This window comes from Eurytemora carolleeae, unplaced genomic scaffold, assembly GCF_000591075.1.
Source record: "Eurytemora carolleeae unplaced genomic scaffold, Eaff_2.0 scaffold1226, whole genome shotgun sequence".
Taxonomy (NCBI): Eukaryota; Metazoa; Arthropoda; class Copepoda; order Calanoida; family Temoridae; genus Eurytemora; species Eurytemora carolleeae.
In genome coordinates this window covers 2,810-74,898 of record NW_019397110.1, presented here as the reverse complement: position 1 = coordinate 74,898, position 72,089 = coordinate 2,810, and the positions used below count along the sequence as shown (strand labels likewise).

Here is a 72,089-nt window from a genome sequence, read left to right as displayed (position 1 = left end):
ATTAGAGGTCTAGGGGCTCCATAATAGAACATTAGAGGTCTAGGGTTTCCATAATAGAACATTAGAGGTCTAGGGGTTCCATAATAGAACATTAGAGGTCTAGGGGTTCCATAATAGAACATTAGAGGTCTAGGGGTTCCATGTCTGGTATTTTTCACATTTTATCTGTTGTTATGTATATGGGTGGGAGAAGGGTGGGTGGTTACTAACTTCATACCTGCCAATCAAACCAATAGAAGGTAAACATACACACCTTCTCATCCTATACATATTACAGTCTACACAAATTATATAGGATTTCTATGGGCAAACGGATGAAAAGGGTAAAATCATTTTTTTAAAGTTTAAAGTTTCGAACTTGTGGTTGTGATCAACAATAAAAATTTTATATTTATATGTCCACACTTTAATGTGGCATCATTTTAATTAAAGGATGAACCATGAAGGATGGAGGATAAAGAATAAAGGATAAAGGATGAACCATGAAGGATGGAGGATAAAGAATAAAGGATAAAGGATGAACCATGAAGGATGGAGGTTACAAGATAAAGGATGAACCATGAAGGATGGAGGTTACTAGATAAAGGATGAACCATGAATGATACATACTCTTGGATAACGGATGAACCATGAAGGATGGAGGATACTGAATAAATGAGGATAAGAATGAGGAATGACGAAAGAGGAATAACCAAAAAACAATAATGGATATAGTTTAAATTATTTAGCCTAGATTGACTGATTATGATTATGATAATGTTAGATTAAAACAAAGGACTGTACATGATAAAAATGAAAGATAAAGATTGAAGAAGAAACTCTATATATTATCAATTAGGACAAATAAGATGCTGTGAAGTGTAAATTTGGTTGCTTTGCGTAACCTAGCATGACCTAACCCTTTGAAATCTCTTAAATACAATGCAACTGTTGGAAACCTTCAAAAATGTTCTTTTCGTTCATGGCAATATATGTAAAATTCCCGTTTTTCCGTGATAAAATGATTCTTTTATTTTGGAATATAAAACCCTTTGGTATATCTTTAACATATTTTGTACTGAATAATGAGTTGGAAGTATAGGAGGGGTTATTGATAGCGGCCACATATTCTAAGTAACAGTTCTAAGTCACAATTACATTAACGTCATACTTTTGAGACCAAATTATGTCTAAGACACTAACTAAGTCACAATTCTAAGTCACAAATTTGTCAAGACTCATCACTAAGTCACAATCCTAAGTCAAAATTCTAAGAAATATTCTTACTTTGGAAACATGATTATGTCGAAGACACTTTCTAAGTCGCAATTATGTCTATGACACTCTCTTAGTCACAAATATGCATTAGACACATTCTAAACACTTTCAAAGTAAAAAATATGCCTTAGAAACATTTTAAGACTCAATTCTAACTATGTCACAGTTCTGTCTTATTCACAGTAGTCTGGCTTAATTATATTCATGGGCCATTCTAAGTCACAATTCCAAGTCACAATAATTTCAAAGTCTTACTTTTCAGACCAATTTGTGTTTAAGACACTAGTTCTAAGTCAAAATTCTAAGTCCCAGCTTTGTCTCAGACACTTCCTGAGTCACAAAAACACCTTCTCAGTCCCAATCAATTCTAAGTTACATTTATTGGGCTCAATTATATATAATACACATTGTTTATTACAGTTGTAATTACCTTACAGCCATACTTTTCAGACCCAATAATGTACAGTCTTAGAAAAGTGACAAAGAGACATTGGGTCCATTAACTTCTGATTTCAGGCCATTAGCCATTTTCAGCAACTATTAAGAAATTTGGCAATTTGGATATCCTGAGTCATTATATCGAAAACAGACGCGGGGGGGGGTATGGCATCTTCTTCCTCTCTTGCCAAAACTTCCCCTTTCTAAGGTTTTTCTTAAAAGTAACAAAAATGATTTTTGACCAGAAAGATGAAAGATTTTTCTAAGGTTTTTTTAAAAGTAACAAAAATGATTTTTGACCAGAAAGACGAAGGATTTCTTTCATTTTTCTTTTACAACTGATAAGGAAATATTTGTGTTGTCAAATCCATCTGTAAAGCACAGGGAAAAGCAATGCTTCATAATTTTTAGCTCATTCAGTCATAATTTGACTAGAAAGTTAATATTTTCTCGAAAAGAGTGAGTATAGGGCATCAAATTTGATTTGCTTTTTGCTTTTGATGCTTTTAAATGTTGTTTTTGATGCTTTACTTTGTCAAAGCATCCAAAGTGTTGAAATTGAAAGACCATGGGAAGGAAAGCAGCTATAAACTAAATACAGGAAGAAAATAATTAAATCGTTGAAATCTCTTTTCTCTTCTTTTCATCTTTGTTTTCATTTAAATAATCCGCTTAAGGGTAATATGTCTGCTTCCATCAGGGGCGTAGCATTAGTAAAATGAGGGGGGGGGGAGAAGGAGGGTATTCTTGACAAAAATAAAAACCAATGATGATCCAAAGTTGATCCTTATTTTGCGAAAATACTTCATGATTAATTCCTACCCCTTAATTCTTAATAACTCCTGTACTCTACCCCCTTCCCTTGAACCCTTGCATTAAAACGTAATCTACGGGTCGGGTTGGGTTGGGTTGGGTCGGGTCGGGTTGAGGATGTTTTGCTCCTCTGGATTATTCGTCTCACTGATTATTCAATTCGTCAGCTTCTCTCTGCGGATTATTGTGACAAGTTGGAGTATTGTCGCCACTAGGCTTGCATCGAAATAAAAATTTAGCACCACATTTCGACGAAACAAAATTAATTTTATTCAAAAATGACAATAAAAGTAAATTTTTTAAATTTTAATGTTTTAATTCGTAAATTAATCGTTTTGTTAGAAGCCTATTGAAGGACAGACCTGGGTGGGGGATTAAGGAATATTGCCCCACTGCTAATTTATATTGCAGGTAGAAACTAGGGAGGGGGGGGGGCCGTCCACCCCAGCCCCAGATTTTATATGGTCGAAATAATAATAATCCATATATTAATGGATAAAGAAGAACGCGCGTATAATCGGTAAAAAATAACCAAATTTCATGATGCCTAACCGTTTGGCCTGCTATGGCTAACATATTCCTCAACTTTCGTGGATATTTATATTTCAATAATGTGGAATTGAGGAGTAAACATTTTTTAATAATCCTATTTAATTTTAAAGGTGCATTTCTCGAAAAAAGATTTTTAATACCATACAAAGATTTAAGTGTTATTTTTACCTCTGTAATGTTAATCATCTAGTTTACCCAATTTTCCATTCTAACATTTAAACTCATAATTTGCTTGTAAAATAAAATTAAACTAAAACATGAGCTGAACCGCGAGCAAAGATTTAGAATACAAAAATAAAATAGATGTGTTACTAACATTTTTCCGTAAAAATTTAAATACTTATTATTATGTACCGTAAACAATTGGTATGGTTTAGTAGATTTACTAGATTTTGTAAATTTAATTAATTTAGTGGATTTAGTGGATTTAGTAGATTTAAAAGGTTTAGTAGATTTAGTAGATCTACTAATTTTACTAGATTTAGTAGTTTTTGTAGATTTAGCAAATTTAGAATTTTTAGAATTTTTAGTAGAAATCTACTAATAATAGCTTTAATATATTTAGTAGATTTAGTTGACTTAGTATATATTTAGTAGTTTTAGTATATTAAATATGTAGTTTTAGAGGATTTAGTAGGTTTAGTAGTTTTAGGAGATTTAGTAAATTTAGTAGATTTAATACTTATTGTGCACCCCAATGTGAAGATTGCCCAATTACATGATTAGCAGGTGTCCGTCTGTCCTTCTATACCCAGTGCATGTATCTTCCTTTTACTACAGGATGGTAATTCACTTCAACCTAATAGAAAATTATCATTTTTTACATTTAGTTTATCATATGAAAGAATTAAAAGAATCGATAGTGTGCCAAAGGTTTTAGAAAAGGATTCTAATTTACAACCAAAGATTTTAAAAGATTGAGGTCCATCTTAACAAAATTTATTGCTCAGACTCTCCCTGAAATTTTTGTTTTGTTATGATTCGTAGTTTTTTTTCAAATATTTTTTTGAACATTTGTATACTAAAAAGTTAATAAATCAACATTAATTAACAATCTATCTTCATTAGTCACTTATGGTTAATAAACCACAAACTGGTAAACGGAACGAACATCAGTATCTATTCTAGAAATTATTCTAGAAAGTATTCCAGAAATTATTCTGGAAAGTATTCTAGAAAGTATTTTAGAATGAATTCTAGAAATTATTCTAGAAAGCATTCTAGAAATTATTCTAGAAAGCATTCTTGAAAGAGTCCTAGAAAGTATTCTAAAAAGTATTGTAGAAAGTATTCTTGAAATTATTTTCGAAAGTACTCTAGAAACTGTTCTAGAAAGTATTCTCGAAATTTTTCTAGAAAGTATTCTAGAAAGTGTTCTAGAAAGTATTCTAGAAAGTATTCTGGAAATTATTCTAGAAAGTATTCAAGAAAGTATTTAGAAAAGTATTCTAGAAAGTATTCTAGAAAGTATTTTAGAAAGTCTTCTAGTAAGTATGCTAGAAAGTATTCTGGAAAGTATTCTAGAAAGTATCCTAGAAAGTAATCTAGAAAGTATTCTAGAAATTAATCTAGAGAGTATTCTAGAAAGTATTCTAGAAAGTATTCTAGAAAGTATTCTAGAAAGTGTTCAAGAAAGTATTCTAGAAAGTATTCTAGAAAGTATTCTAGAAAGTATTCTAGAAAGTATTCAAGAAAGTATTCTAGAAAGTATTATAGAAAGTATTCTAGAAAGTATTTTAGAAAGTATTCTAGAAAGTGTTCTGGAAGGCATTCTAGGAAATATTTTAGAAATATTCTAGTAATATTCTAGAAAGTATTTAAAAAAAGTAGTCTAGAAAGTATTCTAGAAAGTAATTTTGACATTATTCTATAAAGTATTTTAGAAATAATTCTAGAAAGCTTTCTAGAAAGTATTCTGGAAAGTATTCTAGAGAGTATTCTAAAAAGTATTCTGGAAAGCATTTTAGAAAGTATTCTAGAAAGTATTCTAGAAAGTATTCTAGAAAGTGTTCAAGAAAGTATTCTAGAAAGTATTCTAGAAAGTATTCTAGAAAGTATTTTAGAAAGTATTCTAGAAAGTATTCTAGAAAGTATTCTAGAAAGTATTCTAGAAAGTATTCTAGAAAGTATTCTAGAAAGTGAGAAGTGCGAGGTAAGTATTGTTGTGTATAAGTATACGGATATTTTTCAATATTTTCAATATATTTCTAGAACTGTGAAACCAAAATAAAACCAGCAACAAAGCTAATTATATCGTTAAACAAAAGAAAAATGTTTCGTTAAAGAAGTGAACGTTTGCCACAAACTCAAATTTCCTAATCCATATATCTTTGCAATCTTTGTAGACCTTTGATACTTCAAACTTGGCTTTTTGCTCTGACAAAATTCCTTCTTTGAAATAAAAGCTCCACGTCTACGAAATTTGGCTACGATTTAATTAGGGAGTAGAAAGTCGGTTTATGGTAATAATTCCTTTTTCTGCAATTTTTTAAGTTGAACTTTAAATTTTAAACATAAATAATCTAACAATTAATTTTTGTTAAATAATAATATATTTATAAATTTTTGCAAAAATGAAAATATGAATTATTTTAGAGAAAGTTTTAAACTTCGTTTAAAAGTTGAGGCTGTAGGAGATTATATATTCAAAATTTGACAAGATTTTTCTAGATTTAACTTGGAATTAGGGAGATCGGAGTCAGTGAAACAAGTATTTAAATATTATTCTTCAAACTAAATCTGAAAATGAATTCTTGAATACAGAAACTCAAAAATTGACGGAATGAGTGGATTTAAATAACATTTATTTAAATTCTTTTTAAATAAACATAAATAGAAAAAAATGTTTTTATCATCAAGATTAAAATCAAAATCAAAACAATGGCTTAAAACTATGATTTTCTACTCCCTAATCTTTGCAACGCAATGTCGTAGACCTTCGATGTTTCAAACTATGAATTTTGTTATATCAATTTATCTATGTTTGAAATATCAAAGGTTTACAACATCACATTGAAAGAAAAAGAGATTAAAAAAGGAATTGAGTCTTTGCCACAAAATCTGATTTTATAATTCAAATATCTTTACATTCCAATGTCGCAGACCTTAGATATTTCAAAATATAAATTATGTTGGATCACAAAATCTCAGTTTGAAATATCTCAGGTTTTTACTATGAGGTTGCAAAGATATAGGAATTAGAAAATTTGTGTTTGTGACAAAGACTAAATTCCTTTGAGTTTGTGGCAAAATCTTAGTTTCCTTTCACAATCTTTTTTTAAACCATGAAATTAAACACTATATTTATATTTACTAAATATTGAGACATAAGTGCACTACGCCTTAAACCCTATCAGGATGGGGGTTGAGGGGTTTGAATCCCACCCCCCCCCCCATCTGTATTAGACAAAAATAGCATAATTTGGATAGGGTTTACCTTTAATTGGCATTTCCATTTCTTCATTTACATATAAAAGACGTAATTAGATTCCAAACCTGTAATACTATTTTTTAGCTTTTAATGGGTAATTTGCAAAATTCCGATAGTTTTAGGTGTCAGAATGTAAATACTTTAGATCAAAGTGATTGCATGATTTTTTTATTTCCGATAGATTGAATAGATTTCGGACATTGACGGGTTGAAGTTCAATCTGTTTTTGTGTTTTATAATTAGGTGTCATCTTTTCTGCACTTTACTAAACATTTTTCTGTTGAAAACTTAATTTAAAAAAAGAGAAGCAAGGATTAGTTCACTATTTATTTATTACCTAACACACAAGATTCAAATGTCAATATTTGGATTTTTTAATGGAACTTAATGCAAACTACACAAAAAGAGGATGTCAAATTTACGCAAGTACGCAATATGAGAAAACAAATTTATCCGGTAGCGTACATATTAGAGATTTATCCAGTAGCGTACATATTAGAAATTTATCCGGTAGCGTACATATTAGAAATTTAAAACATTTTTATTCTTCTCAATGGTAATTTACAAAAGAAGTTATGAATGAAAACATATAATTTCATCTTTTACTTACAATTTAATAAAGTTTGACGCAATAATTTTTATTGTTTAATTATCAAAGAAAATAAGTAGTATTAATTCTGTGTTGGTCATGAATTACTATAAGATACGTGTAACGTTAGAATCTGATTTGCAAAGAACATTTTCTACCCTTTGCTATCAATAGAAAAGTTCAAAACATATAATATTATTAGGTCGTCAACAGAGTTATGGTATATTTAGATAAACTTAATTTAAAATATCCATAATGCTTATACAATATAAAATTAACTCAGACACATGAATTGTATTTTTTCATAAATCGGAAACAGCAGCATAAATAAATAGACAGAAGGAGAAGGTCAATAAATGCAACATTACTGGAGCGGCTTTGTGACCTTGTAGCTCCTCTTGTTTTGAATTTTCGCATAAGTGTGAAGAAAAATATATTCAGTTATATATTAGAAATTTAAAACTTTCTATTTTTCTTACATACAAGATTTCAATTTACTTTAGAATCAAAATACACTTTGTTTTGCTGGTTGATTAATTTATTTTTCTTTTTAAAACTATTACAATCTTATCTTTATTTTCATTTAATTATCTATGTTCTCTGATAGATCTGATATAACAATAGTTTGAATTATCTTAGTTTTGAAACTTTACAATCAGAACAGTTAGTTTCATTTCTCTTTTCATTTTCAATCACAACATAGTATGCTTAGTGAATATTAAGACTTAAGAAACGTTAACATGTTAATATTAAAGCCTTTATTTTTATTTTTTCAGCGTAAAAACTGAAAATTTCGCGGATTCTGTAAACGTTGATAGATGTCCAAAAATTTAAAAAGTCGACATTATTTAGGCAACGTTGTTCAATGTTAACTAACCACAAACCTTCCTTCGACCGAAAAAGACCACAAAAATTGGGCCTGGTTTGTTCAGTCACTTCTTGATTGTACACATATAATCGGAAAAAGTATATGTTCATTTCTTTAAACATTTAAAGATTTCTAGAGTGAAAGTTGCTAAAATTATATTAATCTGATCATCAATTTTCACGTTTATAACACATTGAATTTTCTTAATTTCGAATTATTTTTTGGTTTGCTAAAATATCATATAGAGAACATATTAAGTTTAAAGAAAACTTTCATGAACACAATTGATCTTTAGTTTAAAACAAAATTTTACATTTCATTTTCATAAAGGACTTTTAATTAAAACAGTTCTTTCTAAAGTTTGATAATTTTGCATAAATTCTCCGCTCAAGTATAAAATCCGGGACTGCTGCATTCTGTTGCTAAAGTTTGCTTAAGGATTACTGGACCATACTGTTCACATAACCTTATCTACCCTTGGTATACTGTTCACATAACCTTATCTACCCTTAGTAAACTGTTCACATAACCTTATCTACTCTTGGTATACTGTTCACATAACCTTATCTACTCTTGGTATACTGTTCACATAGCCTTATCTACCCTTGGTATACTGTTCACATAACCTTATATACTCTTGGTATACTGTGAACATAACCTTATCTACCCTTGGTATACTAATCACATAACCTTATCTTCCCTTGGTATACTGTATACACAACCTTATCTACCCTTGGTATACTGTACACATAATCTTATCTTCCCTTGGTATACTGTTCACACAACCTTATCTACCCTTGGTATGCTGTTCACATAACCTTATCTACCCTTGGTATACTGTTCACATAACCTTATCTTCCCTTGGTATACTGTATACATCCCTTGGTATACTGTTCACATAACCTTATCTACCCTTGGTATACTGTTCACATAACCTTATCTTCCCTTGGTATACTGTTCACATAACCTTATCTTCCCTTGGTATACTGTTCACATAACCTTATCTTCCCTTGGTATACTGTTCACATAACCTTATCCGCCCTTGGTATACTGTATACACAACCTTATCTACCCTTGGTATACTGTTCACATAACCTTATCTACCCTTGGTATACTATTCACACAACCTTATCTACCCTCGGTATACTGGTCACATAACCTTATCTACCCTTGATATACTGTGCACACAACCTTATCTAACCTTGGTATACTGTACACATAACCTTATCTACCCTTGGTATACTGTATACACAACCTTATCTACCCTTGGTATACTGTATACACAACCTTATCTACCCTTGGTATACTGTACACACAACCTTACCTACCCTTGGTATACTAGTCACATAACCTTATCTACCCATGGTATACTGTACACATAACCTTATCTACCCTTGGTATACTGGTCACATAACCTTATCTACCCCTGATATACTGTGCACACAACCTTATCTACCCTTGGTATTCTGTACACACAACCATATCTACCCTTGGTATTCTGTACACACAACCATATCTACCCTTGGTATTCTGTACACACAACCATATCTACCCTTGGTTTATTGTACAAACTATCGCTACTAATTATACTTCTATCTGTTGCGTACAAGGAGAAAATGGCTAAAAGAGACTCATACCGAAGAGCGTAGGACCCATGTACAAATTCACGGAGTTGCTTTATTTTACACAGACCGTAGATAATTCAATTAAAGGAATTGAGTTTTAGCAACAAATTCAAATGTTCTAATCCCTATATCTTTACAAACCGATGGTGTAAACCTGTGATATTTCAAAGTACAACTATTTGATTAAACAGAATTCATAGTTTGAAATATCTAAGATCTACGACATCGGGTCACAAAGATATAGGGGTTAGAAAAACAGAGTTTGTGGCAAAAACTCAATTCCTTTTAAACTATTCAGTCAGAAATTACAAGTTAATATTGTCGAATTCAATATTGGGCATTCGATCCTACGTAAATTAAATATCATAATCTTTTGAGGAAATTTTTTGGCCGCAAGGTGTCTCGAGATACGAAAATTCAATATTTCAAAATTGCATGGTGGAAATATGTTGTGCTTCATAATGACATTTATTTTAAAAAAAAATTTGATGACCAAAATATGAAATCGTGTAGTTTGCGATGAAGCCGAGTGTGCCCCTTGCTGAGTAAATATATGTTTGCTATCTGTAGTAGTCAGTGTGTGTTTAGTAAACATGGTGAGATTTATTAGTTTGCGATGAAGCCGAGTGCGCCCCTTGCTGAGTAAATATATGTGTGCTATCTGTAGTAGTCAGTGTGTGTTTAGTAAACATGATGAGATTTATTAGTTTGCGATGAAGCCGAGTGCGCCCCTTGCTGAGGAATATATGTTTGCTATCTGTAGTAGTCAGTGTGTGTGTAGTAAACATGATGAGATTTATTAGTTTGCGATGAAGCCGAGTGTACACCTTGCTGAGTAAATATATGTTTGCTATCTGTAGTAGTCAGTGTGTGTGTTTAGTAAACATGATGAGATTTATTAGTTTGTTTTTTTAATATATGTTTGCTATCTGTAGTAGTCAGTGTGTGTGTAGTAAACATGATGAGATTTATTAGTTTGTTTTTCTATTTCTATTGTTTTAATTATCCTCGTGGCTAGGTTCATGACTTTTGTCAGATTAGGTAGGATTTTGTACATATATATATATATATATATATATATATATATATATATACAAGGTAATAAGGCAAGGAAGGTTAATTACTGTTGCGTATTCTCTGCGTACATATTGAAACCAGTTCTCTCTGGGCGGTGTTTCTTGTAAGCAAAAATAGATGCATCTGTGTTTTTCTAGTATCAGAGGAGGTTTAAAGTATTTAATTTTGATAATTTTAATAATTCACATAAAAGTTTCCTATAACCAGAATATTTCATTGATTTTTTATGTGAAAGATGGATCCCATGTCAGGCTGTGACATCCGTATTGTGTTTACTTTAGAGCCCAGAGACAGTACACTGCAGTACTAAAACTGCGTACACCTCTGAAATAACTATCTTTACATTATAATTCTTTGTATATATATATGTTCAATTTTTCTATTTTGATACCTTTTTATATTGCTGTCAACGAAGTAAAAACATATAAATTAAAATGGCTACAAATGAATAATAAATAATTGGTTTTAATTTAGGCCTCATTTAACATTTTCATGTTTAAAATTAAATTTCAATCTTCATGTTAAAAATTAAATTTCAATTTTCATGTCTAAAATTAAATTTCAATCTTAATGTCTAAAATTAAATTTCAATCTTCATGTCTAAAATTAAATTTCAATCTTCATTTTTCAAATTAAATTTCAATCTTCATGTTTCAAATTAAATTTCAATCTTCATGCTTAGAATTAAATTTCAATCTTCATGTCTAAAATTAAATTTCAATCTTTATGTCTAAATTAAATTTCAATCTTCATGTTTAAAATTAAATTTCAATTTTCATGTCTAAAATTAAATTTCAATCTTCATATCTAAAATTAAATTTAATCTTCATGTCTAAAATCAAATTTCAATCTTCATGTCTAAAATTAAATTTAATCTTAATGTCTAAAATTGAATTTCAATCTTCATGTCTAAAATCAAATTTCAATCTTCATGTTTAAAATTAAATTTCAATCTTCATGTTTAAAATTAAATTTCAATCTTAATGTCTAAAATTAAATTTCAATCTTCGTGTCTAAAATTAAATTTTAATCTTCATGTCTAAAATTAAATTTTAATCTTCATGTCCGAAATAAAATTTTAACCTTCATGTCTAAAATTAAATTTGCAATCTTCATGTCCAAAATTAAATTTTAATCTTCATGTCTAAAATTAAATTTCAATCTTCATGTCTAAAATTAAATTTTAATCTTCATGTCTAAAATTAAATTTCAATCTTCATGTCTAAAATTAAAAATGTTCATGGAATAATTTCAAAAATGGCAGTTCAGTTCAGTTAAATGCAGGGACTAAACAAATTGGCATTGTTTTGAAGAATTCAAAATTCTTGAATTTTCTTTAAAAAAATTTCGGAGAATAAAATTATATTTCTAATTTGTGGGTGGATGGAAGAAAGGTAATTATATGATCCACTTATCAGACATATTTTTTCTTGAGGTTATAATAGAATACAACTTTTTAGAAGCCATAAATTAATGTTTTTTTATTAAATTGTGAAAAGTTTAATTATAAAAGTTTAATATTCCATATTTAATTCTGTTTGTAAAAACTTTTAAGTTTAAACAAACACCTTAAAAACTACTATTCATCAGGAGGAGGAGGAGGGGAATATAATTATTGTATTTCATTATTTAAATTGTTATTACCTTTGTAGTATTTTTGCCTACAATCATTTTATAATAATTAATCAGGAGTAATAATTTATTTACATAAATAAGATTGCTTTTTGATCAACAAACAATATCAAGCAAAACAATTTGGGAAATAACTTTGTAGATCTCTGAAAATAAAGAATATATTATTTTTCCAAAAAAAAACGTAATTATAGATGTATTAAGCCAAATCTTTGCGTTCCAAAACGTCGCATTATTTGAGTTTAAGAAATGTTTTCAAATAACTTTTAAAGAAAAAGGTTGAATATTTGTCATAAAATTAAATTTTCTATTATTTTCTATAGATGCAACCTGATGGTGTAAATCTTTGACATTTTTTAGATAAGGAACTAGCAGAATTTAAAGTTTGAGATATCTAAGGTTTAAAGACATCAGGTTGAAAAAATAAAATGATTAGGCATTTAGAGTTTGAGACACGTAATCAGTCCTTTCGGCAATTAAAAAGGGTATACAGTGACTGTATATTAAGTGTGGAAAAGAAAGCTTAAATCCAATAATAATATCGGTTTAGTTATTATAAACCAGATTTATTGTTTTTATTATTTCATTGTGAAATATTAATCATTGACATTTTGCAATGTTTTGTTGAGGTCCATTGTTTGATTAGTATTGTGGTTTAGGTCATTAATGTTTAATTATTTTCATTAGAGACCCCTCTACACTCTACCCTATACACCTTTTATTCATATTCCTTTGTTTACATTTAATAGACCTTTTCCCACAGGGGCCTGGGGGGGGGGTAATTTGTTTCCCCATCTTTGATCTTTAAACCATTCTACAGTTTGTATTTTTAACCTTTATAAAGAGCCGTTTGAAGTCATTAAACCTAATTAATATTCGCAAAAGATATCTATTTACGACGTTTTCATCTATATATGTATTTGCGCGAACAAGGGTGGACTGGATACAGCCTTCCCCCGCCCCCCCCCCTCCTCTAGAATGTCAAAAAGTAGACAGCTATATTCTCATCTTTAAAATTAACTTTTGGATAAAAGGACAGTCAGACAGCTATCGTCTAATTTGCTATTTAATAGACAGACGAGCTGACATCTATTATCTTATTTTTAATGTTAACTATTGGATAAATAGACGAGTAGACAGCTATTTTCTAATTTTAATGTTAGGTAGAGTATAAATAGACAAGTAGACAGCTATTTTCTAATTTTAATGTTAGGTAGAGTATAAATAGACAAGTAGACAGCTATTTTCTAATTTTAATGTTAGGTAGAATATAAATAGACACGTAGACAGCTATTGTCTTATCTTTTAATATTAGATAGAGTATAAATAGACAAGTAGACAGCTATTTCTAATCTTTAATGTTAGGTAGAGTATAAATAGACAAGAAGACAGCTCTTGGCTGATCTTTAATGTTAGATAGAGTATAAATAGGAAAGTAGACAGCAATTGTCTAATCTTTAATGTTAGATAGAGTATAAATAGACAAGTAGACAGCTATTGTTTAATCTTTAATGTTAGGTAGACTATAAATAGACAAGTAGACAGCTATTGCCTAATCTTTAGTGTTAGGTAGAGTATAAATAGACAAGTAGACAGCTATTGTCTGATCTTTAATGTTAGGTAGAGTATAAATAGACAAGTAGACACTATTGTCTAATCTTTAGTGTTAGGTAGAGTATAAATAGACAAGTAGACACTATTGTCTAATCTTTAATGTTAGGTAGAGTATAAAATAAGATCTGATCATGTGACATGAATCTTTGGTTGACTGATTTTATATAAAAAGTTTAGCTAGTTAAAATAGGGCGTATAGCAGATAATTGCTGGTAGGGAGGGGTAGGGGAGGAGAGGGGAGGGTTAAGGAGGGACGAGAGGGTAGGTAGGGACGGGCAGGGGAGGAGAGGGGAGGGTTAAGGAGGGACGAGAGGGTAGGTAGGGACGGGGTTTATAGGAAATTGTGAAACAATACAGAGATAGAGGAGAAGAGTTAAAGAAATGAAGGAAAGATGGAGAAGAGGGTTAAGGGGAAGAAAAAAAGCTAAGTTTTGAGATTATTGAAATTACTTGCGCAATTAAATACATATTTAGATCCATGTATGCATAATGCATATACCAAAATAATTTTTAAACATTGTGGACTAAGAAAGAGGACTACAATTTGTTAAAAGAAACACGTTCAAATCACAAGTGGTTAATGTAAACACAGTAGTACAATTTATACCGAGCTGGGATCCTTTCATCGGTACTTTATGTTGATATATGACGTCACCGACTGTGTCCGTCCTAAGTATATTAAAACACGTCCCCTGGCAAAGAAACATGATTATGTGATGACGACTGTACGTAGGTAGGTAGACGTTTTAATGCGACCAAACACTATAGAGTAAGTAAAAATACAAAGTACGTCTATATGACACCCGTAAATTTTGAACGATCCGGGCTCTGAATCTAGCAATGTAAATACAGGGTTCCACACATAGGATGAGACTTCAGACACGACTATACGGAGTTTATACTGTCTGTTTTCTTATATTCATGATTTCCAGCAACTTAAAACTTGTTTCGTTCTTTTTTAAATCATTAAATAAACAATAAAAGGAGAGTAAAGGCAGAAGACTTAATTCAACCCTCGTCATATTTAAAGAGTTTCATATCGTCTTTACAATCTCATCCTTTGTGGGTAACCCTGTATTTAACGATTTAAGAAAAATTATATATTCGTCCATTGATCTGAACTTAACTTGATCTGAACTTAACTTCATTTTATATCGTAATCTTGAAAAAGTAAAACTAATCATGAATGAGAATAAAGCTTTTCAACTAATGCAGGAAGCGCTAAATTGTTAAAGTTTGAGTTTTATTGTTATTTTCTTGTTATTTACCTGGTTTACAGGCAGCAGTGTAAACCATAAACTTTACTGCAGTTGACAAACATATACCTGACATGTATTGTAGAACATCACAAGAACAACTAATCATGTGACTTATTAGAAAGTACCCTTCCATTTCATGGTATGCACCGATTCACAAGTGTACTCTTCCAACCATTGCACGTCTTTGGGATTAATAAGAAATGGTAAAAAATGGATATTTTTCAATTGTGGTTTCTCTTTAAAAGTGACTTGCAGATTTCTACAGCAAAATTATCAGCATCTAACACTTTCCAAGATATCTTCATTTTTGTTACTGAGTATATGACATACAACCATGTTAACGGAGGATAACTTGAATCTACGTTAACACTCTACACTCCCTTTAATCTGTTCCATTCAGATTTATACAGCAAAACATAGGACGGCAATTGTCAGAATCTAACACTTTCCAACATTAACATTAAATGTCTCCAAGACAAAGTTTATGATATTTAGGAATAAAAATATGCACTTTGATCCTAAGAACTGCAAATTAAAAATTGGAAATGAGATTCTGGAGAGAATGGAACTGACTGTACAAATAAATACGTTAAATTTGTTGGACTCAAAATTGATGAATTCTTAAATTGGGATTATCAAATAGAACATGTTTCAAATAAGATTGCTAGCTCAATTTTTGCTCTGAATCAGATTAAAAACATTTTACCGTTAAACATTCGTCTACTAGTCTATAATGCACTTGTAAGGCCACATATTGAGTATGGAATTATAACATGGGGGGGGGTAAAAAATGCTAAACTACAGAAAATCAAGTCTTTGCAAAAAAGGGCAATTAGAGCAGTAAATAATAATTCATTTAAAGCACATTCAGAACCAATTTTCTTCAGATTAGAACTTCTAAATCTTGATGATACATATAAACGATACATATAAACTAGGTGTTCTATCTTTTATGCATAAAGACTTTTATAAAAACTTTCCAACTTCCTTCCATGATATGTTTAATTCTTTAGCTGAACCAAATAGAACAAAATCATATAAACTTGAGCGGGTTCTTTTTAAAACGCTAGAATATTTTCCTTCCGCTCTATTCCCAAAATTATGGAATTCGCTTGAATTAGAGCTTAAAGAAACTAAATCTTCAAAAACTATTTAGATAGTTATGCAAGCTATATCTGTAAAAAATAACTGTTTTTCATGTGGATAAACTTAGTCTTTGCTATCTTCTTCACCCTGTAATTCATAAACATGATTCTAATAACTTATGTTATCTTCTGTTACAACCATCCTAATTTCCACCTAATTGCTTTATACTTGTACTGTTAATATAATCATCAATTTTGTGATTGTAAACTCTATATGTATACAGATTTTAGCATTTTACTTTATCTTATCTTATCTTATCCCGCTGAGTACCCACCCTTTCCTTTATACTTTTTCACCCCCTCTTTACCTTATTCATGATTTATCATCATTGTTTTGTTTAAAATGTACACTGTACAGTGTACATCCATCTATTTCTTTACAATTCTTATTCGCTTTTAATGGGCCAACCAATCAAAGCAACCAACTCTGGTTAGGCGGGTCCAAACTATATAGTAAATTGTGATTTATTATTTGTATTATCTCTTGCTTTGTAGTTGAATAAAAATAAAAAAATTTGTTACTCAGAATATGACATACAACCATGTTAACGGAGGATAACTTGAATCTACGTCAACACTCTACACTCCCTTTAATCTGTTCCATTCGCTGCGGTTAGGATACGTTTGGGGGCTCTGAACTGCGTAAACAGAAAATAGTTTTAAAATTGTTCAAACCATGGATGTTCGCAAATTCAGGCAAATTTGTAGCGAAATATTTAGAAAAATGAACAAAGTCTGGCAATTATCACATAACCCCCAAAATAGTGTTTACAATAAACCCAAGGAGTATGAAATTTAAGGGAGAAGGAATCGACCCGGCCCGCCATACTTTATGATTATACATGCTTTGTCTAATGTATACACATACCGCGTACAATTACACGTATTCAGAATAGGTTATTGCATACATGAAACAGGAAAAAAATTAGGCTGAATAACGCCAAACAAATACATTTTTTGGGATACAAAAATATTGACAATACAAATGTCTTTTATGGTATGGTAAAAAAACACCTTAAATACTTAAAAGACGACCTTAAAAACCCTTTTTCGAGTAGAATCGTCTGCAAAGCGTATATGATCATATGCTAGGGCGGGCCGAGTCGGTTCCTTCTCCCTTATATTCCATACTCCTTGAATAAAGTCCGTCCCCCTCCCTGTATTTCCTCCTGCAGCGGTTCCTTTAGTTCTGTAATCAAGGGTAGCAGCAGGCTTTCAGGGGCCAATAATATTCAGGCTGTTAGGGGCACAAAGACAGCGGTTTCAGGGATTTATATTATTCAGACTTTTAGTCAGGGGCTAAATATATTCAGACTTTTAGGGGGCTAATAATATTCAGGCTCTTAGGGGCACGTAAACAAGGGTTTCAGGGAATAATATTATTCAGTCAGAGGGTAATTATATTCAGAATTTTAGGGGCTAATGATATTCATCCTTTTAGGGGCTAATAATATCACCCTTTCAGGGGCTAATAATATCCTTTTAGAGGCTAAATAGATGTATTAGGCAGTAGGAGTTTTAGGTTTATATTGACAAGGTTATTAATAATAAACAAAAGAATATTTTGTTTACATACATACATAAATGATGTTTGAGTTCCTAATAATAAGTTCCTTGCAAGATATTTATTTTAATGAACGCTTAAGATAATTCTGCTCGCAAAGGTTTCTTTTGATTTTGATTAAGTTTACCGTGATCCTGATATTATTATTAATGAATATTTAATTTAGAGATTAATGGTTCTAGTCCTGCTGATGGGTGAACAGAATATTTATTGTATAGAACGGAAGGATGTTTAAACAATTCTTCTTTTTAAATTCTCTTAATCTTAATCTTTATCTTTTGGACAAAATGAATGGTTTTGGATTAATGTTCAAGGATATTTAACGAGTTCATATTTTGGATCTATTTACGGGTATTTTTTTGCAATTCTTTATTGCCGCAATTTAACAAAAAAATTAATATTTTTTTAAAAAAATTTCGCAAAATTGTTTTTGTTTTTCCTGCTTTGGCAAAACAAGAAGATTACGTTTACATTTCTCTTTCTCCGAGAGTAAAGAAAACACGAAATATCTCAACAAAATTTGTGAAAACGTGGTCAAAGGTGAAGGCTTTCTGAAACAAAGACATTTGAATCGCTGTTCTTCTAGACAGTGATTTTGTACATGCACAAATGAAATTAATATGCATTGTGCATATTAATAATTAATAATTAATTAGAAAAACTACATATTTAATATTTTGCAGCTTTTTTTCTTTCTTTAAACTTCAAATTTTTAAACCAAGATCATTTCCGTGGTTCTCCGTTAAAAATTGATAAAACTCGGAGTTCATGAGTTTTGACCTGACATACAAATAGGCAAACAGAGATTACTACTTTATATTATATATAAAGAGATTACTACTTTATATATATAGAAAGAGATTACTACTTTATATATATAGAAAGAGATTACTAATTTATATATATAGAAAGAGATTACTACTTTATATTATATATAAAGAGATTACTACTTTATATATATAGAAAGAGATTTCTACTTTATATATATAGAAAGAGATTACTACTTTATATATATAGAAAGAGATTACTACTTTATATTATATAAAATTACTACTTTATATATATAGAAATAGATTACTACTTTATATTATATAGAAAGAGATTACTACTTTATATATATAGAAAGAGATTACTACTTTATATATATAGAAAGAGATTACTACTTTATATATAGAAAGAGATTACTACTTTAAATATATAGAAAGAGATTACTACTTTATATATATAAAAAGAGATTACTACTTTATATATATAGAAAGAGATTACTACTTTATATATATAAAAAGAGATTGCTACTTTATATTATATAAAAAGAGATTACTACTTTATATATATAGAAAGAGATTACTACTTTATATATATAGAAAGAGATTACTACTTTATATGTAAAGAAAGAGATTACTACTTTATATATAAAAAAAAAAATTATATTACATCCAAATCCTGAACTTTATGAATTCAATTTGTGATCCGTTTAAGCTCGAGGTTCTGTGATTTGTTTTATTCAAGAGGTTTCGTAATTCTTTAGACATTCTTCTATATGAAAACCATGTAAAAAGGAAAAAAAGCAATGTGCAATTTTAGCGTTCCATGAAATACGTTAAAGTTACTTTTTCCTTTTCGTGTACACATACTGCACTAGTGCTGGACAAGTTCCAACTTTTTCAAGCCGTTTCGTTAACGGTTAGTTCCGATTTACCGAACGTTTTTCTTAATAAAATCTCAGGTATCCCTGTTAGTTTTACAGGGTTGAAATGAAACTTTCGTTTACGGTATTTCTGTTTTTTAAGTTACCGTTAGTTAACAATTTGAATTTTATCAACGGCGTTAATGGAAAATTTCCAACAACCGTTAACGGGTCCAGTCGTTAGCGGTACCATTATTACAGAATTAACGGCGTTAAGGGCTCAAAGCGCCGAAAAAATTCATTACAGTAGTAAAGGCAAAATTAACTGTTCAAAAATATCCTTTTCTTTTTCAACCGTTTTTTTAAAAACGCCTAATCCGTTTCCTTAACGATTTAAAAATTAACGGGTTTTGCTGTTCGGTAACGGACTCTTCCGTTTATTTTTGAAAACATCCGTATCGTTTACGGAAATTTGCCCAGCCCAAGACTGCACTGTAAAGTCTGAAAACGTGGCACTAAAAAGTCCTGGGAATCCAAAACCAGGATTTAATTCTAGTGACAGTTTCACTAAGGATTTGAGGAAATTCTTAGGAATTTTTCAAAAGATTTTACAGCAGAGTTTTACCCTGCCTTTCTTATAGATTCTCAATATGTTTATATATATGTTCTTATAGATTCTCAATATGTTTATATATATGTTCTTATAGATTCTCAATATGTTTATATATATGTTCTTATAGATTCTCAATATTTTTATATATATGTTCTTATAGATTCTCAATATGTTTATATATGAAATATTATAATTCAAATATCATGATACGTACCACATGTTTAGTCTTTAATCAAACAAAATGGGAAAATAAACCTAAAACATTATAAGACGACAGTGTTAATGTATAATACATTAATTAATCAATTAAATCAATTAAGTTTAAAATATCAAACTAAACATGTGTTCTAGATAAACTTTAAATCCTATCCAAATAAAGATAGTGGGGAGGGAATCTGGGGGGGTTATGTTAAAACAAGAAAATAAATCGTAATGCCAAAGTGTTCCAATAAAGGTATTTTAAGACATGCTTTAATTTTAATTGTATTTTTTTTTAAAGACAGTATCCATGTTTTCTTTAATTTTTTTTTCATTAAAAATTTGGAATCGGACCTGAAATAAGTTTCTAATCTATATATTTTTGTAGCCTGATGATGTAAACCTTTGATATTTCCAACTTTAACTATTTGATCCAGCAGAATTCGTAATTTAAAATGTCTAAGACCTACGACATCAGGATGCAAGGATATAGGGATAAAATAAATAGAATTTGAGGCAAGTTAACAGTTCCTTTCCCCTTCAATTAAATATATTTCTCGTACTTCAAAGGAATCGCATCTTTGCCACTAACTCTGATTATTAATTCCTTAATCTTTGCAACATACAGTGATAACCAGGAAACTGTGGAATAGGAAGACGACATTCAAGAAATACTTTAATGTATTTGTTACAAAGCAAATCGTTTTATTAGTAACTTATTAAGTGACTTATTAAGTGAAATTTGTCTGTTAACTCTGAACAATTCTTATGTCTCATGTTCATTGGATTATTTAAAGTCAAAACCTGAGTCTTGAATTCTTCTAACTATTCCAGTGTTTTATGGTTATCACTGCACATCAGGTTACAAATATCCAAATTGATTATTAAGTACAATAGATGGCAACGTAGATTTTTTACACTCTCAGTACAGTTGTATTCTTACGTCATAAGTGTCAACAGTTGTATTCGTCCGACTAAATTATTAATAAAAGTAATAATAAAGTGCGTACCTTACAGTGAAATAAGTGGAATTTTGTGTGCTTTATGTTCTGTTTTTACACTTTTTCATTTAATCTTGGAAAACATGGCAACTAATGGAAGAAAATGTTGTCTTCCTTGTTATATTTGACACTTGTGACGTCGTTTATAATTGGTCTATTTCTCTGTTGCAACCTATTGTACTTGATAATCTATTTATAATCAAGATATTAGAAAATTTGAGTTTGTTCATGGGATAATTTCCTTATCAATGCATTGAGAAAGGGATACCATCCATCCTTAATTTACAGTGTAATATAGAAAATATTCTTTTCTGTTTATTTAGTTTTTCTTTCTCTAGAAGCCTTCACCTTTACTTTTGTAATTGAATAAAGAGAAGTATAATTTGTTTAACCTTAAACACAGATCAATACATTTACATTATTCATTTAGATTCAATAATTCATTATCATAAAAGGTAAACAAAAATAATTTTTGAAATATATTTTTAATTTTTAAAAATAAAAGGATAGTTAATTTGTTAAATAACATTTCGTCAACAAAAAATAAATCAAAAATTTGTTTTGCAGTACGTCCTACATCAATAAAGCACGGGCAGCCGTAGTACATTTGAATTTCCAAGCCGGGTCAACCTTTCCGGTCCCAGTTTGTACTGTATCGCCCGGACATTGGGTAAATAAAGCAGACACTCAAGGTTGACGCGGTCAGACTTTAGGTTGAATTTACTTTTACTAAAGGATCAGAGGTGCGTGAAAGTGGAACCCAAAATATTTTGGAAAACGACTGTTAGACTCAAAAGATCAAATTTAAATTTTTAAGTATTCCAATGAACATAAAACACATGAAATGTGCAGTGAACACATACATATGTCAATTAATAAGTTTATTATTTACAGTAACTGTTGAAACTTTTTAATGTAGATAATAAATATCAGATTGCATAAATGTCGCTTTCCTTTATCACATTATGTAGGTCCCACTGTGTATAGATATTTTTTTATTTTGAGTTTTTGTGAGAATAATGTACTACTGTCAGAAACTTTAAAGTAAGAAAGATGACAATGTCTTTTAAAAGTTAAAAAGATTAAAAGTCTGAACATTGTACAAAGAAAAAAATATATCTTTTACTTAGCTTTGGATGTTTACAAAATATAATTGTTTTAAAAGGGAGTTAACACAGAAATATTTCTATTTGTAATTATAAATATTGTTTTCTTATTATTAAGTTGTTTTCTTCATATCAGAAGTGCCCATATACGTTGAGTAAAATGGTTTAGCAAATTTTCAAAGATTGTTATGAAAATAGTCAGGCTAGGTCTGAGAATTTTTTTTCAAATTACATCATTATCAGTCCTCAAGAATTGGAAGCTAATTTTGATATGAATTCATAGGCCTGCAAGCTACATCCACAGGATTTAACTATACTGTATGTTTTTACATGTAATATTAAGTTACGATTATTTGTTAAAATCTTACAATTTGTTGTCAGCTTTATTATCAAACTGATTAAAAAGATTAAAAAGTGTAAACTGAGCGCTCTCCCGAGCTCATATCTTAAACCTGATCTTAGTGAAATATAGTACTCGTCTAGACACTAACTGATCTTTAATCTTAAACCTTTGGCTCAATCCTCACCAAACCAAACCAAAACAATAACATAGATCAGCCATCTTCTTTTCTTTACATGGCTCGAGCCAAAAATTCGCAAATTGTGATAAAAGAATGACGTAGTCGATGGATCTTTAAACACAAACTAGTTTAAAGGGTTTTAATTATTTAATTAACAATTTGTTCCCGAATTGATATTAACCAATTATTATAAGATATAAAGTGTCAAATTTTAATCAACTGATCTTTTCCATCCACCCTTTAATTAAGCTGCTATAAAATAATTTTAGGATCGATATTCTTTTTTAACTCTTACAACATTTACGCATTTTTTACAACTTTATAAAGGTTTGCAGTCTTTTTACAACTTTACAACGGTATGCACTGATGCAGTCTTTTTATAACTTTTTCGGCATGATTTACAGCAGAATTCTATTTACATGCTGCATACAGACAAGTTTTTACAATTTCGTTAAATTAGTTCGGCATGCACAAAGTTTTGGCATGCCGTTTGCCACGAGATGCTTTGGATTTAACCCTGATATCATCTGCATGGAATTTTCCTTTGTTAATCTTTAATCCAAAATCTTTCACAATCTGGTCCAAACAATCGGGTCTTTCTTATGAGACTGTATGATGAGTAAGGAATGTTTAAGCCTGAGTCTGCACCTTATTCTCTTGCATCTCTATGTAAATTCAGAAATCACAGCTTAAGGCTAGCTCGGATCTACTGTATTTGAATTTAATCTGACTAGTTAAACTTTAACCTCAGTTGCATACAGGCTGAACCTAGTTGTTGTAAGATTAACCTCGTGTTCAGCTTAGCTGCCTGTTTATCTAGGCTTAAGGTTTCAATATCTTGTTTATCTATCTATCTAAGGAACTTATTGCTCTTTTGCCAACTTGATTGAAAGTAATTGCGCTTGAATAATGTTGCAGAAAAAGCGCGAGTAAACTTTTTCCCAAAACTTGAAACCAATTCCCACAAAAAATGACAATATTTGTGTATTGGTCAATGGTTTGGTATTTATGCAAAACGAATCAATTAATTTTTGTCTAATATAGATGGGGGTTGTTTCCAACTTTTCAAGGCCTGTTTATTGAAATAAAAATTAGGCCTCTGACTTTAAAGGTTAGGGTGTAAAGAAAGATCTTTAAAAATAGTTATTTTTTACTGTTGACAAATATCAACATATTACATCAATTTTTCAAGGGATTTTAAATTATATAAGCCTCATCCCTGTAGCTTAGGTAATAAAAAAGTTATTAACCATTTCTGATTTTTTTTAAACACAAACCTGCCATTTGACAAAAATGTTTTTTAGTAAATTTTGTTTACAACTTTTATGTTAAAAAATGAAGACGTTTTAGCGTTCTAATGTAAGCTGTTTTTAAGTTATTGAGAAGAAACCCCAAGGAGTGGGTGGGTTAAAAAGCACCCCCCCCCCTATCGTGAAAGGGTTAATCACACGTTTAAACAAAAAAAGAAGCTCAAATTTCTGTAACATTACTAGTACAACTTTGTGACCTCGAAGCATCTCTAGTTTTTATTTTACACAAATGTTTAGTGCAGTACAAAGGAATTGAGTTTTTTCCACAAACTCTGATTTTCTAATTTCAATATCATTGCAACCCAATGTCGTAGACCTTTAATATTTCAAACTATAATATTTCTGTTAGATCAAATAATGTAAGTTTGAAATATCAAAGGTTTACATCATAAGGTTGCAAAGATATAGGTTTTATAAAAACTGAATTTGTGGCAAAGACTCAATTCCTTTGAGGTAAGATTTTAGAAATTCAAAACATTAATGCGCTTTAAATACCTTTTCAATAAGAAAACTTGTAATTAAACAAATGTAAGATTTCAATCTAAAGTAGAATTTACTTCAATTTGACGTGGAAACAAAGAGAAAGTTTTAACTTTAAATTAAAAATTATAGAAAAGTTTTAATGTTCATTTGCTTAAAGAACAACAAAGCATTCTAATAGAGCTGATTACTAGCCATACACTTTAATCTTCTTATTCATGAATCTTTGTAACCTGATAATAAAACCTTAGATATTTTAAAATTGACTATTTGTTTTACAAGAACATGAACATCAGTTCGATCCTGTCTTTAGAGAAAAGTGTGACATGCAAAACTTTGCAAGTATATGTGATGGTAGGAATTTTATGGGTGGTGTATGGGGGATGGGAGGGGCCTGGGAGGGGTTTGGATTGCATTATGTTACAACATTGGTTGGAAGTGGTGAGGGTTGAATCTCTAGTATTTGATCAAGTATTATCAAGTACTCTAGAGTGTTTACCTTGCAATCCCTCTGGACTTATCAGTAGAGCAGAGCAAACATTTCAGATCCTAGATCCTACCTAGATCCTACATAGATCTTACCTAGATCCTACATAGATCTTACCTATATCCTACATAGATCTTACCTAGATCCTACATAGATCTTACCTAGTTCCTACCAAGATTCTACCTAGATCCTGCCTAGATCCTTCCTAGATCCTAGATCCTATACCTAGATCCTACCTAGATCCTACCTAGATCCTAGATCCTAACTAGATCCTATCTAGATCCTATCTAGATCCTATCTAGATCCTACCTAGATCCTATCAAGATCCTACCTAGATCCTTCCTAGATCCTAGATCCTATACCTAGATCCTAGCTAGATTCTAGATTCTACCTAGATCCTAGGTTCTACCTAGATCCTAGATCCTACCTAGATCCTATCTAGATCCTCCCTAGATCCTAGATACTACCTAGATCCTAGATACTACCTAGATCCTTGCTAGATCCTACCTTTATCCTACCTTGATCCTACCTAGGTCCTACATAGATCCTTCGTAGATCCTAGAACCTATACCTAGATCCTACCTAGATCCTATCTTTATCCTACCTAGATCCTACATAGAGTTAAAAAGCGTAACACTTGTCGTGCATTTTAAAATCAATTACACTACATTGAAATCCGATATTGAGAGGAGATTGTTTGAAATAAAAACTGTTTAGATGCAACCTTAGATAAAACTCACGCATCGTTCAACTATGTAAATAAAGTATTAGATGGCATGTGTAACTACTAATAGAATCTAGTTGGAAAAATAAACATCTAAGATCTGTTTTCATAAACAATGTATTCTGTTAAGCTTAGGGTTGGACCAGAGCACACTTCGCACTGTTTATACAAGGATAAATTCATCAAGAATACTGGAAGCTAGGATTGTCAATTTAGACTTTGTACTGTTTATACAAGGATAAATTCACCAAGGATACTGGAAACTAGGATTGCCAATTTAGACTTTGTACTGTTTATACAGAGTTTAATTCACCAAGAATACTGGAAACAAGAAATGTCAACCTAAACTTTATAATCTTTTAATTTTATGGGTTGGATTACAATTGTTAAGAACTAATCACTTTCTCAAATCAATTTGTATGTTCATAATTTGCTTATATTTCGAACCATGAATAATGTTAGATAAAAGTTTAAACCGTGATGCTGCAAATTATAATTAGAAAGTTAGAGTCTGAAGCGGATGTTTCTTTCCTATGTAACAAGGATTAAAATTCGGCGTATAAACTCCGCTCCTATTTAACTTCTCTTTTAGTAAAATATCCAAATGTCTATCCTTTGCTTACCATCATTGGCCAAAGGTTAGGATATACAAACTATACAGTTTACATTTACTTTATTGTACAAATATCTAGGTATATACGAAGGAACTGAATTCTTGCAACCATCTCTGATTCTATAATCTCTATACGTACCTTTCCAAGACCTTTGATTTTCATTATATGAATGCTGTTAGATATAATAATCTAAGTTTAAAATATTAGAGGTTTACACTATATCAGGTTTCAAAGATGAATTAGAAAATTTGAGTTTGTGGCTAAAACTCGGATCTAAACCTACCAAAATTAAAAACGACTGTAAAGAAATTCTGAAAGTAGAACTCCTTTTTCAAATATTCTCAATTATTTGTCAGCAAATTTTTTTCGGACATCTTGCTGATCTAGTTAATTTTTTTAATTTTGTGCATTGCATAGATATCTAATGTTGCCAATTATAAAACATGACTGACATTTGATAAACAAAAAACTGATAGAATTGTAATTTGTCTTCTTTAACAAGATTTATTTAAGTTTATTAGATTTTTATCAAGATGAACATGATTAAAATGAATTTTATTATCACTGCTTTAAAACTTCACTGTAACGTAAGATGCAGCGTAAACATTGCAATGAATTGAATACAGGGATTCTCTTAAGGAATAAGACTTCCAAGAAGATTACACGGAATTTTCTAACATTGAAGACTGTCTGAAAAAAAGTTATTTGCTAATGGTAAGTTTATCATTTAACTATATTTTTGAAGGCAGTGAGCTGCATATTGGCAAATTTTGATGGTTTCATGTCTTATTCTTTGTGAGTAACCCTGTAGTGTAGCATTGCAAAATAATAAAGATTCTAAATTCATTGTGTTGTGTCCGTGTTTGCAATTGATTCGAATATGAACACTTTACACTTCCTCCTGTGTTATGTTAGTTTAATAATATATGTAAATAATCGTCGATTCCTATTTTCAACAAGAATCTGAACACTTTACACTTCCTCCTGTGTTATGTTAGTTTAATAATATATGTAAATAATCGTCGATTCCTATTTTCAACAAGAATCTGAACACTTTACACTTCCTCCTGTGTTATGTTAGTTTAATAATATATGTAAATAATCGTCGATTCCTATTTTCAACAAGAATCTGAACACTCAACAAAATCTTATTTTCCTATAATTCCTATCTTTGCAATCAGATAAAGTAAAGTTTTGATATTTCAAACTCAAATAAGAAGCAAATTTCATAAATTGAAATATCATTCAGTAGTAGGCGATTATTATACAGTGCAGTGTGGTAGGCGATTATATCAATACAGTGAAGACGACTTTCGATTTCAATGTTGGTTTATATCACCTGTTAAACATCATGGATACACATAAACATAGAAGTCAAGATAAGCTGTCAATTAAAAAAGCTTCTCTGTGATTACTTTTAAACTTATAATTCGAAAAAAGCTTGTTAAAAATCAAAAGGTTGCAAGAAATATGGACTAGAAAATAAGAATTTTCAGCGAGTGTTCATGTTTCTTTAAATAATTCCATATTGTAACTCTTTAAACCATGTTGGTAAGATAAACAAACTTAAGTATGTATTTAATATTTATACAAAAACTATGCTCTGGGACTTCTCTGCTAGGCTGTGCTCTGCTACTGTTCTGCTCTTATCTGCTCAGGACCTGCTTTGCACTGCTCAGCGACTGCTCTGCTCTTCTCCATTCTGCTCTGCTCTATTATGGTCTGCTCAGAGACTTCTCTGCTCTTCTTCAGGACTGCTCTGCTGAGTGTTCACGTGAGACTAATTATAAGGGTCTGTATACTACACGAAGTTTAAAGTTTAGATAAAGCTAGAGTGATATGTACTAATTTACAACGGTACCTTATCAGGAATAAATTAAATTTCCTTGGAATGATTTGTTTGAATTTGATCTATGCCACTGAACTACCTACTGTCGGTTCAAATGTGAACCACCGATGCAAAGTTTAAGATAAGGGAAGAATTTGAATCACTGATTCAAATATAAACCGTCGTTGGGCAGTTGAAATTCATTTGATTCGGTTTCTGACTGAACATTGATTACTTCCAGCTGTTGTTTCTCTACAAAAGTAATTTGCGGATAAATATGAGATAGAGAAAATCTTAGAGTTTAACAATTTTCCTGATTTGATAAAAAAAAATTAATTTAAAAAGAAATTGTTAAAAAAAATTCCTGATAAAAAAACAATAGCTCCACAAACAAAAACAAAAGAACCTCTTTTCTAACCTGAACATGTTTGAATGTTGAAAATTGAAAAAGTCGATACTGCATCTTGCAAAATAATATGAAAAAATAACAAAAACAAAGTTGATCCTATACTTTAAATATAAAGATTAAAAAAACATTTTCAAGAATTTGTGATTTAAAGTATTCTTGAACCATTCCTAAAGTCCCAAAGTTTCAACAAGCTAAACAAACAAAAGCTTTAAGCTTTAGAATTTAGAAATGTTGTACAATGAGCGGAGAAATTGAGACTCAAAATTAGTTTGATACTTGTTTGTAACACAAATAAACCGTGCTACAAACTGTTTATCTTGTACATACTTTTAAAGGATAATTATAAGTTACGAAGCAGCAGATATATTCAGCAAATAAAAGTTTTTTTTAAAGAATCTTGTTCCTGTATTTGTGAACCAGCCTGTATTTGTGAACTAGGTTCCTGTATTTGTCAACTAGGTTCCTGTATTTGTGAACCAGGTTCCGTATTTTAACACTGGGTTCCTGTTTTTGTGAACAAGGTTCCTGTATTTGTAAACTAGGTTCCTGTATTTGTGAACTAGGTTCCTGTATTTGTGAACTAGGTTCCTGTATTTATGAACTAGGTTCCTTTCCTGTATTTGTAAACTAGGTTTCTGAAATTGTGAAGAAGTTTCCTGTATTTGAGAACTAGGTTCCTGTATTTGTGAACTAGGTTCCAGTATTTGTAAACTAGGTTCCTGTATTTGTGAACCAGGTTCCGTATTAGAACACTGGGTTCCTGTAATTGTGAACTAGGTTCCTCTATTTGGAAGCTAGGTTCTTGGTGAACTAGGTTTTTGTATTTGTGAGCTAGGTTCCTTTATTTTTGTGAACTAGGTTTTTGTATTTGTGAACTAGGTTCCTGTATTTATGAACTAGGTTCCTTTACGTATTTGTGAACTAGGTTCCTGTATTTGTGAACTAGGCTCCTGTATTTGTGAACTAGGTTCCTGTATTTGTATACTGGAATCCTGTATTTGTGAGCTAGGTTCCTTTATTTATGAACTAGGTTTCTTTACATATTTGTGAACTAGGTTCCTGTATTTGTCAACTGGGCTCCTGTATTTGTGAACTAGGTTCCTGTATTTGTATACTGGAATCCTGTATTTGTGAGCTAGGTTCCTTTATTCATGAACTAGGTTTCTTTACATATTTGTGAACTAGGTTCCTGTATTTGTGAACTCGGTTCCTGTATTTGTAAACTAGGTTCCTGTATTTATAAACCAGGTTCCTGTATCTATGAACTAGGTTCCTGTATTTGTGAACTCGGTTCCTGTATTTGTAAACTAGGTTCCTGTATTTGTAAACTAGGTTCCTGTATTTGTGAACTCGGTTCCTGTATTTGTAAACGAGGTTCCTGTATTTGTAAACTAGGTTCCTGTATTTGTGAACTAGGTTCCTGTATTGGTAAATTAGGTTCCTGCATTTGTTAGTAGGGTTGTGAGGGTTCTACAAAGTTCTCTTTTTGTTTAATCAACAAGGGTTTGTATGTCAGCAATTTCAGCATCTCTTCTCATATTATCCTGATAGTATCCCAGATCCTAGATTCCTCTTAGAACTTTTAATTTAGATAATTTCTTTTATTTTCCTTCCTACCACAAACATTTTAACTTTAGCCCATGTACAACTAACATATATTAAACCCATAGAGATCTCTCTAAATCTTAAATCCCTGTATTTTATTCTTCAAATTGTATCCTGGTATACTCCTGTATCCTAGTATACCCCTGTATCCTGGTATACCGCTGTATCCTGGTATACCCCAGTATCCTGGTATACCCCCTGTATCCTGGTATACCCTGGTATCCTGGTATACCCCCTGTATCCTGGTATACCCCTGTATCCTGGTATACCCCTGTATCTTGGTATACCCCTGTATCCTGGAAGACCCCTGTATCCTGGTATACCCCTGTATCCAGGTATACCCTGGTATCCTAGTATACCTCCTGTATCCTGTGGTTAAGGGTTGAGGCGGTACAACCAAGGTATATATATTCAGGTGAAAGATGAGTTATTATTTCCGAATGCGGTTTACCAGATCTCAAAATTATTATTGTTCAGTGAACCACCCTTTATCTAATTCATTCAAATAAATGATACTCAAAAACTCATTATATAGTAAATCCAAATGAAATCGTTACATGGTAAAGGAAAAACAAACCTTGTTACATTTTAAGCAATGTTAAATAAAATATTGACCTCAACGAACTTTGTCTTTCATATAATGGACAAAAATGTTACTCAGATAGAAGGATAAAGGATAACGTTGTGCATCAGACATTCTATTATTTACGGTTGATTTACAATTACGTTTACAGTCCCTCTAAGTAATACACTTATTCTATTTGCCCGAATTGATAAGTATATGAATTATATGACCCAAATTACACTGTTATAAATCTAGTTCTTGTTTACTTTATTCAATAATCTAAATCAAATGTCAATAAATCAATAATTAATTATGTTGTTAAGAAATAAAATCGTGTCATGCATATTGAAGTTTAAGAGGCATTGTTCAAATTGTTTTATTAAGATTTTCTGTTTTGTTGAGTAAGTTAGGAGCAATTAAAGGAGAGAAAGAAGGAAAAGAGAAGAACAAGGTTGGGAAAGCCGAGCTGAGAAAAAAATAAGAAGGTTCTATCAATTAGTAAAAATTAGGAGGCCGGGGAAAGAGAGAAGAGAAGGAGGGAGGGGGGGATGGGAGAATAGAAGGAGGGAGGGGGGATGAGAGAAGAGAAGAAGAGGTGGAGGGGAGGAGGGGGGAGAAGAAATAATGGGAGAAAAGGGGAGTGGGGGGGGGGGAAGGAATAAAATGAGTGGGAAGGAAGGGGGGGAAGAAAGGGATAGAAGAAGAAAGAAGGATTAGATGCACTTCTTCTCACAAAAATACTGTTTTCTTGTTTAAACGATCTGTGTCCAAAATGATAAATATTCCTTTCATATTTTGCAAAGCAATTTGAATTTTTGAATAAGATTCCTGGGAAATACTTTATTTTTGTTTAATATAAAAGAAATTTTGATATTTGAGAAAATTTTTATTTTATCATAAATATCAAAGAAAGACGATTTAAAGGACAATATTAATTTACATAAATTTTTATATTTTAAATTTACAGTTCCCATAAAGTTATAATTATATGTTAACCCTAGTGCCCCGTCCAATCACCCCCCCCCCCCAACCGCAGTAATATCTATACAAACAATTGTTGTTTACTTTTCTAAGTTTCCCACCATAGTTATATCCTATTTAATGCAGTTGTATTTAAGTCGTCATGGATTAAAAAGACTTAATAATAATTATTTGTTTAATATAGTCACCTCTTTTTATTTAAATAGATGCAATATTTTAAAAATATGAAGATCTCTGTTGTCTATCTGGTTTTATTTCTGTGTATCTATATATATATATCTATCTGTATTCTGTATACCTACCTATATATTTGTAATAAATATCTATTTGTAATACGTATGGTTTGGATCGTGTCCTGTTTGAGACATTGATCAGTTGATTGTTAGTTTCTGTATTGACACTGATAGCTAACAAGACTGCGCCCAAGTTGTGGCGTTGATAAGTCACGGGATTGTAGCCGTGTGGATCGTGTCCTGCTTGAGACATTGATCAATTGATTGCTAGTGTCTGTATTGACGCTGATAGCTAACGAGATTGCGCCCAAGTTGTGGCGTTGATAAGTCACGGGATTGTAGCCGTGTGGATCGTGTCCTGTTTGAGACATTAATCAATTAATTGCTAGTGTTGCCGTATTAACACCGATAGATAAGTAGATCAAGCCCAGGTTGTGGCGTTGATAGTTCCCGGGATTGTAGCCGTGTGAATCGAGTCCTGTTCGAATTGGATCTTGGACTGGTTGAACCTGGACTGATACAGTTTAAGAGACAAACTGTTGAGAGTACGGCATTTACTACATATGCATACCTACCTATTGATTAGCTGTCTATCTGAGTATCTATCTGTATACCTACCTATCTATCTAGATATTTATGTATACCTACCTATCTATCTGTGTATCTATCTGTATACCTACCTTTTTATCTGTGTATCTATCTGAATACATATCTATAGATTAGCTGTCTATCTGAGTATCTATCTTTATACCTACCTTTCTATCTGTGTATCTATCTGTATACCTACCTTTCTATCTGTGTATCTATCTGCATACCTACCAATCTATCTGTGTATCTATCTGTATACCTACCTTTCTATCTGTGAATCTATCTGTATACCTACCTTTATATCTGTGTATCTATCTGTATACCTACCTATAGATTAGCTGTCTATCTGAGTATCTATCTTTATGTATTTAAGAATACATGCATAAAAACAGAATTTTAAACATAATTTCTTTTTTGATAACATTACGTGCGATCAAGATAAAATCAAATTATTTAAAACTTAAAATATTGTATTCTGAAAGAACATTACACTCGTACTGCAATATTACTTGTACGACTTTGTGAACTCGTATCTCCGCCAGTTTTAATTTTACGCAAATTTATCTTGTTGCATGCTTGAAATTCACAGCTTTGTTGTTGTTCTTAATGTTCTTTCCATGCACTTACTTTACAGAGCGTCCCATATCATTTTAGATTATCTCTAATCTTTAACGACAAAATAAAGCCTTAATACTCGAAAAACTTATCATTTTCCGCAAGAAAATTCTTATATAGGCCTTATGTTAATTTTCAAATTGATTTATTCTAATTAAATTTTCTTATTAGTCCCGAAAATCGCAATTTAGACTCGTTGACGGTCTAATATGATGTGGGACACCCTGTAGATGGGAGCGTATTTTGTTTCAGATGTACATTTATTCTTAGGTTTTATGATGTTTTTTATTAAAAATTTTTTTTAATAAAAAAGATAATCTTGCTATTACACATAAATAATCTCAGTATGTATACTGTAAAATAAATGTTTAGTAATAACACGAAAATATCATTTTTGTAATAAAACAAACTACCGTAGTATGTTTGAACGAAATAAGAGCTTAATTAGCAGAATTCTAAAAACTTAAATTATGACCTAATTTTTCTTTTTCTTTTCCTCGTAAATGTTTGAATGGAAATTAGCAATCAAGTAAACACTATAAAATATTATCATAGATGACCCAAATTCATAAAGGAATTGAATTTTTGCTACAAACTCTGATGGTTTAATCTTAACAACGCGATGCCGAAAACCTTAGATATTTTAAACTATGAATTCTGTTAAATAAAATAATTTTAATTTGAAATCTCATAGGTCTACACTTTCAGGTTGCAAAGGTATTGGGATTAGAAAATTTGAGTTTGTGGCAAAAACGCAATTCCTGTGCGTTTTTAAAGTTAAACACTAATCGGTTCTATTAAATTCAATTTTTTATCCTAACCGTGATGTCGTAAAAATTGTTCTATAGCTTAACAGAAAAAACATCCGCTTTTATGTCAATGAGTAAGCTTTTTTTCCGCTGAGGAGCTTCAGATTTGAAGAATAAAAATACTCGCCTAGCTTAATAATTTATTTTTAATTCAAGAAGTAACCGGGGAGAACCCTTGAATTTTCTAATCCCTTATCATTGCAACCTGATAGTGTAAACCTTTGATATTTCATTTTATTTGATCTAACCGAATTCAAAGTTAGAGATATATAAGGTCTACGACATCGGGTTACAAAGATATATGGACTAGAAAATCAGAGTTTGTAGCATAGACTAAATTCCGTTCCACGTAAGAATGTATATAAATATTCAGTTTACATTAGAACAAAAAATACTTTTCCCCTCCAACAATCTAATATCTAACCAAGACGAAACTTTGACATTTTTTCAGAAGTTCTATCTCTCTCAGTGCCAAAAGGCATGGGGAAGCGACTGAACGTATAATAAACTGAAAAAAATTATCCTTGACTTTGGGGATCAATGTTTTATAAAATATATATTTTGTTATAAGGAAAAAAACGTTATTATAGATAATTAATTAAAAAAATGTATAGTTGGTAGATTGATGGGGAACCCCCCAGAGAGCAGGAAATTAATCGGATAATTTTAGATAAAATTCACTTTACAAAATATTGTTATTTCTTATTTAATGTGACATGGAAAAGAGCAACCTTTCGTGACTATTTTAACCATACAAAACCTGGAATAGGTCAATAACAGTAGGTTTATTTTTTTCAGCTGGGGAGTGGGGCCGGGGGTGGTTGGCAGAAGAACTAAGAAACTTCTTTAGGTTCAGGTCCTCAACAGATGGTTAGCGTATAAGCTGTCTAGAAGCTCACCACGTGAGCTAATTAATTTCAAAATTAACCATTCTTCAATTTTCAATCATAAACTTATAAACTTTATTATATTCTTCATATTAAGTCCCAACTCTGCATGATAATATTTAGCTGTAGACTAATTAATGCTTAAACTTCTTTATAAAACACTTGCTGAAAAATTATTCCAAAAACATGTTTTTTTTAGCCATGTCACCACCAGGCTACCCATAAGTGTCCACAACAAATTTCGGCCCATTCGGTCCAGCCGTTTGGCCGACCAGAGGGAACATATAAACGAATTTCTTATTTTATTATGTAGATTAAAGGTACTGTCGGCTTAATTAATAGTGAAGCTTCATATATCTCCTATTTACGACGGTACCATTACCTAAACCATTATCTAATTATTATTGATGAGTTACCCTTTTTTATCTGAGAATAATGATATTGTCCCTCATAGTATCATTGTGAATAGGGCTTTTAACGCTTCAAATTGAAGGTAACTTTGGATAGACAAATCCTTTGAACAGAATTCTTATTTGATTGTAAGGTCTAGAAACAAAATCAAATAAACTATAGTTTTCTCTGAAAAAGTTGTAACTATGTTTAAGCGTACGATTATATATATTTTTGTGTTTTATGTTTAATTTAAAATTCAAAAACTTTTTTGCTGTCATTTTGTTAATCTATAAGGGATCAGGACTAGGTGAAGGTTTTGCTGTAATAATATTTGACAAAATATGTAAATTTTGCAACTCTCAGTTCAGGGCAAACTTTCCGATGAAGTTAAAACTTTTAAATCTTTAACTTTTTAAAACTCGATTTTAATAATCTAAAAAGTTTATTGAAAAATGTGAAATCATGGTGTGAGATTTTACCCCTGCATAGGGACATCTAAGGAGTATTAACATTTACAAAAAATATCGCTAACTAAATAACAAAATAACGAAATAAAATTTTACAAAAATCTAAATTCTTCATTTTTGTATTCTTCTTGGTCCACATATACAATTATAATAACTCCTTAAAACTGGGGGCGGGTGTAAGGCGCCCTCCCCCCTTTTTATGTGAATACAATAATGTTATTAATTTGAAACTATCTTAGTAAAACTTCTTTCCATAAAACTTAAAATTGCCGCAAACTCAAATTTTACCATTTATATATCTTTGCAGCCTGGTGGTGTTAACCTTTGATATTTCTAACTGAGATTATTTGATCGAACAGAATTCATTATAGATTGGTTGGCAAAGATAAACGGATTTGGAAACTTGAGTTTGGGACAAAGACTAAGTTCTTTTGTTAATGAATTCTTTGAAATATTTAAATGATTGAGCTATTAATTCATCGAAACTGTTATATTTGAAAATATTTTAAAAATGGCTTTATATCCGGGTGCAATATCTGTACACTCCGTAAACCACTCCTCCCTGTCTGCCTGGTATAAAAAGCTTGAAACTTGAATATAATGATATCAAGACATATTTTACCTACCAAGAACCAGGATATGATGAGCTGTGCTAAATCTAAAATAATATCAGGACCAACCAACACCAAGTTTTTTCCCGTCAGCTTGTAATCAGAGCAAGGTGTCACTATTGACCCCACTTTGACCCCAACTAAAGGGACTGTAGACGCGATTTTAAGTATAACTTTATTTTAAAGAATGCTATGTTCGGTTCACACCGGTACCCTTTAAACTTTGGTCTAATCAACGATGCTTGCAGAAGAGAAAAAAAGCTATATTTAAATTATGGTTTCGCTTTAAATGTTACTTGCAGATTTATGGTGTATAGACATCTATTGTAAAACATCTTTATGTCATTGCCATGTGGCAACTTCCCAGATGTGCAATTTCCATGCGGCAATTTCTCAAAGTGTAGGTTGGGCCCTCTGAGGCGTCACAGGATGAAGGCCGAGCGCCGCGGCTATAGACCAGACTGAGGGAGGGGGCGAGCGCTGCGGTTAGGTCATACTTCGGAAGTTGCCGCTTGGAAAATTGCACATTTGGGAATTTGCCACTCGGAAAAATGCCTTTGAGAAGTTCTCACTGAGGAAAAATCCTTTGGGAAATTACCTGACATCTAACAGAGTCCGATATATCCAATATTATAAAGCAGAAATTATATATATTTTGACACATCCTGTATATATAATATATAATATTATATAAACATTTCAGAAATAAACATTATGCAATTTGAAATTATATAAACATTTCTACATTATTATATATTCATAGCACGTGTCTACCTGTGACACTCTAGATATCATCTTTCATCAATCTTTCTACATAACGTAATTCATTTTCTTATCTCTCTTCTACTCTTAATATACATAATCCCCTCCTTTGATAAACTTAACCCCCCTTCCCCTCCTGATACACTTTAATTGTTTACCAACTCTTGAAAAACTTAATTTCTCTATATTCCGACCCTATAATATTACTTTTAATTTTATTTCTTTTTCTTTATTAACTTACTTTCCCCCTACCCTTGATAAACTTACTTTTCCCTACCATAGATTAACTTACTTTTCCCATTCCCATATGAAACACTTACTTTTTCCCCTATATCCTTACTACACTTACTTTTCCCTTTCCCATTTCAAACTTTACTACCCTACAGTGATGACCAGAAAACTCTGAAATAGGAAGACGACTTTTTGATTCCAGTTACACTGTAGATAATTTTTTCTTTAATTAAAATCCCCTCTTTTATCCTAGAAACATTGCCCCCCCCCCTTCCTTTACTTCTATCCCTTCTCATCTTCTTGATACAGTGCACCCCACCCCCCTCCTTCCATCATCTTTATATTCCCCCTGGCTAGATCTGTCCCTATGTGTATTTCCCCATACCTAACTGACAGGATATTACTAAATATTTAACCCTCTGGGGGATAATAACTGTACATCAAAGCAGGGTCTAAACAATTCAGAACAAGTGTCAATTCTCTCTACACTATACACCTTGTACATAGATATTTATTGTATTGTACTACAAACAATTCTCTACACTATACAGCTTGTACATAGATATTTATTGTATTGTGCTACAAACAATTCTCTACACTATACATCTTGTACATAGATATTTATTGCATTGTGCTACAAACAATTCTCTACACTATACAGCTTGTACATAGATATCTATTGTATTGAACTACTAACAATTCTCTACACTTTACACCTTGTACATAGATATGTATTATATTGTACTACTAACAATTCTCTACACTATACACCTTGTACATAGATATTTATTATATTGTACTACTAACCATTTTCTACACTTTACACCTTGTGCATAGATATTTATCATATTGTACTACTAACAATTCTCTACACTTTACACCTTGTACATAGATATTTATCGTATTGTACCGCTTATAATACTTTATACTAATCAGTATCCGTGTATATATATATAATTTATTGTATTGTCAACAATACTCTACACTATAACAGTCGACACCTTGTAAGTTGTACATTGATATTTGTAACCAATGAATTTGTACCAGCTGGCAGCAATGCTTATAATCGTAAAAGTAAATATCAAAATACAAATGGATGTTAAAAAAGTTTGGTTCAAAATCATTACGATAATGTGACATTGAAATTTTTTCTATAAGAAAATCCCAGGTTTGAACTATGTGTAAAGAAGGGTGCTTAGTAAAAAATATTTTCCATTCTGGAAAATCAGAAATTTTCCTTTTTGTATAAAATGAGGTTCCTCTGTCTAAACTGTAAAGTTGGAACTGTAGGAAACTTTGTGCTGGCCACTCAGTAGACTTTTTAAGTACTTTTCTCTAAGCCGGTATTGACCATGGAGAACTATAGAGTTCACAAGAATATCAAAACATTTTAAATTTTATAGAACTTTTGGATATTCTCTTTGCATTTTTTTGAATGTTTGAAAAAGTTGTGAATTTTTTAAATGTACGTAAGTAATATTTGTATAAGGTTACTCATAAAGGATAAGAATTGTAACATATTTCCTTTCGGTTTATCTTAAATAAAGTCTTTTTTGCATAGTTTGTTAAAGAGAGAAACCAGTTGAACACTGCAGGAAATTCCTTCAAATTTGTTACTGTACAAGGTCTTATACTTTGTGGGTAACCCTGTTTGATTTTATAATGTTAATCAAAGCTTTTTTGTTAAGAACTTTATTAATAACAAGACTTTTGTTTACAGTCTAACCCGAAAACGACCATGAAGTGTCTGAAATTCTGGGACGTATACAGAAAATTATCCAGGGGGTTCATTTTGACATTCCATGAGGGGATAATTGTTTTCCCTTTTCCAAGAAAAGCCCGAGGCCTAGTCCTCATAGCCCCCCCCCCAAAAAAAAAAAAACTACTCCTTTGGTCTGAATCTATAGTTTATTGAATATCAGTTTATTGAAATCAGCTGCCATTGAAAAGCGTAAAAGAGCTTAGCCATTCATGTAGGATTGAAGGCAAGAAAACATTTAGAAAAAGATTAATTAAAATAACAGATAGGACACTAGATGTCGTGTTTTAAAGATTTGGATTAAACTCGTTCACAAAAACCTTGAGGCAGAAGCCCAGAGAAGTTTCGCGCAGCCGCCGTGGAACAAGCTCTCTCTGTCTTTTAATTCTTCGCCGACTGCGCGAAACTCCTCTGGGCTTTTGCCTTAGAATATTGTGAACAATGTGAACATTTTAATTTGAAGAGAACCTCCATTTAAAGAGGGACTTTTGTAGAATTACAAAAATTAAAAATATACAATATTTAAAAGAGAAGTCATGAATATCTCATTCATTTTTTTAAAAACCACATAATCCAGACTGGACAAACACCAGGCTCGAATATATTTAGAAGACGACATTCTATAAGTCCAGTGAAGCCAAGAGGATACATATTTGTAAATTAAGATACATCAGTACCCCTTTTACAACGTAAATGTTTACAAAATTCTGTTTTGTTTACTTTTACCATCATTATAGTTGTACTATAATACATTTAACATGCAATTAGTTTCTTGTTATTCTTCGTGTTATTCTTCGCGCCCATCTTCTATTTTAATTGTGAACATGTTCTCTTTGTGTACATTGTAAAACAAAACAAAAAAAGTTCGCGGATTTAGACAAAAATTTTCGTGGATTTTCAAAATTTTTAAAAATTTGATGAAAACAAATTTTAATGGAGGCAAATTTTTTTAATTTTGTTCATTCATAAACCTTCCCTAGGGCCATGTGCGGTCTCACAAAATTTGGGTCCAATCGGTTCAACCGTATTGACAGTATTGGATACAAAGAGTAAGATAAAATTATTATTTTTTATTTATTAGAATCAATAAAATCTAAAATTTATGTAATGTTTCCATGATGATTGGTAAGGAAATTGTGATATTAAAAAATTTCAGTACAATAAAAACTACTTAATGTGTATATTTGGCATTTTTTGTTTTCATATTATATAATATATAAAATATAAGAATTCTTCAGTTCAAAAATCTAAGGGAGTTAAGCATTTAAATTGTTATAATTTATAAACTATAACTAAATTTTGTTCTAAAATATTTGTTATTTATTTATATTCTCTGAATCAATTATTTTTATTTTCTTAAAAGTGGCTCTTAATAAAAAAAGTTTCCCCACCTCGCATAGTTTAACTGTAATGCTTACCCCACCTCGCAGGAATAATAAAGAAAATAAATGTTTAAATGTCGTCGTCATATATTTCTGATATTCTCTCGGCTTAGTGTTTGTTCTGTCTGGATGATGTGAAACCGGTTCAACTTATATAGTATACCAATATTCAACTACTTTTTGTTTTTCATTAAATTTACTTTATTGGAGTTATGACAAACAGCCATTTTGATTTGAAATGTTCCACGTGGTTTCTGATTGAATCCGCTGCAGTACTCCTCAATCCTGATTGCAGTTACCGAGGAAGCGAGGAAAGCCGAGGATTTTAACTTCATTACAATGTTTGCTCCCAGAATGAAAATATAAAAAGAAAGAAAACTGGCGGAACTAAAAAGGATTTAAAAATGTAAAAATATTGTCTCATTAAAAAAGATTTTAGAGTAATTTTAACTAACCATTTATACTTTTAGAAGTGATATTTAAGTGCTTAATTTTGTTTATTTGATAAAATTTAAAATGCCAACTCATCTTCCTTTTTCCATGAAAATAAATAATTATTAATTTGATTAAGTTTGTTGTCTGAATATACGACTAAAATGTCTTGAAACTCGTGATGTTCTGGCAGAGTTGTCAGTTTGCTCCAGATCTGAGTCTGTGCGCGGAACAGTTGAGTCGTCTTCGTTACTTCGACAAAATATTCTTGAGAGTCGGACGCGGAATTCGCGCTGAAACTTTTCCTAAAACACCACAGTGAAGTTAGTTGTATGAAGAAAAATAAGAGTTTACTTAAAAATCAATTAAATGATAATAACTTACACTGAGAATTGCGTAAATGAACGGATTATAACAGGAGTTACTCATGGCCAACCAGTGAGAGATGATGTAAACAACATTTATATATTTATACCTGGAAAATACAAAAAGAAATTTAATACTGTGTTAACCAATATTAAGAGAAATGATTGTAATCTTCATTAAGTTTCCTTTAATTAGATTTTTTATTTTGAGCGGCTTCCCAAAGAGCTTTGAAGACTACAGATTAGACATTTCTTTCCACAAGCTTTCGTTTGAATGTTTCTGCTGGAATATAAAAGACAAAACGTAGCAAAGTAACAAGTTTTTAAGAAAAATTTAAATGTTCTGAGCTGAAAACTTTAGAATGGTGGATATTAGGATTAATGCTTAATCCACTCTTTTTCTTAATCTCCAGATTAAATATTGCTTGTTTTCCTCATGAATTTAATCTCCATATAAGTCAACAGATCGGGATTAAGGATATCCCATTCTAAAGTTTTCAGCTCAGGGCACATTTTCAGAAAAATACCAAATCCCAAAATGCTTGGAGATATTTCTAATTAAAAGACTCAAAGAAGACGACAATCATTTCACGTCTAGCTGCAGTTATCTCTATAAAAATTGAGGTCTGAGAAAATTTTAAAATTTTAATAAAAGTCAATTTTACCTTCAATCAAATTCCAAATATTTTTATTTACACAAATTCCTCATTCATATTTTTATATTTCTAAAGGTTTATTTGTTTAAAAAAAACTTTATTGTGGCCTAAATCAATAGAAAAATGGTTTTATCAAAGATAAAAAATGTCCAACCTATTTATAGCTGGGTAGAGAATACCAACAACATGATACAGCTGCCAGGGTAACCAACAGATAGCAAACACAACAACAACAACAACCAACATCTTGATAACCTAAACACCAACAGATAGCAAACACAACAATAACAACAACCAGTATCTTCATAACCTTAACACAAACAGAAAGGAAACACAACAACAACAACAACCAACATTTTGATAACCTAAACATCAACAGATGGTAAACACAACAGTAACAACAACCAACATCTTCATAACCATAATACAAACAGTAAGGAAACACAACAACAACAACAATCAACATCTTGGTAACCTAGACACAAACAGATAGGAAACATAACAATAACAACAACTAACATCTTGATAACCTAAACACAACAACAACCAGCATCTTAATAACCTAAACACCAAAAGATAGCAAACAAAACAACAACAACAACAACCAACACATTGAAAACCTAAAAACCAACAGATAGAAAACACAACAACTACAACAACCAACATCGTATTAACCTAAACACAACAACAACCTAAATCGTGATAACTAAAACACCAAAAGATAGCAAACATAAGAACTACAAAAACCAACATCTTATTAACCTAAACACAACATCAACCAACAACTTGATAACTAAAACACGAAAAGACGCCAAACAAGACAACAACCAAATATTGAAAACCTTAACACAAAAACAACCAAAATCTTGATAACCTAAATACCAACTGCAGATAGCAAACTCAGCAACTACAACAACCAACACATTATTAACCTACACACAACAACACCCAACATCTTGATAACTAAATCACCAAAAGATAGTAAACAAAACGACAACCTAAATAACAACACATAACAAACACATAAACAACAACAATCAACAACATAACAAAAACCCAAATACAAAAATGGAAATTAAAAAATGAATAATAATAATTAGGTATATGATTACTCAATTAAAATATATAAAAGAGGTTAAAAATTAGACACTGCATAAACTAATTTATGACGAAACCTTCAGATCACACTAATGTGTAGAAATGTTACCTTTTTCTTGTTCTTATTTATTCTGTCATCTCTTCTTATATCAGCCTAAAATTTAAAAAAAAATTAAGTTTCTTTTATATGTTATTCCTAATATTTTCTGTTTACGGCTTTCTGTTGCTTACAGATAGTTGTTTTGGTTGTAAGGGTAAAATTCCAAGCCGCAGCATTTCAAGCAGCATTAGAATCTACTTTAGTTGAGGTAAGAGTTAGAGCAGGGAATAGGAATAAGGGGAAAGGAAATAGCGCTGGTCTGGCATGAGAAAGCCAGTCGCACTGCTTTGCAGACGAGTTCGGTATTCCTTACACACACCCTTTTGGTATAGACACACTACATGACTATAGTCAAGGAAATTGTAGAACAATGTCGTCAATTATAATTAAGCTTGAATAACGAGTAGTTTATTGTAAACTTTAATCAAATTATATTCTTTGCATGACAATTTGGCATATAGTGTTGACTTAAATGTATAAATAATATATTACACGTATATTAAACTTAATGAACAAATGTACTCTCCTAGACTGTACAAATACCGAGATTCTTATGCACTGTATATAACTACAGCACACATCTTCGGTTCGGTATTCTTTACACACACTCTTTGCTACAGACACACCCCCCTGACGTTTCCGCCCCCTGAGTTAGAGCCGCAACAATCAGGAGTCTAAGCAGGTACGTTACATGTGCAATTAAAAGTACAAGTGTAAGCATGTGTTTATGCACCTTCAGTAGTTTAGTAAGATTATGAGTCCGAGCCGCATCAATCCTTAGTCCAGGTTGGATTGGTGTGGCTCGCCTTGCTACCCTCTTGCTTTAGTGATAGTAATTGGAATCCTAGCCACATCATTCCTATGTCAGATCAGGATTGATACGGCTCGTTGTTCTTAGTCGATATCGAAAGCTTTTACACGAAGTACTGACCTGTCCTGGTGTTTTATGAATCCATAGTTTATGCGCCATCTTGGAATAGCAAATAGAGCTTACAAGTATTGGGGCATAGTACTCAAGTACAGATAGTACAATGCAGTACACCTAAGAATCAAAATCAGTACATATAAATTTCATATATCAGCAATTAATACATTACACTTCAAAAGAATAATCGCCCTGATATAGAGCTGGGAACATTTTGTTCGCTAACAGCTGGTAAAATATCAAGTACAGACTCATTAAGCAGCCGTTTGCTCAACTTTCAGCTTAGTTCCCATTTTTTTCCGTTCGTCAAATAAAGTTATCGTTTGTGTTACTATTTAGATTTTTAACAGCGCTAACATTAGATATGACTAATCCTATTCCAATAAATTTATAACGGCCTTGACCGTTAACGACTGGTCAATTTGTGAGGTCATGCAAGAGTTTTGCTAGAATACATAAGACGACATAAAAATAAATTTATACAAGAGAAAAATAGTCTTTTTCCATTTCATGCATTTAACAGTAAGAACATACAAAATTTATCAGTCTGTTCTTCCATTAAAATGTTGTTTGTGAACTCGTTTTATTGGGGTTTCCCATTTATTAAAAGTAATATTTACCAACTGCTGTTCATTAAGGAAACTTTACCCAGCTCTACAGATATAAATACATCATGGTTTAATTCCTTGACAGAAAGAAACCAAAGCTTTGTTCCTAATAATAATAACCCTGAAGCATTTGGCAAGAAGGATATTTTATCAAATAAATACAGAGGATGTAAGTTCAAAACCATTATTTGTCTCAAAACCGTCGCCCATGACAAATATTGCACGCCTGTTATTATGGTTTATGTATATAAAATATAATTTTACAAAAGTAATGTCAAAAAGTAGATTTCTTTGCCCTTGACACAGAAAAAAGCTTTTTAAACGTTGAAGTTAAAAAAATCATAAAAAAATTGAGTCTTTGCCACATTAGGTTGCAAAGATAAAGGGATTCGAAAATTTTAGTTTTTAGCAATAACTGAATTTCTCTGTGCCTTCATAAGCTCACTAAGTGACAGGTCTATACCAAAAAAGTTCCTTAAAATACAAAAAGCAAAAAAAGCAATGAGATTACATTCTCTAAACTGCAATGAGATTACATTCTCTAAACTGCAATGAGATTACATTCTCTAAATTTGATTTAAGTTCAAAGTTGGTAATGTAATAGTATTTAGTATTTTCTTTTCTTTTCCTCTCCTGACCATTTTCTTGAAAGTTAAATGAAAAAGTCTTTATTCTTTTAAAAGACATGACACTGATCTGATTAAAGCCATTTTTTTAGCACCTTCTTGATGCCGTGCATTCAAACTAAGAAAATCAGGGTATTAAAGGGACTGTAAACGTATTTTCAAGTGACCCTCCATTTACAGAGTGCATGACGGATTCAAAGGGAACCCTTTGAGTCATTGATGATTATCCTTGTTTTTCGCCAAAAATGAAAGGGGGTACAAGATTACGGCGAAAAATTATCAATGGTGATTGCTACTAATCTCTAAGGAGAAAATTGTTAAAAAAGACTCATACCTAGGAACGTAGCGTCCATACAAATTCAGAAAATTTCAACTTTCGACTCGGAACGTAAAAATAATTATATTCAAAGTCTCTTCAAGGTCACACAGGCCTGCCGCTTTTAAAAATGTAAATTGGCGGAACAATCCAAACCGCAAAGGTTGGCCCGGCTTGGTATTCAAATGTACACCGGTTGTGCGTGAGGTAAATATCTCAAAATTGTAGCACGAGACTGAAAATTTCTATTGATCGATTTCAAAAAAAGGATAAAATTCTGGTTTTGGTTGGACATGAAGAAGAAGAAGAAAAGAACTATTTTATATTGAACATATTTCCTCTCCAATAGGCTTTTGATAGGTTCAATACACCTCTTCAAATCCACCATGTTCTTTATATTTAATATTTTCATTCTTTTCATCCTTTTATCCACAATTCTTTTCCTGAGATATAGTCCCTTCGCGCAGACATTTTTATCCCTTACATTTCATATTTCATATTTCAGTGACATGTTTAGATCAGAAACTCACATAATGTTAGACTAAAAAATGTGAATTAAAATGTCCATATTTAAAGATTGTTTTATTTCTATCTTTCATTTGTTATTGTAAATGACTGTATTTGATTTTGTATTTTCGTTGTTATTTTTTTAACTGAATTCTGTTGTTGGCATTTAAAATCTAAAACGTTTTTATTAATATGGTACAGTAATAACCAGAAAACTCTGGATTGGAATAGGACGTCGACTTTTAAACTTAAGTAATGACTTTAAATAGTTTAAGGACTAGAAGCAGAGCTATTGTGCAGTTTAAACAGATCCATTTCACTTGATAAGTAATTTAATAACTTTAAGTAAAGCAATTTAGTTTGTAACAACATCACATGTACTTAAGTATTGCTTAAATGTCTTCTTCCTGTATTTCTGGTTATCAAATAGAGCAAATTTTTGTTAATTGTAAATTCTGTTTACAAAGGAATTGAGTTTTTGCCACAAACTCTGATTTTCTAATTCCTATAATTTAGCAACCCGTTTTCCTAGACCTTTGATATTTCAAACTATGAATTCTGTTAGATCAAATAGTCTAAGTTTGAAATATCAAAGGTTTACACCATCAGGTTGCAAAGATATAGGGGTTAGAAAATGTAAGTTTGTTGCAAAAACTCAATTCCTTTACAGAAGTTTTATTTTAAAAATTATAATTTCTATCACTTTATGCTTTATACTAGATTTTGTATTTGTAAGAATTTAAGAACAAAAATATTTTTTTTGATAGAAGTATAAAAGTTCTTGTAAATGAAGTTTTTTTATTCAAATTTGAACGAACGAATTTTGAAGGGGATATCGTTAACGAACGGATTAAAGTAGTGCTCAGCCTGAACTTATAGGTGTACACATGCAAATTGCACATACAGAATGTCCCAATAAACATGGGAATTAAGTGACGATTTTTATATCGTCTTCGACCCATGCGGCATTTTTTCATGAACACAATTAATGCAGCATTACAGAATATAGAAAACGCCTGATCTTGAGATTTAAAAAATGTGGTCTACCATTTTGTATCTTCAAAACTGACGGAGATATTATAAAGTTGCATTTATTTAATAAATGAAAATTGTCTAGATATCTAATATCTTTGTCAATTTTTAAGACACAAGATTAAAAAAGGTCAAGACCATTTTAAGAAAAGCTCGAAAGACGTACAGTCTCGTTTTTATACTTTCTTTGCCGTGCCTTAAATATCAGAAATAAAAGACGACTTTTAAGTCGTCTCTAAATTCCTATGTTTATTGGGACACCCTGTATATTAAAGGGACTGTGAGTGTAATTTCAAGTACCCTTTATGCCAAGATGACAATGCCCGATTTACAATTGTACACTTTTAAGTTTTGTCTGATCAAGTATGAATTACAAATGCAAAGTTTTGTTTATTTTAACTGAGCTGAAAACTTTAGAATGAGATATCCTTAATTCCGATCACTTAATCTGATTATCCAATGTACACACTTTTGATTTTCATCTTAATCCTCTTTTTGGATAATTCCACTGTATAAAAGTTACTTTTGATAACAATTACAGATACAATGCTATATCGATTGGACTAATATCCGATTGAATTATAGTCAGCTGTTCACAAGCCGGCTTTTAGAGCATTTAAACAAATATAAATTAAATCATATTAATATGACATTATTAAAATACAAAGTTTAAAACTATTGTCATTTTGAACGTTATTTAAATAAACATTAATCCAAAACTTACGTTCGTTCAATCCATGTTTAGTTCAATTGATATGGCACCATCAACACCAGAAATCAAAAGAGTACATCTTAACATGACACGCTGATTGGTTAAATATTCAACTTCTTTCTTGGATATCGAATGAGTTTTATAATAATCTTGGGTTTAATAAAATCAGGAGTTAAGCATTAATCTTGATGTCCACCATTCTAAAGTTTTCAGCTCTGTTTTTTCATCTGTGGTTTCTCTGAAAAAGAGACTTGCCCATTTCTTGCTTATAAGAATCAATGGGGTAATTCACAAAAATAAATACTTTTTTGATCATATTAATGTTTCAATGGTATCGTTATGCATCGGGAATAGGAGGGTTATTTATAATTACGCTTACAGTCCCTTTAAAGAACCTGAAAAACATCTGATTGCCATGAATGAATTTCATCTTGATCCACTGTCCATTCAACAGCACAGAATGGTTTTAATCCACCATTCACTTCATCCATTACCTATATAGTATATATAGATAAAGACAAATATTCCATAGAATAAAATCTTATTTATATTTATATGTACTTTACTGCTTTTGGTGTTGGGTTTCCAATCAATATTTTTTGCGCAAAGAATTTCTTACGTTTCGAGTAAAAATTTCACGAAATTTTGATATCACTTCGCATTGATGCGCAAAAGTTATTTCGCGCAAATACTGAAGAAATTCTTGGTTTTTGCGTATTTCGTCGCTTCCTGCTCTTTTGTTATTTCGACCTAATTCGTTATTTCTAGAAAAAAATTTCAAGAAATGAAAAAATTATTTATTCAGGGTTTCTTGCACACAATAAGACAGTTTAGTACAGGCAAGGGAGATACGTAACAAACAATCAGACACCCAAACAAGAGAAATGTTTACAAAACATGTTTATAGATTAATACAAAGATGTCATCAGTAAGACTGAGATGCACCTCCAGCAGTACCTTTTTAGTGTTTTCTCAAAATCTCAAGATCTTAGCCATTATTGTTTCACATCAGAATCAGAAATGTGTATGTACAACGAAGTACATAAGCCTACATTTTATTGTACATATACCTGTTGATATTTATGTACAATACCCCAGGGAACGGCTAAAATGCATCCTAGTGCCCAGATACTTATGATTATTATCCTAAAATTATAAAATTATTAATTATTAAATCTTCAATGTAATATTTATAAAAAAATTGCGTGGAATAATACCACTCTAAAATAAACAAAAAAAGATAAATAAATTGAAAAAAAAATTGAAAAAAAAGTTAAAACTCCCAACGTGTCAAAAAATCATAAAGCAATTAACTGTAAAGTGCAGAAATAGGCAAAATTTACTTATTTGCAACAACAAGAAACCTTGTGTGAATCTTTATTTAGTCTTCTTCCATATTAATATTGGGATTTATTCTTGACGGCATTTAGTTTTCTTTTCCGAAACACTTCTTTAAAAATGGGGAAAGGTAATAAAATAAAGTGTATATATAATGATATAATTTTGTTAATATTCAGCGATACCCATGAATAAGTACGACAGCTACCCGCACGGTTGAACTATTTGCTTTATAGCAACATGAAATACACATGATACTGTTTATAAACATGATGTCTTTCTTTATCATGCAAAGTTCTACAAGTATCACTGTTAAACAAAAAATTACCAAGCTTTAGTTTTAGTTTGTCTGAGTCTGAGTGGATAAATGATTGCTTTAAATCTATCCAAGCATATTCCAAGCAGGGTCCAAACAGATACATTTACCTACAAGTACATTATATTACTTGATACAGTGATACCCACAAAGGTTGAGATCTGTTTCCTTAAATTCATGGTTCCCTGCAAACGAAAACTTTTCTTTCTTACTCAAAAAACGGAAAATGTATTTTAAAAATTACCGATAAAATCTGAATAAAAGGACAGAGTTTACAGAGTACTGCCGGTAGATTCCATCTTTGTAACAACGCAGCCTGAAACTAAAATTTAAATGTCGTCTTAGTATTTCAAAGTTTTCTAAAATAAATTTACTACGTACTTATGGAAAAATTCTTGATAATGATGAAATTCATTACGAACATATACGCACATTGTAGTTTGTTCATACTTAATTTCGTTCAATTTTTACCCATGCTCCATAGTATATACATTTAAGAGGCTGAACCGAGGCTTGTGAAGTCGACATTTAACCACAGGGTTACTCTTACTTCAGTTGTATTTCAGTTTTCAACAGCGTTATAACTATAATTGACGATCAAACTTTAATCTTCAGATTTAAAATTGCCATAATTGGCTATCGAGATCAAGCATGCAAGAGTAACGATATCTACAAAATTAAGTTCTGATTTCAGACATAACAATTGTAAAAAGCGAAATAAATGTCATCCTTCAAGGAACTTTAGTAAGGATCTTGTTATTTTTAAATGTTAAAACTAATTAAAATGTACTCCTTACATTATCAGAGATATATCAGATATAACAAAATCTCTACGTGTTGGTGCATGATCAAACATAAGCATTTTCACTCCGTTTTATACTGATTTGTTCAGTTTCAGGTCGCTGTGAAAGGCCAATTTTTTGCGAGGATAAACATCTAGCTATCAATTTATAACAAAGTGCAGGTTAAAATAATGTTTTATTTTATTTTTAAAAGTTCAAAGATTTAAAAAAAAATACTATTTCTTTTACCTGGAAAGGAATACAAAAAATTGCAAGAATAATGTCAGCCATTGCTAGATTTCCAATGTAGAGGTTTGTCACGGTCTACAAAGGTAGATGTTAAATAATCATTACTAGTTTTTCTAATAGATTTTACAGTTTTAAAAACAACTCAAATTAATAAGGGAAAGAAAATGTATTTCGTTTTCCGTTTAAATTCCAAACTAGAATTATGAAAAACTGCATTAATTATTGCAAAATTTTACAAAGAAACAAATATTTGCAGAATTGTACAAACCTGCATTCTCCTAGAGGCCATAATAATGTACACAACCAGAAGATTTCCCACGCATGCACAAACAGCTACACAACCATACAGTACACACAGTACAAGAACCATTAACTCAGGAATCTAAAAGTTTATTTTCTGAAACTGAATATGATTCATTGAACTCTAAATCGTGCACCCGTTTAGCTCAAAAAACTTATTGTACAATGTACATCAATGAAACAGTATAAATATGCGCCCATCTAGTCCTTAAGACGGCCAGTGTCCGAATTTAATGAATTTAAGCCGCGTCTCAAATCACCCAAAAACCGGTTTTAACTGAGCGTCGGCTTAAATCTTTAAAAACTTTATACAATTTCAAGTGGAACCAACCATATTTGAGCCGCGGTTTAAATTTAAGCCGCCGCTCAATAGCTTTAAATTTGGCCTCAGGCTAAGATATGTTTCTTATTCAAAGCAGAGAAACCGTATTTGGGATAAGCAGCAATATTGGAAAGCAGATGCAAATCAAAATTAAAACAATTTTCTGTATCTCTTTTGTTCATCAGTTTTTTTAAAATTCATTCTGGGCCTCAATGACATTATTTTGTGAACAATCTTTATCTATACAGTCAATACCAGAATGACCCAGAATAAACAAAGGTCTTCTTTGAGTTTTCTTGTAGTTTAAGCTCCAACTTTTTTCCTTATTAGAAGATTTATGCTGCAAATGTTCAGGGAGCTTTATATAATACTTTTTACAAATTGGAGTAATACTTTTTCTTAATAAAGTTTAGTTCATGTTAACAATACTTAATTCACCATCAAAGACATTAATTTAAAATTGGGATCTATGACTACCCTTTTCTTATCAGATATGCTGCTAACAGCATAGCTGTACAGCTGTCTAGAAATCAAATAAATAAAAAATTGCTCAAAATAAAAAAAATGGTTTGATGTTTCATCTCTTTATTGTAAACTTGTCAAGTTGTAGGGCCCTGAAAGGAGCTGGTTTTGGTTGACATTTCTTTATTATTGGTGAATTGATTGATTGATTAACGTTTATTTCTATGTGCATCCAAAGGCGAGCACCTTAAATGTAACAATTCTTTTATACGATAAAAAAAAAGAAAAAATTGTAAAAATGTCTTACTTTCAGTACATAGCTTTTGATAATAAAGTCTAGTCATTTTCTGCCTCCGCCCCCTATACCCCTTCTCTATTTCCATGAAAATCAGGGATACACTACAGTAGGATAACACCGACAGCTTGTGTATGTCCTGCACTTTTAACGTAGTTCAAATTATAGAATGTGAAGCGGCATTTCAACGAAGACAAAAAATAATTCCGGGTCTTTCAGGTTGGCAGCACATCCAGGGGAAAAGTAAATCGAACAAGTTTATGAAAATGACATTGCAATTGAAATAAAGTAAAAAATCTTTATTGATGGATACCTGATATAAGGGTAGAGTAGGATTACAGATAATAAACATATTTCTTTCTTCATGCCAGCAATAGTCATCAATTAAATTACTAAATAAATATTATTAAGAAATTAAGAACATGTTTATTGTTAAGTGATGCAAAAAGAATACATTTTCTACTACAGGGTGTCCCACGAAACATGACAGTTTTTAAATAGTTTAGAATGTCTTCTTCCATCATTTTTAAGTTGTTTAATACCAAAGACAATAACACAAATTTTATGCAGGATTCATGTTATCGTAAAATTAATTTAAAAGTAAAATATATTTGAGTAAAAGATTGTTTAAACGAAATTAACTGCATGAAGCCTTTACTATCTAATACATCTAACGGAAGACGACATTCAAAACTATTTACCAACTGTCATGTTGCGTGGAACACCCAGTACATAAAAATCAATCGGAGTTTATTTCATTTTTGTATTCATTGCTTCTGAAAGTCAATTCATTGGATTTCGGTCCGATTTGTCATCCACTGTATTAGAAAAAAGCATCAGATAAAAAATCAGTTATATGGATTCATCCAATATATTTTCTTATTTAAACAAAGCATGAACTCCATGAACTTTACGACAAAAAAATGACTTACATTGAAACTAATTAAATTGAGTCCTACCTTCAATGCTAAAATCCTAGTGCTAACTAAAAAAAGGGCTGCCTATTCACCCCAACAACCCCCCCTCCTCCCCACCTGGTGTGAAGAAAAAATCCCCTATTTTAAAATTGATTAAAGCAAGGAGAAGAGTTCTGCACCTGATCTTTAGATAATCCTTCTCATCCAATCCATAACATCTTATATACGCACTAAAAAGATAGATGTACTACACAGAGTGGCCCAATATACATAGAACATTCTTAATAGGGTGTCCCATTATACATGGAACATGCTTAAACATGCTTAACAGCGTGTTCCAATATATATAGGACATGCTTCACAGGGTGTCCCAATATACATGGAACATGCTTCAAAGGGTGTCCCAAAATACATGGAACATATTTTACAGGGTGTCCGAATATACATGGACTATGCTTAACAGCGTGTTCCAATATAAATATAGAACATGCTTAACAGCGTGTCCCCAAATATACAAAGAACATGCTTCAAAGGGTTTACCAATATACATGGAACATGCTTCAAAGGGTGTTCCTTAATACATGGAACATATTTTACAGGGTGTCCCAATATACATGGAACATATTTTACAGGATGTCCCAAAATACATGGAGCATATTTTACAGGGTGTCCGAATATACATGGACCATGCTTAACAGCGTGTTCCAATATAAATATAGAACGTGCTTAACAGCGTGTCCCAAAATACAAAGAACATGCTTCATATGTTGTCCTGCAATAAACAAAGAACTTTAGCGACAATTTTCAAATTGTTTTTGATCGTTACATCTTTTGTTTTGTGAACAAATCTAACAATTAACACAAAGATATTCCTATGAGGATTTTCAAAATTAAGGTTTTATCTTCAAACTTTTCGTAAAAATTTACAATCAATTGCAGAGTTTAATTTTATAAATAAAATTAAATCTGCAGGGTAGAAAATATTTCTGAAAGCTTTAAAGACTCAACCTTTTCTTGATACACCCTTTGCATTTTCTATCCGAAATCAAAGATGATATCCAAGCGCCCTGTACATTTCATGTTATTAAGTATGTTTTGATTATTCGAATTGATTTACCTAAGCTGAATATGCAGGCAGTAGGTTGAATTCTCAATAAGCAGAACTTCTTCTAAACTATCCAAACAAATATTGGATAAAATATTATATTATGATTCAATATAAGTTTTATCGATTTATTTCTAATTTTAAAATTATTCTTTTTCCTGAAGATATTTTTAGTTTTAAGTGCTAAGATAATTTAAGATGAAAATTATATCCACCTTTTCACAGTTAACCAAATGTCGTGTCCTTTTACAATACTCTTAATTGTACCTTTTAAAACTTTTCATCAAATTTAGTTATTTAGAAAAGTTATAAACATCGCCCCCCCCTCCACAATGGAATATCAGGGGGGGCAGCAATATTGAGTTTACACCATAAACCTCTTATTCGAGTCACATTAGAGTCAAATAAGGCTCGGTCGCTTAAGTATTTTTATTTGTGAGAAGTCTCTGAGTGATGAAGTTATGAAATCCGACGAAAATCAGGTAATTTCTCTGAAAACTCTTAAAATTGGTATTTTACAATTTTCGCGAAATTTTCGCATTATTTTTCACGAAATTTTCGCATTTTTTTTTTTAAATTATCAAAGTTAAATGCTTTTATCCTCCTCCTCAGATACTATAGAGGCAAACTGATGGATCTATATCTAGTTTACAAACTCCGCCCAAAGAGAACCGGTTTCAATATGTACGCAGAGAATACGCAACCTCAATTAACTTTCCTTGCCTTATTACCTTGCCTGCAATGTATAATATCAGTTAGTAAAGTTATATTAAAGATATTGTTTCCTTTAAATCCTGTAAACTGATGAAAATATATTACAAAGTAAACTTCTGTAAAACTTTTCTGCAACTTGTTAAAAGTATCATTTCTTGTTTTGTAGATATCATATTTTTTACTAATATTAGCCTTAGGGCGCATCGCGCCCCTTTTGTATCAACAATGTTAGAGTTTAAATGTTTCGTTTTAAGTGGTGATTTTTTGTAGACTTTCAGGTTATAAATTGGTAGATTGGGGTTATTTAAGGGTCCTAAAAAACAGACAGACAGACATCTAGACTCGCCAAATTAAATTTATAGAGTTTCATATAAACTAATGAACACACAACAAGCAGATAAAAACAACATTCTCTAAAAAAATAAGAAAATACAAGACGACATTTGATCTAGTCTTATAGATTCGAATGATAAATTATAGAATTTTAAAACAAGAAAAGAGAAAATTTATGCTTTTTTAAAATTATGAAATATAGAGTTAAGCCGTCATTAACTATATTCTAAAAGGTTTTACTAATTTAAGTAAAAAACGTAATCAAGAACACCTTTGTTAATAAAGCTTAAGAACTTGGCACAATCAAATAGATTATCAAGTAAATACAACTTAGAATTTGTACACTCTCAGTACAGCTGTATTCTTACGTCACAAGTGTCAACTTAGTTTTTGTGTCCGACAAAATTTTTAATAATAATGATATTTTTTTAATAAAGTGCAGTTACAATAAAAAATTGCAATTTTATGTGTTCTTTATTTTCTGTTTTTACACTTTTTTTAATCTTGGAAAATATGTCAACTAATTTGAGAAAATTTCGTTTTCCTTGTTATATTTGACACACGCGACGTCATGTATAATTGGTCAATTTCTCTGTTGCCACCTGTTGTACTTGATAATCTATTTGGGTACAGTGAAACCCTTAATAACGAATACATCGGAAGAATTTATCAAATGTCGTCTTGACAATTTTTCAATGAGTTGTACATTATTACGTAAATTTCATTATTTGTGAAAATAAATTAATAGCCATGAATATGCGGGAACAGTTTTAAAGAGTTCCATATAATCATTTAATTAAAAAATAAATATCTGCAACATTCCATTATCAGAAAGTGAAGAATACGACATTAGATAAATTCTTTCGTTGTATTCGTTATTAAGGGTTTCACTGTACAATAATTAAAGTTATAATGATGTAATTGTTGTAATCTATATATATAAATTTGGCTTGTCTGTTTGTTTGTTCGTCTGTTTGTCTGTCTGTTTGTATCCAATAAACTTCAAAACGGCTGAACCGATCGGGCCCAAATTTTTTGTGGGACATCTAGGGACCCAAGGGAAGGTTTATGAAAAATCAAAATTTCAAATATTTGTCTCCATCAAAATTCAATCGTCATTAAATTTTTAAAAATTTTGAAAATCCGCGAAATTTTTTGTGAAAATCCGCGAATTATTTTTTTTTGTTTTACGATGTACACAAAGAGAACATGTTCACAATTAATTTAGAAGATGGGCGCGAAGCGCCCTCTAAGGCTAGTCTCATTAAAATTGTGTTGGATATATTTTGTGTTCGTTCAATAAAAGCTGATATTTTCTGAAGTCACAAAAAGTCATAAAAGAATGAGGCTTTAAAGACGACCTAAAACTTTTGGGTATACAGCGATTTTAGTGTTGATTTTATGGTGTCTACCTTACTTACAGTCTTTTAATGGTATAGTATAGAAAATGTGACAAAGATATTAAGAACATATCTTTTAATGGTATAAGAAGATTTGACAAAGATATTGAGAACATATTTATAATGATCAGCTTTATTTCACACAAATCATGAAAAAGTTAAAATACAAAACCTTGAACGAAAAATACAATTGAAAATTGAAAGGAAGAAGGATTATTCCTCTATTATTGACAACCCCTGTAATCTGTATAAAAAGATGATGATATATTTTCTACATTGTTTTTATTTTCACTTAAAAGAAAGTAGCTATTAGAAATTATGCAGAAGTAAAATTTTTCTCTTCTATACTTTTAGATCTAATTTATCTTGAATTTGTGAGTAAACTAATATATCTTGAAGAGAGCAGATGTTATAAATACAAAAACTTGGAGGAGAGATCTGGAAAGTAATTGGTGATGTTTTTGTCGAACATGAAAGATATATATATACTACAGGCTGTCTCAAGTAAAGGGAAATTCAATGAGGGAGAGGGGGGGGACTTTTGGGCCCAACTGGGACTGGGCCTCCCCCTCATCAAGATAAAAAGCCACCCCCCCCACACCATTTTTTGACTATACGTCCTTGGCTTCTCAAGTCTCAATTTTGAGTCGATTTTCGTTTGTCGTCGTAAACCTAACCGATTGAAGGATGAAAATTAAATCGTTGTAAAATATTTAAATTTCAAGTTTTGACCGGACAATTTTTTATTTTATTCGAATTAAACAATTAATAATAACAAACTATTTGTTCATACAATTTTTGCAGATCATTTTTATGTCCAAAATACGAATCAAATACTTAGTATTTTCAAAACTTAAATGGTATTAACTTGATACGAGGTTTTTTTTAATTATGGAAATGAAACAAAACGGAACTGTTCGCCTAATGAATCATTCCCTTCTAAGGATATTCTAGTGTGTATGCATGTATACTGTATATATATGTACATTACATATGTACATATATGTATTATGTATTATGCATTTAAACATGTATATATTATATATGGATATATATTATATATTGGAGATCCCACACATGAATATTTATATATGTATACCTATATAAGATATTTATTGACGTATATCATATATTAATATTACTTAAGTCTTCTAATCCAAACATAAGATGAGTATAGTGAGTACTCAAATATTTTTTTTGGCTATTTGCACCGCTGTTTCTCGCAATTTTATTAATTCATAATATACTTTATCAACGTATCAAGGTGCAATACCAAAAAAAAATAAAAAATCATTTATTATTATTATAATTCTTATGATTATTATTATTTATCTGAAAGGTTGTTATTTTCCAATATGTTTTTGGATAAACCTGGAATTGGTCTGGTTCCCTTCTATCAGATAAATATCTAAAAACAACAGGATTATTCCATCTTCATATTCTTCATTCATTCATTATTCATCCTATATTCATCCTTTCAATACTCATCCTATCCCTTCATATTCTACCTTCATTCATTATTCATCCTATATTCATCCTATATCTTTATATTCTTCATTCATTTATTATTTATTATATATTCATCCTTTCAATAATCATCCTATTTCTTCATATTCTTCATTCATTCATTATTCATTCTATGTTCATCCTTTCAATACTCATCCTATATCTTTATATTCCTCATTCATTCATTATTTATTCTATATTCATCCTTTCAATACTCATCCTATATCTTTATATTCTTCATTCATTCATTATTTATTCTATATTCATCCTTTCAATACTCATCCTATATCTTCATATTCTTCATTCATTCATTATTCATCCTATATTCATCCTTTCAATACTCATCCTATATCTTCATATTCTTCATTCATTCATTATTAATTCTATATTCATCCTTTCAATACTCATCTTATATCTTCATATTCTTCATTCATCCATTATTCATTCTATATTCATCCTTTCAATACTCATCCTATATCTTTATATTATTCATCCTTTCATTATTCATTCTATATTCATCCTTTCAATGCTCATCATATTTCTTCATATACTTTATTCATTCATTATTCATCCTATATTCATCCTTTCAATACTCATCCTATATCTTCATATTCTTCATTCATTCATTAATCATTCTATATTCATCCTTTCAATACTCATCCTATATCTTTATATTATTCATCCTTTCATTATTCATTCTATATTCATCCTTTCAATGCTCATCCTATATCTTCATATACTTTATTCATTCATTATTCATCCTATATTCATCCTTTTAATACTCATCCTATATCTTCATATTCTTTATTCATTCATTATTCATTCTATATTCATCCTTTCAATGCTCATGCTATATCTTCATATTCTTTATTCATTCATTATCCATCCTATATTCATCCTTTTAATACTCATCCTATATCTTCATATTCTTTATTCATTCATTATTCATTCTATATTCATCCTTTCATTACTCATTCTATATCTTTATCCCAATATGATCTGTTTGAAATTTTACATATTTTATTTTTGGTATAATATTTTGACACAGATTTTATATAAAATTCTTGAGACAGGAACATCAGATAGAACTCTTAGAACTCCTGAAGTTCTTAGGTTTCAACCTATACCCCCTTTCATTTTTCCTTTACAGTCCCTTTTTTCATTTTTCACTCAATTTTTTTAATTCCTTGCTAACTCCTGCAGAATTTTATTTTGCATTCTAATTGGCATTTTAATATTTCAGATGTTTGTTTCTGTTTATAAATAATTCTTTATAACCATGTTTTCCTTGTATTATTGTATATTGTAGGGTGTAAGTACATTCAAAATGAAAAAAGAGGGGAAGGAGGATAATTTATTTTTATTATTTGGTTTGCGTCTGGTGACAATATTTGTAATATTCCCAATGGAAGAAATTAGTCTGCTTAATTACTGCTAGGTCGATATTCTATATCAAAGGGAATGCAGAGTGTACACTGTAAACGTAATTTTAAGTAAACCACCACCTAAATAATAACTTATACGAATCACAACTGTACCCTTTGAACCCGCAAATAATCACGATGACGTAGATATCTTTATTTTTCTAGCTGAAAATTTAGTGTCAGGAAACTCGAATATTAGAAGCAGGTTGCATTAAAAACTAAAAAGTTAAGAGCACTTGCGAGTTGCAGATAAGATAAATAAGAATTCAATTTTAAAATTTCTCAATGTTTGCGAATAAAATAACTAATTCTTCTATTTTCACTTTCAACCCTGATAAAGGTGTAGGGGAACCTAATGTAATAATTGGTGACTCCCACCCATTACCTTATTATCTGAACAATCTCTTTAAACTGAATTTGTTTTACCTTCCATAGTGCCCTGAATCAAAACCTTACTTCGGGGCCAGATCGGAGATTCTCACATGATAGATACGACATGAGTTATTGTACGTAAAAAAAAATTTTATTGGCCTTCAATTTTTATAAAGATATGTTCTCCTTATTGATGGACAATTCTAAGTTGGTTCGGTTTTCAAGAGCTTTAAAGTTTTTTTTTTATTTTCAAAGGCGCCGCACAAACTCTGAGAACTTATTCTAGCATTTTAAAACTATATCACTTTTAGCACATCAATTATATTATGCATTTGTAATGGTGATTATCTAATGGATTTATCTTTGCAACCTGACGTAGTAGAACTTTGATAACTATATGATTAGCTAAAGTCTTGTTTTGAAATATCTAAAGTTTACAATAGCATATTGTAAAGATTGGAAAATTAGAGTGACGATTGTTTAATTATTTTTCTTCTGATGCCGAATCTTTACTATTATGAGAAGATTTGGGTCAGCCTGTATCAAACACCCCGGTCAGCCTAGAACTAAGCCGCGGACTCCCAATATACTGGAAAAATTTTAATACCTAGAGAGATTAGAGATGCTCGGCGCCCTCTCTGCAAAGATGGCATGGCCTGATTCTCAACGGTATACGATTTTGCAGACAAACCATAATTGAAAATAATCAGTTTTCAAGATAATAAACAGTCTTATCCAATTTTTATTTAATCAGACAAACTTTTCAGTGTACAGTTTTGAATCGTGCATTACCATTGCTTGGATGGTTACTTGAAATTAAACCTATCACGCACCCCTGACCTTTCAGTAAAAGTAAATTCAACCTAACATCTGACCGCGTCAACCTTGTTGCACCGGCTAGTCCTGTTGAGTGTCTGCTTTTTTACCGAATCGGGCGATACAGTACAAACTGGGACCGGAAAGGTTGACCCGGCTCGGAAATGTAAATGTACTTCGACTGCCCGTGATAGTCTCTTCAATCTGTAGTTTTGATCAAACTTTTCTTTGCATATTTTTATATATTTAATTTATCATTATAATTTTAATTTTCTCTCAATATAATGGATAATTACCTTTTCTCCTTATATAAAGTTAAATCCAATCAGAATGTATTCAGACAGATTTTCTCTTCAGATGAAATGTGAGAAAAAGTTTGAACGAATTTGGAATTCTTAAAATTCTGATTTTCATTTTTCAGAAAATGGAAATATCATTTTATTCTTGAATTTGTTCTTCAAGCATTAAGCAATAATTATTGGATACCATTTTGCAAGGTATATGTAAATAGTTTTTAAATTTGTATTTTTTGCCTCTCTCAATCATTTTAAATTTTAAATTTTGATTGTAAAGTATGAAGCGTTTTAACCAGCTCTAAAAAGCATTATTTTATTCGCTTGTCTTGGTGTACTTTTATAATAACCTGCAAATCTATATATAAATTTGGCTTGTCTGGGTGTCTGTTTGTTTGTATCCAATAAACGTCAAAACGGCTGAACCGATCGGCCCAAATTTTTTGTGGGACATCACGTGACCACAGGGAAGGTTTATGAATGATCAAAATTTCAAATATTTGTCTCCATCAAAATTCGATCTTCATTAAATTTTTGAAAATTTTGAAAATCTACGAATTTTTTTGTGAAAATCCGCGAATTATTTTTGTTTTGTTTTACGATGTACACAAAGAGAACATGTCCACAATGGCTAGTATTATAAATTCTATTTCATCTGTAGATCTATTTACATATACATAATATCATCTTCATTTTTTATTCATACAGAATTCAAACTTCAGGCATATGAACAAGTTACAACGAAAATTTAATTTTAAGAAGTGCAACTATAAATTAAACAAAAACATCTATTTCAACATTTGTTTGAAGATTCTACTAGATATGACTAAAAATGACTAAAGCTGCAGGATAAACTACTAAACAGAAGTTGTAAGGTTGTCTCTAAAGTTTAATTTTTTGTGAGTGACCCTGTACGTACGGACAGTCAATGTATCAAAATAAAATTTTGTAAATTCTTCTGCTGATTTTAAACTCTTTGACAAATTATCCAGATACGGACATCTTGGGGCCACAAATCGTTTATTTTAATTTAAGAACTGTTAGCGATTCATTACTTTCAATATTAACTACAAATTTTTAGGAAAATTACATGTTCAAAAATTCAAAATTGGTTTTAAAATGTGATATTAAAAATATTTTTGAAAGTTTTGATTTTAGCGTGAAATATTCTCCCCATAATGCTGGAATAAAATCCTTTTTTTAATATTATTAGGGAAGAGGGGGGTGGGGTGATACTTTTTGATCGTATTTCATTTCGTCTTTTGCTATTTTACCGTCTTATTTTACTTATTTATTTCATTTAAAACAAAAACAGAAAGAAAGCTTCAGACATCATCCTAAAGGGTGTAGAAAAAAAACCAAAGCTGCAGCAGGACTAACCTGTAAACAGCCACTCTGTAGCCAGCCTCATATGCTATCAGATATAGTTCAAATCTAAATTTGGTTTACAACTGACAATAACCACCAAGTTTTATAATGTCCGGTTATTGCAAAAAAGAAGGTTGCAAGAAAGAAATGTGAAAACTTCTATCATCTGAAGCAGTGTGGCGAGAATAGGAAATCCCAGCCAGGTAGGCTGATCAAATCCTTTCCCAAGAAATAAAGAGCATTTATTTAGAGCAGGGTTGACCAAATTCAATAGTTTAACCATGTAGTCCTAAGGTCCTAAAGACACTGATATAAATTTTATTATGATCGGATAATGATTAAGCCTGTGAGAGAAAAAATGTAAATTGTTTGGATTTTTTTTCAACAGCCTTTCCATTCAGTTTTCATTAAACGATTTCAAAATTATTATTACCCTAGTCTTTAAACAAGGTTTTAGTCGATTTTTCTGGATATTGTGATTAACGTTAAAGATTATCGATTCTCAACACAACACAAATGTTCCACTACCAACCCCTGATTTAACTTAGTTTATTTTTAACGTCCAGGTAACTCAGTCTATATATGTAACTGTAGTCTTGTCTTATACTATGCAAGAGGAATTATTATTAATTAATAATACATATTATTATAAATCTGTAAATATATTTGTAATATAATAGTAATAAATATAGATAATAATAAATAAAAAAATGAATATCTAACAGTCTACACTCTATATTCGGAAGTAAAACCATATTCAGAGGATTCTAGGATTAAAATACAATATCAACGACTCAATACATGTCATTTTCAGTAACAACTACCATTTTCTTTTTCAAAATAAATCAAATACAGGAAGAGCAATATCAACATGGGCATTTTCAAACTTTTTCTAGCCGTTACGTTAACGGTTAGTTCCAACCTTTAAAAAAATTCAGGTAGCCATAAGTTTTAAAGGTAAGAACGGAGCGTTTGTTTCGTTAACGGCAGTTACCGTTAGTTAACAATCTCAATTTTATTAACGGCGTTAACGGAGGATATTCTGCCGTTAACGGTTGTTTTTTGTTTACAACTCTGTAAATTAAAAGATTGTTCGGTTTTAGACAAAATCGCGATTAATTTCAAATTGAATAAACCGAACTCAACCTACTCTAGGCTGGTCCAGAGGCGCAACAGGGGTATTTTGAAGGTGGGGGGAGGGGTGGTGGGGGCAATATAGTTATAAAATCAAATTCGTTCATGAAATTAAATAGGTTGCAACAGAATGGACCAATTATGCATGACGTCACAAGTGTCAAATATAACAAGAAAAATGAAATTTTCTAACATTAGTTGACAGAGTTGACATGTTTTCCAAGATTAAATAAAAAAGTGTAAAAACATAAATTAAAGAACACATAAAATTGCACTTATTTTACTGTAAGATAAGTACTTTATTCTAAAATTGTCGGACACAAAAACTAAGTTGACACTTGTAACGTCAGAATACAGCTGTACTGAGAGTGTACAGATTCTACGTTGCCATTTATTGTTCTAGAATATATTTTTATCCTCTAAACTATGTGTGATGTTTCAGGCTCTGAATTCGCTCTTTTCAATTTCTTTTTCTAGGATTTTGTAAGGGAAAAAAGAATGCAGTTCCATTTGTAAATGAAATTCTATATCTCAAAGTGAAAATAACTCACATACTTCAAATACCTACCTAGCTGGCAAAACAAAGTACAAGATGACATGAACCACTCAATCTTAAGGGGCCGGACTATAAATATTGGTGAAATTCCAAACTTATTAATTTAGCTTTTTGCATTTTTTAAAATAAAAAACGGATTTAAAAAGAAATATTAAAAGTATTTTTTTTTAAATATGCTAAATTAATGATATTTGATAGGACCAACTATACTGTATACTGTGAGTTGTGACGTAGTAGGACAGCTTATAGAACTAAGTTTATTGCATTTTGAAGCAGTGAGTGTAATGGTTTACAATAGAAATCATTATTTAGCCTTTCTAATGCGTTATAGGTCGTCAAATGTAAGAAATTCAGTACCCCATTCTAAGTTCTACTTATATTGGTTTATGTTCTACATCTCACGTGGATTTAACGGTTCTGTCAATATTCCAGAAAGCTGTGACTTTCAATCACAATTTGACCTATTAAACATAATCTTTTAGCCTTTCTTCTTACATACTTTTTTGCTGGCATATACTTTTGAATGAAAATTATAAAACTAACAAATCTGTAAGTTTAAAGATTGTTTAGTTATAGACCAAAACGCATATGACTTCAAATAGAAGAAACCGAACGCCTTTTACTCTGGTTAGTCCGGGGTGATCTGTGTCCGTAATTGAGGCCTTGTACAAAATATATTATATACTATCTAATAAAATTTTTCAGAAATGGATATTATTTGCTTTAATACATTTTTCTTTTTCTTTTTAAATATTAAATTGCAAAGTTTTCCCCTTACAGAAGCGCTATGTCAAGATTAAAATCATCGTGTTAAATATGTTAAATATGTCAGTATTAACGAAAATACACTTTTTGTTCAATGTGATGAGTCTAAAACTGCGTCTTGAACCTTTGATGATTTAAAGTTTGATTCGTGAACACTTTTAGCTGTCAAGATACTACTAACATCTATATAATAAAGCAGTTTGCTTATATATATATATATAATATATATGCTGCTGAAGATTGTCCAATATAAATTACACAGTGTCCAGCAATAACCAATCTTAATAAACAATAGAACATGTTCTAGACTTATTTTACGAAGATATATATATATAGCTGGACCAAATTAGCTGAAATATTTTAAGGGCACTCTGGGGTTACAAATTCGAAATATTTTTCTTCAAAAATCTAATTTATTTTTCAAAAATCGAATGTATTTTTCAAAAATCGAATTTACTCTTCAAAAATAAAATTTATTTGTCAAAAATAAAATTTATTTTTCAAAAATCGAATTTATTTTTCAATAATCGTTTTTATCTGTAAAATTTGAGTTTTTTAAAATTCCTTGGGCAACGCCGGACACCTCAGCTAATATTTCTATTTCATAATCTGGGAGATACGTATAATCAAAAATTGGGTGAAAACTATAATTCATCACTTTTCGTTAAGATCTCTCGACCTAATTTCGAGTGATCTTCGATTTAACGCGTGACATGCCCAATTCGAAAAAACGACGATATCTTCTTTATCATTTATCCAATAAAATGCTAATGAGGAAGATAACATATTTTTTTGTATTGAAAAACATAAATTCTATCTATTTTCTTCCTTGTCTCTGAAGCTCTGCATGAATAACAGGGTTACCATAAATAAAATTTGAGCTCTTTACTGTTTCTCTTTATGATGCTATTTCTCTATGTAAATTGGGCCGCGAAAAATGTTGGCCCGATCGTTTCAGCTGGTTTTAGCTGGTTTTAGCTGGTTTTAGCTGGTTTTAGCTGGTTTTAGCTGGTTTTAGCTGGTTTTGGCTGGTTTTAGCTGGCCCTTTTGACGTTTATTTGATACAAACAGACAAAGAAACAGACAAACAAACCATATTTAATATTTAGCCTTACCAGTCTTGCCTTTGTTTATATTCCTTTCAGAAAGTGCAGTACACTTTAAGTCCAAACAAATATTTGTATCTGTTTTGGGCCAACATTTAAACCATGCATTTATTTGCACAGACTGTGCAGATATTTGCAAACTGAACATTTTTCTGCAACCTAGGATTATTAATCTACGGAAAATAAAATTTGTAAAAAAATGTTTAATATTTTGTGCAAAGTGTATGACGGTGTTCTATCCCAGCCGCGAAGATTTCAATTTAAATTCAATAAATTTTATCTGCATGTTTTCTGCAAGATTTGCAATTTTTTACACTACTGCAAAAAATACGAAGAAAGCAAGAGTGGCCTCTTTATAAAATGAAATATATTTTAATGATTTTAATGGAAACATAATGTGCACGGTACAGTGAAACCCAAATTATATAAGACTATATTTTCCTAGGTTTCAGCAGTAAAACACCTCGCTAAAAACTTTTAAATGTTTTGTTTGTTTTGTTTTGAGAATAAATAAGAAAGATTGGTTCTGACTGATCTCTGACAAATACAATAAAACATATTTATTAAAGAAGAAAATTCATTTATATTTCCATTTACTCGACAGCTGATTGTATCATCCAGTCTTCATCCACCAACTTTCAAACAGACTCAGAGGAATAATTATCTATATAGAATAATATTTACAATTGACCAATTTTTCCAGGAAAACATCCAAAGCGTGGCCAGAACTATTTTGCAGGCTAAATTGGTCAAGGTAAAATTATATTTTTAAAAAAGTTTTATAACCTTTTGACTCAAAACTTCGTCATTCTGTTTGAGAACACACAGAATGCGTAATAGTAATGTCGCTTTTTTATTTAACCAAGGAAAATTAAAGTAACATAACATCCCACCAGTTGTACATTTTGTTATTCATGTTTGCCAAAATGCGTAATTTTTTTAGTTTTAATTTTTATTTTGTAAAATACCTGAATAATTTGACTGAAGAATTATATTCTCTAACTTTTCCGTTTTTTCTAGATTATCATATTTTGAATATCAAAATCAAGAAATGTATTAAAAATCTAACTTTATGTTTTTTAGAAGGTGGCATATCTCAAATAACTTTTTTGCAAACCTTCGATCTGAGATTGTCAAATTTTAGACAGGAAATTAAGTCTTGAAGCAAGATAAACTTTAAAGCAAAGTTGACAGTATACAACTGTAATATTAAAAAAGCAACCCTGACTGTAGTTTAAGTAATACAATAAGGTGAAACGGCCGGCTATCATTATTTGAAGTGAAATTACATTTAAAGATGAGTACGGCTAATTCACAATGATGTCCATTAAGCCTTTGTCTGAGCTATGTCTTCCAAACTAACTATTTCTCAATGTGGTTTGTGGATTTTAAGCAATAGATCATTAGATGCATGAAGAACGAAATATAAAATTTTTAAGATGGAACAAAGAAGAAATTTTCCTTGAAGCATCTACAGTCGTTTTAACATTTTCTGTGAAATCTCATCACCCGGCCCCACCCCCTCCCCGCCCCATTACTTTTTTTTAAAACCAACATTTTGTTGTAACTTTTTTCAGGGTTATGACTAAAGCGTTCGAATTATGCAAAAATGTTATATTAACCCTATTCCCGCTGGGGGGGGGGTCAATTTGACCCCCCCCTGTAGTTTTTTTTACATAACTCAAAAAGTATTGGTCTGAGGCTGTTGAAATTTTCTGACTTTTCTTACATACCCAAAGCCCTCCCTTTAGGCCTAAAACCGGGCTTTAATACTAACTGCCTGAGTCCTCAGGCACACTGCCTGAATGACTGCTTTTGACTGTAGCATACTAAATCTTTGTTTTGACCCACTTTCACTTGTCAGATTTTGATAAAATTTAGCTTTTTGGAAAGCCTATGACATAAGGAAACGGATTGCACAAGTTTTGCGAAAAAAAAATTGCAAATTTTTTGCAAACAACCTGTCTAAGGAAATTTGCACATTTTTAGTTTTTCTTGATTAAAAATCAGGTTATTTAAAATTTTGCAAAAATTTTTGCATATTTGAAATGGCATGATCAAGGGCTTTTCAAAAATGTATAATTTGTCATTTTTTGGAAAAATTTTTTTTTGCAAACATTTTTACTATAAAACTGGATTTTGCGATAAAAAATTCAATTTTCGCAAATTTGCAAATTTTTTTGCAGATTCTAAAAGTAGAGCACAAGAGCTTTCTAATGATGTATCATTTGTCATATTTGGACATAAAACATGGGATTTAGAGGGGGGGGTCAAATTGACCCCCCCCCCAGCGTATCCTGGTTTTCAAGTACCCCAGCGGGGATAGGGTTAATAAAAAAAAAATTTTGCATTTTGAGGAACAAATTTTTAAAGTTTCTTTAGTTTTGAAAGCAGACAAATAATAAAAAAATAAAAGTGCGGAAAATTATATTTTGAAAAGTTTTCATCTATATATATACTTTCTGTGTCTGGGTGGGTATTTGTTTGTGTCCAATTAACGTCAAAACGGCTGAACCGATCGGGCCCAAATTTTGTGTAGGACTTCACATGTCCCCAGGGAAGGTTTACAGATGACAAAAATTAAAAAACTGTGCCTCCAACAAAATTCGATTGTCATTCAATTTCTAAAATCTATGAAATTGTTTTTATAAAATCCGGGAATATATTTTTTTGTTTGGTTTACACTGTAAGCAAAGAGAAAATGTTCACAATTGAAATAAAAGTTAATAAAGTTTAATAAAATTATGCTCTATGTAGTTTTTTATATTTACACAGCTCATAATGGATTAAGTTACAAAAATCTGATAAAGGATTAGCGAAAGAAGAAGGGGGGGGGGTAGGTTAAATATTTGATAATCATTCCAACAAGCTGTATTTTGGTTTATGGTGAACTAGCTTTTACAAGCTGAACTAAATTTTATCCGAAATAATGTATTGCTGCTATAAATACAGTAGTTTTACATATTGTTTTTTTATTACAAAATTTCTTCGCTGACATTTTTCGTCATAAAGCCCGAATGAGGGTTCATTGAATCGGAAATTTTTTCACATATTGTAAATAATTTTGAAAATCTGAATTTAAAAATGTTGAACCCATATTTCCTCTTTTTCTCGGAACACCCAGCATATAAAACTCTTCAATCATCTGAAAAATCAATTAGTTTAGATTTTGTTTTCAACTTGACGTTCGATAACACGGTGGACTAAGTGCCATGGGAGTTATCATAGTTAGCCCTCCGACGGGACTATGCCAAGAAAATTGACCCCTGTCGTATGTTAGTCTGGTTAGGGCGACGTACTGTACCAAAGGATCGGGTCAGTACACGCTGTTATCTGGCAGGCCGGTACAAACTGGGCAGGTCCTGTTCGAATTCAAATTTACTACGGGGATAGAGTGATAAAGGTATACATTCATTGAACAATTAATTTTCATATTTTCTGTCTGTTTGACAAATTTTAAAGACAAAAAAACATTTTTATCGTGAAGGTAAAAAAATTATATTTTAATTCGCCCCCCCCCAACACTTTTTATTTTTGAAATTGCTGTGGTTGAAACAAATTCTTCCGCAGTGGAATGAAATAAATGAGATAATTGTTTGCTCTCTATGCTAGGAAGAAATTGATGAGAAGTTTCTAGAATAAATTGTTTACAAAATAATGCATCCTTTGCTTACTCGAGAGGAAGGGTAGGACTTATCAATGTTTATCCAATAACGGATTTTCAGGGTTTCAACATTTCCAATTTCCTAGATTTATGGTTAATGCATATTTGAGGAGAAAACAAGTAAAGATAAAAATTATGAAAAATGTGGGAAAGGAGTTAAGTTTTATCCCAATTTTGTATTCCTTATATAAATTTTCTTAATCTAAGTTTGAAACATCAAAGATTTACATCATCAGAGCTGAAAACTTTAGAATGGTGGATATCAAGATTAATGCTTAAACTCCTGGTTTTACTAAACCCAAGATTAGTTTAAAACGCATTCGATATCCAAGAAAGAAGTTAAAAATTTAACCAATCAGCGTGTCATGTTTAGATCTACTTTTTAACTTTTGAAAACGGGGTTTGATTTCTTTATCTTTATTAAAGCTAACGTTCAAAATAACAATAGTCATAAAATATATTTTTTAATAATTTCATATTAACATGATTAAATTTATATATGTTTAAATGCTCTTGAAGCCGGCTTGTGAACAGCTGACTTTAATTCAATCGGATATTAGTCCAATCGATATAGCATTATATGATTATATCTGTAATTGTAATCAGACATAACTTTTTATAAAGATGAAATATCTAAAAAGAAGGTTATAAGAAGAAAATCAAAAGTGTGTACATTGGATAATCAGATTAAGCGATTGTGATTAAAGGGAGTCCCGGCTATGTAAGGTAGTTTGCGCTCAAACTCAGGATTAACAGATCTTTAAAAAGTTTAATATGTCTCAAATGAATCCGAAAGCAGTTTTCCACAACACTGCATACTCAGGTCAATTATCTAACATAGCCGGTCACTCCATTTAAGGATATTTCATTCTTAAGTTTTCAGCGCAGGTTGCAAAGATTTGAGGATTAGAAAATTTGAGTTCCTGGTAAAGACTCAATTTCTTTTTGAATAAGAGAACTGTAGATCAGACATAATATTGTTAGGTTAGTTCAAAATCTGCCAACTTTAAAACTACTTTTGAGCTTGAAATTTTAGACTCATTCAAAAAATAAGATTTGGATCTTGAACTTGAACTCAAATGTTCAGAAATCACTCACAAGATAAAGTGAAATGGAAAAAATAACCGCTCTCATACGTATCCCATCTCAAAAATTCAGTTAAGTTTTTTGTAGACACTTAAATAATATACAATAAACAAAGGAAATAATATTTCAAAGCCGACTTTACTAAGCCATTTTCCTTCTCACGGTTCCCGAATACTGTAAACTTGTTTCCCTCGTTCCTATATAATTTAGTGCATGCAAGAATACCACAATATCAAAAACCAACTTGATCAAAAATCAGGAGATGATCGCTACAATAATACATATTTCCTAATTTTGTGCATTGTACACAACACTATAACGTACACAGGTTTTGATCAACTCAAGAATTTTAATCCAGTGCTTTTTGATCACCTGGTATTCTTTCTAGTTTAGTATACCTATAAAATTATATGAAGACATAAACTAAATGTATAAATTCTTTCAGGTCGTCAATAATGGCTTAAACCAGGTAATCCTGGAGTAAACATTATCGATACAGGTATTTAATGTTTTCTGTGTTACACACAGGTTCACAAAGGATGAGACTTCAGACAATCAATTTATTATTTTTGTCAGATTTATGGAATTATCCCTTAAACTATAAACTATAAACTTTTTAATTTCTAATCCTGTATTATTTTGTGATTTTAGACAATATCTTTTGTTTCTTGAAACAATGTTACTTTCTCCAGAATAGATTCATTTATACTCTTAATATTTTAGATACATGGTGTGTACATAAAATAGATGATGTAATTGCTAACTATAGGGATTAATGGTTAAATCTTTGAATTATTTGATAAATCAAGGGATTAATTGCTAAATATAGGGATTAATTTCTATATTTAGGGATTACTTGCTAAATCTATGGATTAACTGATAAATATAGGGATTAATTTCTCTATCTAGGGATTAGTTATTAAATCTTTGGATTAATTGCTAAATATATGGATTAATTTCTATATCTAGGGATTAGTTGTTAAATCTTTGGATTAATTGCTAAATATATGGATTAATTTCTATATCTAGGGATTAGTTGTTAAATCTTTAGATTAGTTGCTAAATATATGGATTAATTTCTATATCTAGGGATTAGTTGTTAAATCTTTGGATTAATTGCTAAATATACGGATTAATTTCTATATCTAGGGATTAGTTGTTAAATCTTTGGATTAATTGCTAAATATATGGATTAATTTCTATATCTAGGGATTAGTTGTTAAATCTTTGGATTAATTGCTAAATATATGGATTAATTTCTATATCTAGGGATTAGTTGTTAAATCTTTGGATTAATTGCTAAATATATGGATCAATTTCTATATCTAGGGATTAGTTGTTAAATCTTTGGATTAATTGCTAAATATATAGATTAATTTCTATATCTAGGGAATGGAGTTAAATCTTTGGATTAATTGCT

General features: G+C 30.9%; 2 protein-coding genes and 1 long non-coding RNA gene across 5 annotated transcripts in view; all 3 read right to left on the bottom strand.

The window, feature by feature from the left end:
- Window positions 1-122, bottom strand: part of LOC111711932 (foot protein 1 variant 1-like) — a 570-nt gene extending 448 nt beyond the window's left edge. Inside the window, exon 1 of the mRNA XM_023486415.1 lies at window positions 1-122. This exon is cut by the window's left edge and continues 448 nt beyond it. Within this exon, the coding sequence (XP_023342183.1) occupies window positions 1-122 (122 nt within the window).
- Window positions 123-40,239: 40,117 nt separating this feature from the next.
- LOC111711930 (RYamide receptor) lies at window positions 40,240-60,433 on the bottom strand. 3 transcript variants are annotated; one of them, XM_023486412.1, is made up of 17 exons: window positions 60,395-60,433; window positions 59,936-59,986; window positions 57,951-57,987; window positions 54,145-54,201; window positions 53,207-53,257; window positions 52,424-52,502; window positions 51,000-51,113; window positions 50,732-50,806; window positions 49,945-50,022; window positions 49,713-49,810; window positions 49,117-49,192; window positions 48,442-48,540; window positions 44,252-44,362; window positions 43,330-43,374; window positions 42,277-42,377; window positions 41,486-41,576; window positions 40,240-41,406 (listed from the first exon to the last, which is right to left on the bottom strand). In XM_023486412.1, exons 2-17 carry the CDS (start codon window positions 59,940-59,942, stop codon window positions 41,236-41,238), a joined length of 1,290 nt encoding a protein of 429 aa, XP_023342180.1. In that variant the 5' UTR covers window positions 59,943-59,986; window positions 60,395-60,433; the 3' UTR covers window positions 40,240-41,235. The 3 variants fall into 3 exon arrangements, with proteins under 3 accessions (XP_023342180.1, XP_023342182.1, XP_023342181.1); XM_023486414.1 differs by having other exon boundaries at window positions 49,945-50,016; XM_023486413.1 differs by lacking the exon at window positions 60,395-60,433 and having other exon boundaries at window positions 59,936-60,365.
- Window positions 60,434-66,464: 6,031 nt separating this feature from the next.
- On the bottom strand, window positions 66,465-66,937 carry LOC111711933 (uncharacterized). The gene is made up of 2 exons (XR_002767343.1): window positions 66,888-66,937; window positions 66,465-66,583 (listed from the first exon to the last, which is right to left on the bottom strand). It is a non-coding gene; the product is annotated as an uncharacterized LOC111711933 (long non-coding RNA).
- Between the last annotated feature and the right edge of the window lie 5,152 nt (window positions 66,938-72,089).

Bases quoted from the DNA above. Each gene is read 5' to 3' on its own strand.
- LOC111711930 (XM_023486412.1), bottom strand. The intron at 54,202-57,950 runs GTTTATCCAAAA...TTGTTTGGATAG, and splicing joins GGGAACCAGACCAATTCCAG to TTTAGAAGAAGTTCTGCTTA. The intron at 43,375-44,251 runs GTCAGTACTTCG...TTTAAATTTTAG, and splicing joins TTCATAAAACACCAGGACAG to GCTGATATAAGAAGAGATGA.